Source organism: Rhododendron vialii, chromosome 9a (assembly GCF_030253575.1).
Source record: "Rhododendron vialii isolate Sample 1 chromosome 9a, ASM3025357v1".
Taxonomy (NCBI): domain Eukaryota; kingdom Viridiplantae; phylum Streptophyta; class Magnoliopsida; order Ericales; family Ericaceae; genus Rhododendron; species Rhododendron vialii.
Genome location: NC_080565.1, coordinates 28613036 through 28675848, shown reverse-complemented (window position 1 = coordinate 28675848; position 62813 = coordinate 28613036). Strand labels below are relative to the sequence as shown.

At 36.7% G+C, this 62813-nt stretch overlaps 5 protein-coding genes across 9 annotated transcripts in view; 2 read left to right on the top strand and 3 right to left on the bottom strand.

Annotated features, from left to right (window-relative positions):
* Window positions 1-4356: 4356 nt before the first annotated feature.
* On the bottom strand, window positions 4357-11806 carry LOC131300832 (GDT1-like protein 4). Its single transcript, XM_058326834.1, has 13 exons — window positions 11527-11806; window positions 11372-11440; window positions 9515-9574; window positions 9358-9405; window positions 8689-8777; window positions 8540-8576; window positions 8412-8459; window positions 7780-7848; window positions 7504-7548; window positions 7337-7398; window positions 6781-6853; window positions 6594-6684; window positions 4357-4728 (listed from the first exon to the last, which is right to left on the bottom strand). The coding sequence occupies exons 1-12, from the start codon at window positions 11545-11547 to the stop codon at window positions 6613-6615; spliced, it is 693 nt and encodes a 230-aa protein (XP_058182817.1). The 5' UTR covers window positions 11548-11806; the 3' UTR covers window positions 4357-4728; window positions 6594-6612.
* A 9252-nt stretch (window positions 11807-21058) lies between these two features.
* On the bottom strand, window positions 21059-34509 carry LOC131300830 (aminodeoxychorismate synthase, chloroplastic). 4 transcript variants are annotated; one of them, XM_058326830.1, is made up of 14 exons: window positions 34374-34509; window positions 32994-33377; window positions 32040-32171; window positions 31395-31462; window positions 31131-31195; window positions 30857-30923; window positions 28963-29250; window positions 28758-28884; window positions 27854-28116; window positions 26809-26888; window positions 26565-26667; window positions 24643-24725; window positions 22826-23443; window positions 21059-21811 (listed from the first exon to the last, which is right to left on the bottom strand). In XM_058326830.1, the coding sequence occupies exons 2-14, from the start codon at window positions 33316-33318 to the stop codon at window positions 21316-21318; spliced, it is 2715 nt and encodes a 904-aa protein (XP_058182813.1). In that variant the 5' UTR covers window positions 33319-33377; window positions 34374-34509; the 3' UTR covers window positions 21059-21315. The 4 variants fall into 4 exon arrangements, with proteins under 4 accessions (XP_058182813.1, XP_058182814.1, XP_058182815.1 ...); XM_058326831.1 differs by having other exon boundaries at window positions 21059-21808; window positions 34374-34508; XM_058326832.1 differs by lacking the exon at window positions 32994-33377 and having other exon boundaries at window positions 34374-34475.
* Window positions 34510-42664: 8155 nt separating this feature from the next.
* LOC131300829 (protein ASPARTIC PROTEASE IN GUARD CELL 1) lies at window positions 42665-44578 on the top strand. Its single transcript, XM_058326829.1, has one exon. The coding sequence runs from the start codon at window positions 42879-42881 to the stop codon at window positions 44322-44324; it is 1446 nt and encodes a 481-aa protein (XP_058182812.1). The 5' UTR covers window positions 42665-42878; the 3' UTR covers window positions 44325-44578.
* Window positions 44579-57995: 13417 nt separating this feature from the next.
* On the bottom strand, window positions 57996-59056 carry LOC131299769 (uncharacterized). The gene is made up of 4 exons (XM_058325346.1): window positions 58820-59056; window positions 58427-58519; window positions 58276-58317; window positions 57996-58082 (listed from the first exon to the last, which is right to left on the bottom strand). Exons 1-4 carry the CDS (start codon window positions 59054-59056, stop codon window positions 57996-57998), a joined length of 459 nt encoding a protein of 152 aa, XP_058181329.1.
* Window positions 59057-59922: 866 nt separating this feature from the next.
* LOC131300828 (transcription factor HBP-1b(c38)-like) overlaps window positions 59923-62813 on the top strand; it is a 7026-nt gene continuing 4135 nt past the window's right edge. The window contains exons 1-5 of one of the 2 annotated variants that reach the window (XM_058326828.1): window positions 59923-60450; window positions 60557-60663; window positions 60788-60828; window positions 60924-61112; window positions 62700-62777. In XM_058326828.1, the coding sequence (XP_058182811.1) occupies window positions 60386-60450; window positions 60557-60663; window positions 60788-60828; window positions 60924-61112; window positions 62700-62777 (480 nt within the window). In that variant the 5' untranslated portion in view covers window positions 59923-60385. The remainder of the gene's footprint in view (window positions 60451-60556; window positions 60664-60787; window positions 60829-60923; window positions 61113-62699; window positions 62778-62813) is intronic. The other variant, XM_058326827.1, reaches the window with a different exon arrangement.

Genomic DNA, 62813 nt, shown 5'->3' with positions numbered 1-62813 from the left:
ATAGTAATTTATGAAGTGTGAAAATCATTGTCCATCTATGTGAGATATCAATAACAAAGAGCGTTTACTATGATTTTTATGCAACATCAATAGTCGTCAACTGATGTATAATGAATGCAACTAGATATCCTCTCTTTTTTATTTTATATTTTTTTCAACGGCCAGATATCCTCTTATTTAGGATTCATCATAGTACAAAAATTTTCCAAGTCTCCCTGATTTTTTTACTGTCCAGACCTCATTGTTTCCAATTGAATTTTGATGATCTGAATCATTCAATATGTTTAAAATATGTTTTTAAGGGTACCTTTCAAGAAATCAGCAAAAAATATGACCGGAAATGACTTGATCTGAACAGTTTTATTCAAATCACCAAAATTTGATCAGAAAAATAGACTTTCGCACGAGGTACGATCCAAATCACGGATTCCTGACTTGAAAATGATTGCATCATATTATATGTAATAGTAGTAATAGATATCCTCTTATGACATACTATGATCAATCCTAAACATTTTTTTACAGGGAAATCATCAACATATTTACAACCCTCTTCATTTAGTACAACCTCGTGCTACGATCATCATCCCACCTTGATATTGTTTTGCTTAAAAGAAGGTCAGCTGTCAATTTCGTCACAAGCCCACGCTATCAGATCCCTGTCCAATCAGGAATTTAGGCCCGTTCCAGAAATTTTCTTAAAAAATAAGCAGCTTATTTCATATTTTCAAACTTAAAAATAATATAAATGAAAAATAATTTTTTAATTTTTTAGGCACCGTATTAAAGATCTTGATAAGATCTATTAAATAAGATCCATATTGGTGGAAAAATTATTTTCGTAAACACATTATTTTTGAGCTTAAAATTGCCTTTTTAAAAAATAAGTATACTTATTTTACATTCAGAAATGAGGCCTTAGTTATCTACTCAGGATAAAAAAAAGAAAAGAAGAAGTTATCTACTCGAATCTACATTAGTTAAGTAATATTAAATCAAAAGAAGTGGACAAATTCTTGCTTTAATATATACTGTACTTGTTTGATTTGTTTGGAAGTATCAGATCAAAAATTTAATGAGATTTATATTGAAAGTATCACATGCCGAACACAACCAAGCAAGGATCAACAGCATCTCATTACCTACGGATCCGGGAATCTTATAGGGCATGCCACTCTATAAGATTGTAGTGCAACTGGTCCGGCCGTTCATTTTTACAATAGACCACTCGGACTACTGGGTTAAAAAAAGAGCTGAAATCTAGTTCCCAGATTTCATGATATATGGAAATCAAAATAACAAAAAAAAAAAAAAAAGATTTAGAGTACGGATGATGAATTAGAAGTCACTTGCCAATATCAATTTAACAAAGCAGAAATTTTTATGAAAAATATCCTCCCGATAACGAACTCAACAAAATATTAAGTTAGTTTAGTTTACCTAAATAAATAACTCCGTAATTCGAAACACCAAACAAGTACTAGAAAACAAAATTTGGAATCCGTGTCGGTAGAAATATAAAAAATGCAAACCAACACCACATGATTGGGGTATTTTTTTCATGTTAAAAAACACTTCAACATTATTGGTTTCAAACAAAGTAAATCATGAAACCCTGTGAGAAACTCCAATAGTATGTTAGTACAACATAGGCTGCAGTTCTCAGCAAACCACCTTCGGATATCTCTTGTTACAGCTTCAGAATTTCAATTTTGGGTCTTTCACCATACAGAAAACTAACACAAAATCTTGAACCCAGAAAAAGAATGATCAAAACACCCTCTAGCCACTGTAATCCGCGCTGATATTCCAAAACAGCATTAACAGAATAAATATTTTTATTCTCGTATACGATGTCATGTCTCTAATCATCATTTCCATTAAGTCTACCCTCACCGCACGAGTCCATCGCGTCTCTTATTAGTTCCATTTAAGTCTACACTCATAGCCCGAGTCCATCGCACAAGCATTTTTGTCCCTACGAATTAAGAAGGCATACCTATCGATATGCGATTGAGCTGATTTTTTACAAGGCCCCATAAAAAAATAAGTATTTTAAAATTTATGGGTATTGTTTTGTATTTTTGTGAGGTCCGGAGTGGACCCCACGTAGGCGTGCAGTAGACTCGTGCGGTGAACTTAGCATATTAAAAGATGTCTCTGGTCCTATTGGTCATTTTGTTAGTCAACAATAATAAAAAAAAAAAAAACAAAAAACCATACAAATTCTTTTTTATTTTAGGTAGTCAATTTTTATACTCCATCGATTTTTTTTTTTCCATGTAAAAAGTCATACTCTGTAGAAATCTTAGATTGCGTGTACCTTATAAGTAAACACGTATTTGGATATTGTATGATAATAAAAAAAAATGAACAAATGTGTGGTTATAAAGAGTGGTCCAGGATTATGTCCCAACACCACATTGCCATGTGGTTGATTAAGTTGAGCTTTTCAAGTTCTAAAGGTTCTTTCCCCACTAAATTCTCTAGAAAATCTACATTAACTGCCCCCCAATCTTGTTGAAGCCAGTGGCGGATCCAGGAATTGTCTATAGATGAGTCACCTCTTTAGGACTAGCCTTATTTATTTGAAAATCGGAGGCGAACTCACATCAAACTAAACTAATAGTAATACATATTAATTTTGTAACTAGAAAAAAAAATACATATATTAGTTTGGTCTTGAGTCGAAAATCTTGCTATGTCCCTTCGATATACAGTAATCTTTCTGTAGGGATGATCCACCTTACAATCAAAAAGTAGTTTTTTTTGGACCCAAAATAAAATAAATTTCATTCATTCTATTTGTTCCTAAACATCCAAACATAACCCAATGAAGGAGTTTTTGATAACTCAAAAAGTGTTCACAAGCTAAATTAATTTATTTATTTTAAAGAATTTCTCTTTATCAACTTGTTAACATCCTTGAAGGGAGTTGTGCATCCTCATGAAAGTACATGCTTCAAAAATATGGAATGTCACTATATTTCAGATTGATTTTACCAACCGATGCTCCCAAAACACTCCTTTAACAGGGCCCATAAATGCACTTGCAAATAAATACTGTTAACCATAAAGTTAAAAGGTTAACATAGACTCCCACTGTTGGAAAGAATTTTTAAAAAAAGGCATGATTATAAAAGCTTTATTTGGTGTTCCACTTTTAAAAAAAGTACTTTTTCTTTCAAACGGATGTAATTTCAAACTCAAATATAATGAAAATGAAAAATATTTTTTCAATTTTTTTTGCACCGTTTAAAAGATCTCAATAAGATCTATCAAACAAGATCCATATTAGTAGAAAAATTATTTACGTAAATACATGATTTTTGATCTTGAAATTACCTTCTTTTTCTAAAAGTTTTTTTTTTAAGAAACCGGAACACCAATTCTATATTTGAATTTGAACCCCCACTAAAACCCAGACCAGATGCTTCTCCTATAATAACTTCAAAAACGGATGGTAAGGTGGTGTTCCACTTTCTAAAAAAAAAAGTACTTTTTGAAAAAAGAAGGTAATTTCATACTCAAATATAATGAAAATGAAAAATATTTTTTCAATTTTTTTTGCACCGTTTAAAAGATCTTAATGAAATCTATCAAATAAGATCCATATTGGTAGGAAATTATTTATCTAAACACATGATTTTTGAGCTTGAAATTGCCTTCTTTTTCAAAAAATTCTTTTTCCACAAAAGTGGAACAGCCCCTAAATACCGATTACGCCTTCAAATTGTTGACGCAGCAATAGGAATGTGGTTATGAGATGCACAATCAAATCCTTCCACACTATTGAAACGGATTTTGATATTTCTCATTAATAATGTATTTTTTTTAGGAAAAAAATAAAGCTTGGAGTAAATCGGCAGCAAATGCAATAATATTTGGCCGTTAACAGTACTTCCAAGATAGAAAATAGATTTCAAGATGAATCAATTGGTATATGGTTGCATATTCTATATATTGCATCTTCGGTACATCAAACTATGAAAAGACGGTTGTTTGTAATTAGACGAAGGTTAGGTAATGTTGCACTTTCCTTGTGCGCATATATACACCGCTTTGTTCTCTTTGTTCATAAGAAATTACAAGATGATTAATGAATGTATAGGTGTGGGTGATCAGGTCATGACAGTCAATTTAGTGAAATGCTTCGGCATGGAGAGAGTAGCTTTAGACATGTCCCTCGTGCCAAAGGGAAGGTAAAAAAATCCCTCATCTCCTGCTTTCACCAGCAGAGCAAAAGCTACATTGTGTAATCTAGAATAAAACATTGACATCATTCCCTTGGATCACCTTGCTCGAAAGCCCCTAATCGGAACATATATAATCCTGTTAAGTTATTTCCCCCTAATATGCAGTATTTGAACCGATACTTTAAGAGAACAATAAAATGTGGCCGCTCAATTAACCACAACAAAATTTGGTCCATTCGGTGCATGGAATGATGCCCACTGATGCTTAATCCTAGTCAAATAGCCAGCAACATGTATCTAATGACAAGCAGGCAGAACAAAATTTCATACACGCCAATATGCCAAGCAGGCATTGCCTGGACCTTGAATGGTGTCAACTTTAGGCAATTAGCACTTAACTAGCAGTTCTATCAGGTCATTTGGCTGTCTTCATTACAAATATAAGGCCTTCACGGCAATGGAAGAGAATGCTCCCAATAATTAAGTGTATGGGTCTCCTTTGGTCACGCTTCACGCGGGTGTCCCTTGTTATCTGTATGCACCAAAAAAAAAACCACAAAAGTCAGCATTACTCAGAGAATCCCTCTACAATAAGTAAACATATTTCTCCAAGGTTGAATGAAGTCCTCTTATTAACTTGGTCGAGGTAAAAATCTTGGTCTTGATCCAATGTCCGATGAACTGCTAGTACAGGCCTCCTTTGTGTAGGCCAAGAGTAGGCCTGCAGGACTGTATCTGATTCGACAAAGTATCCATCCCAACCCAACAAATAGCCAAGTATAATTCCAATTAGATCATTGATGGTTGATTTTAAATACCAAGCCAATTTACAAGTTGCTCTATTATCCCAGTCAAAATTGAATTCCAACTATTTCCAAGTCAATTCAGATGCATTATCGTTACTGTATATGACGTTGATAATTAGATACTATTAAAGATGACAAGGAATATAACAAAGAAATAGATCTTACAACAAGGATAATAAAGTGGTATTTAAGACGTTCCAGCACAAGATATTGGAACAGATCTTACAAACCTTTTTCATGTCATATTTTCTACATTGTATCAAGATCATGATACCCTTACAGTTAGTTTTCTAGTTTAGTACATATTGGATTTGCATCAAGAAAATAAGAGATCATCCATTGATGCCCTAAAGTCCAGTTATCTATTATATCAATGGAACATGTCTAACTTAGCCAAATCGTAGTTCACACCAGAAGGTCAAGGTTTTGAGCTTTCCCATAGGCAAGACCCCTCCCTGGACTACGGAACCCTAATACAAAAAAGGTGTACCGAAGCTCCCGGGTTTGGGGAAGGTTGATGCACGCAGCCTTCCCCCTGCAAGCAGAGAGGCTATTTTCGAGAATCGAACCCATGACCTTCAGCTTCAAGCCACAATGGGGCAGCTATGGTTGAGCTAGGTCCGCTAATGTGAACAAAGAGAAGGAACAAGTATTGAATCTTATTGTTAGAATTCTTGTAGGGTTCCAACCTAAAATCAATTAGCAATAGGTACAGTAGCCTCTAGATTATATTAACCTTGCTTGGGTAGCTTAGGTGAGCGATGTGGAATAAAGCCTAACACTCTTCTCAAGTGCAACCCAGTAGCAAGTTGATGTATGAATTGACGAGGTGAGCCCAAGGCTCTGACTACACCTCCGGTTCAGAAGCCGCAAACTTAATCCTTCTTGTACGCTCGAAGCTCTCCGTGAAAAATTGCAAAAAACACGCGTTAATTTAACTATAGATAAGGCTTAGGCTCAGCTCCACTTCTGGGAGGACTTAATGGAGGCTGATCGTCGAAAAGAAATTGATATGGGCAGGACTCAACCACATGAGGTGAGGGCATCCAAGACCTAACTTCGATACCATGTTAGATTTCATGGAGGGTTCCAACCTAAAACCAATTGGCAATAGGTACTGTAGCCTCTAGATCATCTTAACTAAGCTTGGGTTGCTTAGGTGAGCGATGTGGGATAAAGTCTACCACGTATTAAAGAAGTGGTTGTGCTATGACACATAAGGGGCTGTTTCCAAGAATTGAACCCATGACCATCAGGCCAGCTTGCTTAGGTGGCTTAGGTGAGCGACCTAAGATAAAGTCCACTCCCCTTCACATGCAGCCCTGTAGCAATTGGAGATATGAATTGACAAGCTAAGGGAATTGATGGGCGGTGACTCGACCACGTGAGGTGAGGCCATCCAAGAACTGACCCTGATACCATGTTAAATTTCTTGGAGGGTTCTAACCTTGAACCGCTTAGCAATAGGTCGTGTAACCTTTGGATTGTATTAACAAAGCTTGGGCGGTTTAGGTGAGCAAAGTGGGATGAAGTCTAACACTTATTAAAGAGGTGTACTGCGCTATGAAGCAGAAGGATGATCAATACTTACCAAAAGCAATGTTACAATATCATGACTCAACAGATGACAGGAAGGACTGGATTCCGAAAATTATGAAAAGAACACCACCTGAGAATGCAACCTGCACCAGAATTAAGACAGCTTTGTGATTACACATACTGGAAAAAAGTATGTAGACTGCGAAAAAGGAAACAAAACCGCAAGATTCGTCATTTACATATTTCTCAGATATCTGAGATGCCAAGCTCTTTCCTCCCAGGACAGCAGCAGTAGTGCACAATGCTTGCCCTCTGGTAAAGGCCAAACAAAATCAGGTCCACAATGTTATTCATAGAGTAATCTGATTACCCAAATATCACAAAAATTGACTCTAGTTTGCAAAGACAAAAGAGAAGAAGCAGAATACACACTTTCTAAATGAAAACCAAAGTACTGTATTCAGGTGACATATATAATTTCAGGTCAGTTTTACGGTTTCACACATATATAATTTCACGGTTTGAGTGATTTTAATAATCTTGGCAATCATTGAGATCTTAATTCACCAAATCCAAGGTGCACAAATATTACATGCTTATCTACCATGTGGGCGGGTGTGGAGGTGAATGTGATTTGTGGGCGTTTATGAGTTCCTGAGAGAGAGAGAGATGTGACTTCTGGTAAACTCTTTTGACTAATAAATTCTGTCAATAGAAAACGGAATGTCAACAAGACTAGCTAAAAATGACTGATAAAAAAAACTCATGAATAGGTCAAGAGATTTATTCACTTACAAGATTCCACCAAGGACAACACCAAATGGGTTCTCATCTGCAGCTAAACCGATGGTAGCTAGCTGGAAGGATAAATGTAGAAGTATGAAACAAATGGAGCAGTCGTGGTAATGGTTGTGACACTCGGAATGTGCACAGATATATGTTAATTGTTTTCCGAAGCTTACCTGACTTCTGTCACCCCATTCGCCAAAGAATGTAATGGAAAATGCCTGTAAAATGGTCATCATTCATCAATCATGAATCAAAGAATTTGTAGCAAAATACTAACATTGTTCGATTTTAGGTTGTATTTCGGATCGAAGATTTGGATAACGAAAATAGAAGGAAATGGAAAAATTGAAGATTCTAACCGTTGTGAGTTGTTAGATCCTTAAACTTTTCTATCTCCTTTCCTTATCCAAATACTACCTAAAGAGTATGAAATGGATAGAAATCAAAACCTTAAGAAAGATGGGGGAGAAGAACTGAGTAAGAAGTTGCCGCCTTTCCTTTTTCAAATCATCATCAGCCTGAAAGAACATGATATGCATAAAATACTTAGAAACAACAAACATAAGGGATCTGGTAAATCCATAACTAAGTTGATACTTAAACGGAGCAACGAGATAATGATCATAGTTAATGATATGACCAAACCAATAAAGATGATGGCAAAAAACCAAAACTGAGCATTTAGTTTGCATTTTGGAACGTTTCATGTTAAAATTAGATATCAACTTACAAATACATTTTTGTGGTTAAATGGAAAAAAAAACAAAAAAACAAAAAACAGTTGATCAACTGAATGGAGTTTTTCCATTGTATTGTTACATAATTACGGTGACACAGATGGATCAGAAAAGATTATGGTTTACATGTGCAAAAAAAGAGTTTGCTAACTAAATCACTACAAAACTATTGGCTCGAAGAAAGAATTTAAGCAAGTCATCTGAAGACTCCAAGTGTCTTATCATCTCCTCAAGAAGAAGCATTGATAGAAAAGCGCCAGAACAATCATAAAAAAAATGCAAAGAAAATAGCTCTGCTGCTCCGCTCACCACAGTCCAAGGAACAAGGACAGAATAGTTCTTACCTTGCTACGCTCTTTTACACTTCCATTATTAGCTTTCCAATCAGCATCCTAATAGCACCATAAAGGAAATAATCAGAAAGAATATGGCAATATATCAAATAAGTCATTTGGGAGAAAAGTAAACAAACCAATTTGGCTTCAACTTCAGCCAATTCTTCAGACTCCCTAAAGGATGAAACAGTGTCAGACTCAAGTAGGAGCAAATCAAAGAGGAAGGAGAATTAGCAGCTATTTTACGTTGGTGAAGGAGGCAAAAGGACAATGACTAATATGTTACCCTTCTCCTTTAACTACGTCCCATAAAGACCATAGCCCAAATCCGAAGAATAACAAAGTTGTTACGTGATGAGTCCATTTACGAGAGATCTGCAAGATTACAGGAAACAAGAACAGAAAAAGTAAAATAACAGGACATTATGATGTGAAAACACTTGCCTCAAGAATGAAAGTTTGTTTCCAAAATACTTGACACATACAAGCAGTTAAGTGTTAACCATGTAGGATATAAGATTGAATACTTTCGCTGTTTTGCAAGACCTAAAGATTTCAGAATCTGTTGGATCAGTAATCACTTTGAATGTGGCCAGAAGGTAAACAATCTGAAAAGGAAATATTTAGGTCGAATGTCATTCCCAGGTTTAGCACCCAAGCCAAAAACATGGAACTCTGATTTGCCAAAACTAGCCTTAATCACTCGGATACATTATAATCCTTTGGCTACTCCCTTCCGAAGTCTGTTTCCATTTTAAGTACACAACATTCTACATCCATTACCTTACGAAACGATAACTACATATACAGCTAAAACTGATACAAAATAACTAAAATAAATCGCTCTGCTTCTGGTGCCTATTGAGTAAAGCTACACATTAACGGTCATCCAATACGTATAACCAACACATCAGCATCAAGTTAGCTGTGAGCGTCCAAACTTTATGACTCTTACCAGATTTGGAGCAGCCCAGCCAACAACAGCAGAAAGAATAGTCATCACCTACAAATCAGCAAATATTTTCTCTCCTCGTAAGGCATAAAAACCAGACGACAAGATCAAAACAAAGAAAAAAAAAAATCTGTCAAGGAAGTTGCAAGCAAAGACTTACAATCAAAGCTGTCATGCACCCTGACAGAACAAGTCTCCTGGGGTGGCGCATTGCCAAGATCTAAAAACAAGCATCATAGTGTCAGATAAATTTCTGGACAGAAGATTCAGAACGGCAAATATATAAAGTAAAACAATAGAAAAATCTACTGCATCTTATAACGGTCCTCTAAGGTGATTAGTGGATTGGTCCATATAACAAGGCAAGTGCCTGCCAGATTCCAGTGATGTGTTCAAACAAAAGCTGAAGCACTTCTTGTTGAGCACTTTCAAATAACAGTTTTATTTGTTTGTTGTGTGGTCAAAATCATACGATTCACGATATGTATCTTACAGTTGATACCTTCGGAGGTATAATCACTATGTGTAATCAACGTATCTCTAGGTGTAATAAATCTTACGAAATACATACAACAAATAATGCTTTGTGCAATTTTTTAGCATCTTTACACGAAGTACTTGAAAAAGTTAAGGAAGAAAAGGAGAATCTATCCTTCCAACATGATGAAAAAAACTAGTAATCTCGAAGAGGTCAAAAAGAATAATAGGTATTGAAAACAGCATTGATTCTCAAAGTTGTGCAACTGTGGTTTTTGGGAACCAAGTTCTTATTCTTCCCTTAAAAACTCAACAAATTGATTCTTGCCACTCTCATTCTCTTATTCAATTACATAATAGAAGAACCTTACATATATTCAAACCCTTCAGAAAACTCAAAAACAAACCTGAAAAATTAAGTATGTCCGTCTAACCATTTGGAAAGAGCAAGGATATCAGGTTCCTAATACACAACTTCCTCACAATCCATTAATTGCATGCTTTAAAAGATTCACATCAAAGTCATTTAAGGAATTAAAATCGGTGAGAGTAGAAAATCAACATCCATATTCTCCAAAATGTAATTACCCTTTCAAGTTGCACTATTGCACTTTAAAACAAGGTTAAGAACAAGAAAACAAAATCACTTAATTTGTATTGGAAAATGAAAAGAAGAATAAGAAGGCCATTTCGTAAAGCTAATTTTTCTCACAATGGGTCACAGAACTAAAATATACCCAGAGTTACAAGGGAAAAGGCTCAATTTAAAGCAAAAGATTTTTAACAACCTGTTGTACATATAGTCTTATCCTCCCCTGTAAGCCAAGTAAGTGTTCGGTTCGCTCAATTAAAGCTAGAATGGAATGGCTATTCCTTGTAGAGCTCGTATCGTTAAATTAATTACAGAAACTTCGCCACAAATGGAATTATCAGTCACCAATCATATGTGAACGACCATTCAATTAAGGGGCCAATAAATGACAATTCCAGCAGACCAAACACTACTTAACATCTTTATAATCTCCCAATGAAATAGTAAGGCCCCGTTCCAGAACTTGAATAAGTTCTTATTTTTTGTTCAATAATAAGGCTTGTTCCACAAAATAAGAAGTAAGTACTTATTTTCTGGTTAAGGCAACTTTAAGCTCAAAAATCATGTGTTTACGCAAATAATTTTTCTATTAATATGGATCTTATTTGATAGATCTCATTGAGATTTTTAATACGAAGCAAAAAAAATTGAAAAATTATTTTTCATTTACGTTATTTTTTAGTTTGAAAATGTGAAATAAGCTGCTTATTTGAGTTTTCTGGAACAACCCTTCTTATTTTTCTTTGAAAAATTCCAAAATAAGTACTTATTTTTTAAGAAGATTTCTGGAACGGAGCCATCACATTGGCACATACTCCGTATCAAACAGTCAATTGCCTAACGAATACGAAACCTATTTCGCCATTTAAAAAATTACTAAAACAAAAAGAAACAAAAATAGATTAGGGGCAGCGTAAACCGAGATCAAAACAACCAAGCGCAACTAACCGCCGCGGCGAAAAAGGTATTGTCGCCGATCTCGGAGAGCACCGTCATGGCAAGCGACTTCGTGAAACCCTAATCCCGCACAAAAGCTCTCAACATTAGTCAATATTGAGCACAAATTACAAACAGAGCATAAAAACAGAGTTTGAGCTAATTACTTGGGCAACAGAGAGACTCATGTTCGATCAGATGAGCTGCGACGGCAGGAGAGAGAGAGAAACCGAAGAGTTTGGTAGAGAGAGAGAGAGATGAAGGCGTCAGTCAGAGGTTATACATACACATTCAAGGGTGTACGCATATATGTAGGCGAGTTCTTGCGGTTGACGAAGAGAGAATCATTTTTGAATAAATAAAGAGAGGGAGAGAGAGAATCGTATGGGGGGTCGCGCGTATTCAAGCTGAGCATCCACCGCAGTAAATATTTTTATTCTCGTACGATATCATGTCTCTAATCATCAATTCCATCAAGTCTACGCTCATCGCACGAGTCCATAGCGTATGTAATTTTTAGTTCGATTATACACTCATCGCCTGAGTCTACCGCTTGATTCATCGCATGAGCAGTTTCACTCTTACGAATTAAATAAACATATCTACAGATATGCGATTAAGTTGATTTTTTACAGGATTTCATAAAAAATACATATTTTAAAATTTAAGAATTTTTATTTATTTTTGTACGGCCCCACGTAAGCATGCAGTAGACTCATGCGGTGAACGTAGCATTTTAAAAGATGTCTCTGGTCCTATTGGTCATTTTGTTAGTCAACAATCAAAAATAAAAACCCATAGAAATTCTTTTTTATTTTAGGTAGTCAATTTTTATACTCCATGGAATTTATTTTTTTCAATGTAAGAAGTCATAGAAATCCTAGATTGCGTATACCTTATAAGTAAACATTGGCTTATAATTTAAGTCCGACGTGTCTGGATATTGTTTGATAATCAGAAAATATGAACAAATATGCATAGATGAACAATGTGTATATAGTTGCAAAGAGTCATTCAGGATTATGTCCCAACACCACATTGCTATGTGGTTGATTAAGTTGAGTTTTTCAAGTTCTAAAGGTTCTTTCTCCACTAAATTCTCTAGAAAATATACCTTAACCGTCCCCCAATCTTGTTGAAGCATTTTAGATTATAATTTGTCTTTTTCAAATTTGATTATGTCAGTACTAGATAGGGTTTTATAAAGGACGGCTTTATACCATAAATATTGAAATAAAATATTTTTCACATTTCGATCAGTTTTTTCTGAGAAGTTTGTCGATAGTTTATTGACTTTAGACAAGTTTTTTTCGCTAAATGAACTTTTAGTTAATATATGTGAGAAGAACGATCTGTCTCAAAATTCATATTTTTTTGGCTTTAACCCGTTTAGTTTGTTTAGACGAAAGAAATACTTAGTCTCAGTATTGAATATGGTCAGATTAACCAAATGACTAGAGTGTTTTTTTTCATATTTCTATTGACTAGTTCAATACATAACTAAATGAAACTAATGTAATTCTTTCCCCATGAATCTCCCTCTTTCCTTCTCATTAAAGAAGATGCAAACTTATATTTTCGTGGAGGATTGATTTTCGCACTCCATAAATTATTATATGTGCGAAAATCAGTTATATAAAAAGAAGGATTTTCACACTCTATTTTAGAAGTGCAGATAGTAATTTATGAAGTGTGAAAATCACTGTCTATCTCCATGAGATATCAACAACAAAGAGCATTTACTATGGTTTTCATGCAACATCAATAGTCGTCAACTGATGTATAATGAATGCAACTAGATATCCTCTCTTTTTTATTTTTTATTTTTTTTAACAGCTAGATACCTCTTATTTTGGATTCATCATAGTACAAAAATTTTTAAGTCAGGGATTCCTAATTTTCTTACGGTCCGAACCTCATTGTTCCCGATTGAATTTCGATAACCTGAACCGTTCAACGCGTTTTATGAAAAACTGCTCAGATCAAGCCCTTTCCGATAATATTTTTTGCCGATTTCTCGCAAGTACCCTTAAAAACACGTTTTCAACACATTGAACGGTTTGAATTATTGAAATTTGATCGGAAAAGTAGACTTCCGCACAAAATACTGACCGTAAAAAAAATCAAGAATTCCTTACTTGAAAAGGACTGCATCATAGTATATGTAATAGCAGTGGAGTAATAGATATCCTCTTAGACCATCCACAATGTAATAATCAAAATCAAAATATTGCTAAAATTAGCAATGTGTGTTTAAAAAAATGCTCATATTGTAATAATCAAAGTTAGCAACCTCCTAACTAATAATCAAATTTGGGCATTTGAATAATCAAAAGTAACAATATAGGACTTTACATTGTTAACTTTAGCAACCCTTTAAATGAATAATCAAAAGTTGACGTGACAAGTTTTGATTATTACATTACAGATGCTCTAGAGCATCTGTAGTGGAATAATCAAAAGTGAATAAATTTGGTTATTACCAAAAGGTTGCTAGTTTTGATTATTCAAAAGCCAAAATTTGATGAGTTGCCAAGATATTGTTAAGTTTGGTTATCCCAATGTAAACATTTTTTTGAATAAATATTGCTAACTTTAGCAACTTTTTGTTTTGCTTATTCCACTGTAGATGTTCTTATGACATACTATGATGAATCCTAAACATTTTTTTACAGGGAAATCATCAATACATTTACAACCCTCTTTATTTGGCTTATTAACCTTTTTTTCGGTCCCCAAAATATTAACTTCGTCTCATTTTCGTCTTTAATGTAAATATTGAAGACATTTGGTCTCCAATGTTTCAATTTTATATCAATTAAGTCCCCGCATCTAACGCCGTTAGCCCCATCCATCAAAATGAAAGGCATCTAGTTATTTCACCCACCCCAAACTTCTGGAAAAAAAAACAGAAAAAAACAAATAAATGGGGGGCAAGATTGCAGCGGAAACCATGGCCGCCGCTGCCATAGTCGCCGGCTGCTCCCACCATCCTCCTCTCTTTTTTCTCCCTCTTCTCTCTTCCTCTCTCCCTCCTCCTCTCTGCGCCTCTTTCTTCCACATTGACTCACCCCGGCAAATCGGACTCGATGAGTACATGATCGTGGAATTGCGTCCTTCAACTGAATGACGGGAGGTTTCCAATGACTATTGTTGTTAAATGCTTATGTGAATGTGATGATGTTGAAAACGTGGGCATTAGAGCTGTTGGAGATTTGTTGCGTGATTTGCTTGGAGATTGAGATCAATCTCAATCTAGTTTCTTCCCCTCACAACTCAGTATAATATGTAATTTATGAACATCAATATAAGTGCAGCAGAGAAAATGTAGAGTGAGAGAAATTGGCTTGGGTTTCCTGTTTTGCGTTTTGGCGAGAGACTGATCACAACCACAGCCCTCACAAAGTGGCGACAACGACAACAAAAGAAACAAGAACAATGGTGAGTCAATCTTCACCTTCCTCAATCAGCGCATCTCCTCTTCGATTTTTCAGTATTTCAAAGCGTTTAAGTGTCACTGGTAATGAAACTTTTGTGTGTTTCAGTCTTGATTGTGGGATTCAGGTGTTGATTGGGGGAAAAGAAAGAAGGGAGAAAAGAATAGGAGGAGGGTGGGAGCAGCCGGCGGCCATGGCTGCCGTGCAAGCTTGACCTTTTTTCTTTCTTTTCTTTTCTTTTCTTTTCGTTTTTCGTTTGACAGAAAATTTGGGGGGTGAAATGACAAGAATGCCCCTCATTTTGACGGATGGAGCTAACGGTGTTAAACGTGGGGACTTAATTGGTGCAAAATTGAAACGTTGGGAACCAAATATTTTCAATGTTTACATTAAAAACGAAAATAGACAAAATTAATACTTTTAAGAATCAAAAAGGTTAATAAGCCCTCTTCATTTTAGTACAACGTCCGTGCTACGAATCTACGATCATCATCCCACTTTGATTTATTGTTTTGCTTAAGAAGGTTAGCTGTCAATTTCGTCACAAGCCCACGCTATCAGATCCCTGTCCTATCAGGGATTGATTAGTACATACTGTACTTGTTTTGCTTTAAGAAGTTGACAAATTCTTGCTTTAATATATACTGTACTTGTTTTGATTTGTTTGGAAGTATCAGATCCGAAATTTAATGAGATTTATATTGAAAGTAGCACATGCTGAACACAACCAAACAAGGATCAACAGCATCTCACTAGTCATTACCTACGAATCCGGCCGGAGATCCTATTAGGCAGCTCACTCTAGATTGTAGTGCAACTGGTCTGGTCGTCCATTTCGATAATGGACGACTCGAATTATTAAGCTAAAAAAAGAATTGAAATCTAGTTTCCAAATTTTATGATACAGACAGATTAAAATAACAAAAAGATTTTATGATTTAGGATAAGAATGATGAATTAGAAGTCACTTTTTTTTTTTGACAAGAATTAGAAGTCACTTGCTAATAGTATCAATTATCATGTCATGGATATTTAACAAAGCATGGATTTTTTATGAAAAATATTAAGTTAGTTTACCTAAATAAATAACTCCGTAATTCGAAACACCAAACAAGTACTAGAAAACAAAACTTAGGAATCCATCGCATGCAAGCAAAACAAATGGATCATGTCATGGGCATAGATCTGTGTCGGTAGAAATATAGAAAATGCAAACCAACACCACATGATTGGGGTATTTTCATGTAAAAACACTTCAACATTATTTTTTGGTTTCAAACAAAGCAAATCATGAAACCCTGTAAGAAACTCCAATGGTATGTTACAACATAGGCTGCAGTTCTCAGCAAGCCACTTTCAGATATCTCTTGTTACAGCTTCAGAATTTCAACTTTATTATGTGTTTCACCATAAAGAAAACTAACACAAAATCTTGAACCCAGAAAAAGAATGATCAAAACACCCTCTAGTCACTGTAATCCGCGCTGATATTCGAAAATAGCATTAACAGAATAAATATTTTTATTCTCCTACGAATTAAGAAAACATACCTACCAATATGCGATTGAGCTAATTTTTTACAGGGCCCTATAAAAAAATACTTATTTTAAAATTTATAGGTATTGTTTTGTATTTTTGTGAGATCCGGAGTGGGCCCCGCATAGGCATGCAGTAGACTCGTGCGGTGAACATAACATATTAAAAGATGTCTCTGGTCCTATTGGTCATTTTGTTAGTCAACAATCAAAAAAAAAAAAAAAAACCAAACAAATTCTTTTTTGTTTTAGGTAGTCAATTTTTATACTCCATCGAATTTTTTTTTTCCATGTAAAAAGTCATACTCCGTAGAAATCTTAGATTGTGTGTACCATATAATTAAGTAAACACTGGCTCAGGGTATCCACAATGTCATAATCAAAACTTGATATCCAAAAGTTATCACACCAGCTTTTGATTATTCATTTAAGTGATTGCAAAGATTTGTAATGTAGATGACTACAATGACATAATCAAAATTAGATAATTTAAATGTGTCACATCATATTTTCAAACTATAAAAAACTAAAAATTGTGAACAGTAGAAATTAGTTTTTCTAAAAAAAGTTTTGAAACTAATAAAAACTATTTACTAGAAATAGAAAATAGTTTTTGAAACTTTTTTTGGAAAAAAATATTTTTAAAAAACAATTAGGTAAAATAATGCTTTTTTGAAAATATTGTTCAAAAAGAAAGAGAGAGAGGAAAAATGAAGAGAGATAGAAGATTTTTGTATAATGATTGGCATTAATCAAAAAAAAATTGTATAAGGATTGGTGTATTTAATCAAATAGTTTATGAAAGAAAATGTGTAAAAAAACAGTTTTGTGTAAATACAATTTTTTTTAAAAATTTGAAGAAACAGTTTTTATAAATAAAAAAAAGTTCATATAAAGACGGGTTTTTTTTTTTTTTAGAAAAAGTTTCTGAAAAGAATAGTAAGAATAGTTTGTTATAATTATTTTTTGAAAACATTGTTGAGAGAGAGAAAATATTTTTGTGTAATGATGGATGTACTTTTTTTTGAACGGAATAATGGATGTACTTGATTGAGCAAATGTGGGGATCACTAAATTTGGTTATCAGTAAAAAGTTGCTAATTTTGATTATTCAAAAACCAAAATTTGATAAGTTACTAAGAGGTTGTTAAGTTTGATTATTTCAATGTGAGCACTTATTTTGCTTATTCCACTGTGGATGCTCTAAACTTTTTTTTACAGGGAAATCATCAACATATTACAATACCCTCTTCAATTCAAGATAACGTCGTGCTACGATCGTCATCCCACTTTGATTTATTGTTTTGCTTAAGAAGGTTAGCTGTCAATTGTTGTTGCTGTTGTGGTTAGAGATCATTCCAGCGCAGTAGTTTGGGCAAGGACCCTGGTGGGGTAACTCTTCCTCCCGGCTCCGGAGTCCGGATCCTCTGTCCGAGAGAGCCTGTCCGGTTCTTCTGTCCCACGCCTATCTAGGTGCCACGTTACCCATGTTCCACCACTTTGATTTTGTTTTACTCAGCTGCTAAGTTTTGTTTGGTTGCCTTAACATCTTGTATTTATTTTTTATTTTTGTATGGTTTATTATAGGTCTTACAAAAATGATTCAAAGCACAAATTATTCTCAGAATATTTTTTATGCGTTCTGAAAAAAATTAGCTCAATCCGATATCAGTAAGAGCTGTTTCAAAATTTATCGGTGCCTTACGAATTTTGAAACTGCCCTTACTGATATTGGATTGAGCTAATTTTTTTCAGGAACGCAAAAAAAAAAAAAACTTTAAGAATAATTTGTAGTTTGAATAATCTTTGAAAGATCCGTAATAAGCCCCACAAAAATTAAAAAATTATTAATTTATTTCCTGTTTCATGGGTACCAACCAAACAAGTTTAAATGGGCAAGAAATTAATGATATTTTTTATTTTTATGGGGTTCATTACGGATCCTACAAAGATGATTTAAATCGCAAGTTATTCTTAAATTATTTTTTATGTATTCCTGGAAAAAATTAACACAATCCGATATTGGTAAGAGTTATTTCAGAATTCGTAGGGCGCCCTCAAATTCTGAAACAGCCCTTAACGATATTGGATTGAACTAATTTTTTTTAGGAACTCATAAAAAAATTAATAATAAATTGCGATTTAAATTATCTTTGTAAAATCCATAATGGGCCCTACAAAAATTAAAAATAGTAGTGTAAATAACATATGATAAAGGCAACCAAACAAAACATGGCAGCCGAGTAAAATAAAAGTTAACGGAGTGAAGCGTGGGTAACATGGCACATAGATAGGTATGGGACAGAGGAGCTGGACAGGCTCTCTCGGACAGAGAATCCGGAGCCCTTCCTCCCCCCTTGTTGCTGAAGCTGAAGCAGCCGGAATGTCTTGCTTCTGGGTTTGATAAAGAGTCCTGGGATATTGTCATTGTTGAAGGAGATGAAGCTCGGGTCCGTTCGAAATGAAGCTCAGTTGCCGCACTGGTCCACCGTGACATATTTACAAGATATACAAAATATTCTTGCTAGCCATCCTCGGTGGTCCTTTGCCTTTGTCCCACGACAAGCTAACGGGGTTGCTCATGAAATGACTACTTGGGTGCTCAAGGATGATTTCTCTGGCACCTTGTATCTGAACAACTCCCATTCTCAATTCGCAGAGTGGTTGAGATAGAAATGTTTGGCTTTTTCCGTTATTTTTGTTTCTTCTCTTGTCTGTTTGTATTTCTTTTCCCTTCCTCTTGTATCAGCTTAGCCAAAAAAAAAAAAGGGTTAGCTGTCAATTTCGTCACAAGCCCACGCTATCAGATCCCTGTCCTATCAGGGATTGATTAGTTATCAAAAATGCTACTTGCACAATAGTCATGTTGGTTGTGTGCGTAATTTTAATTGTCCAGATGTATTTGGACGGTCTAGATTTTAAAAAAATTCTCCCAAGGAAAAGTTTAACTTTTATGGGGAAAAATTTGAGCGAATTTTGACAATTTATTTAGCAATGAACGACTAGAAATTGATTGTGTGTTATGTTTTATAGGAGTACAACCTTTGTGTAGCACTTTTGATTAGTTATCTACTCGAATCTATTAGTAAAGTACTACTGTAATATTAATTCAAAAGAAGTGGACAAATTCTTGCTTTAATATATACTACTTGTTTGATTTGTTTGGAAGTATCAGATCAGAAATTTAATGAGATTTTGTATTGCAAAAATGTTACTTGCACAATTGTTGTGTTAGTTGTGTGTATAATTCTGACCGTCCAGATGTATTTGGAAGGTCTAGATTTTAAAAAAACTCTTTCAAGGAAAAGTTTAACTTTTATGAGGAAGAATTTGAATGAATCTTAACAATTTATTACAGTAATGGACGGCTAGAGATTGGTTGTGTGTAGCACTTTTGGTACCCTAAATCATATATATATATATATACACACACACACACACAGAGTCAGGATCAGGTCAGCAGGTCCACACCTCCCCATTTCTCACATTTTCCGATTGAATTTCGATGATCCGAGTCGCTCAATGTGATCAGAACGTGATTTTAAGGGTACCCGCGTGAAATCAACAAAAAAAAAAGACCGGAAAAGGCTTGATCCAAGCAGTTTTTTTTTCTGAACGGTTCAAAAAAAACTGCTCAGATCAAGCCCTTCCCGGTCATTTTTTTTGCTGATTTCTCGCGGGTACCCTTAAAATCACGTCTTGAACACATTTAGCGGCTCGGATCATCGAAATTCAATTGGGAAAGAGGAGGTGCGGACGAGTGTGGACCGTAAGAGTGTGGACTTGATCTGGACTCATATATAGTCCGGTTCCCCTAAGGGATCCCGCACAGGCTTACCGTGCGGGACTCCCCTTTTCCGATCAAATTGCGACGATCCGAGCTGCTCAAAGTGATCAGAACGTGATTTTAAAGGTACTTGCGAGAAATCAGCAAAAAAAATGAATAGGAAGGACTTGATCAGAACAGTTTTTTTATTGAACAGTTCAGTAAAAAACTACTCGGATCAAGCCCTTCTCGGTCTTTTTTTTGATTATTTCTTGCGAGTACCCTTAAAATCATGTTCTGAACACATTGAGTAGCTCGGATCGTCGCAATTCGATCTGGAAAGGGGAGTCCCGCACGGTAAGCCCGTGCGGGATCCGTCATTGGATATAAAGTGTGTGTGTGTGTGTGTGTATTACGGTAAGGGCTTCCTCTTTTCTCTCCTTTCCCGACCAAATTTCGATGATCCGAGCCGCTCAATGTATTCAGAACGTGATTTTAAGAGTACCCGCGAAAAATCAGCAAAAAAAAAGACCGGGAATAGCTTGATTTGAGCAGTTTTTATTTGAACCGTTCGATAAAATACAAACAAAAACTGCTCGGATCAAGCTCTATCCGGTCTTTTTTTTTGTTGATTTCTCGCAGATACCCTGAAAATCACGTTTTGAATACATTGAGCGGCTCGGATCATCACAAATTGATCGGGAAATGGACGTCCTTACCGTAATACGGTAAGGGCGCCCTTATAAGAAGTTTTGTGTATATATATATATGATTTAGGGTACGGATGATGAATTAGAAGTCACTTGCTAATATCTATTTAACAAAGCAGAGATTTTTATGAAAAATATCAACCCGATTGCAAACTCAACAAAATATTAGTTTTCCTAAATAACTCCGTAATTCGAAACACCAAACAAGTACTAGAAAACAAACTTTGGAATCCATGTCGGTGGAAATATAAAAAATGCAAACCAACACCACATGATTGGGGTATTTTCATGTAAAAACACTTCAACATTATTGGTTTCAAACAAAGCAAATCATGAAACCCTGTGAGAAACTCCAATAGTATGTTACAACATAGGCTGCAGTTCTCAGCAAGCCACCTTCAGATATCTCATGTTACAGCTTCAGAATTTCAATTTTAGGTCTTTCACCATACAGAAAACTAACACAAAATCTTGAACCCAGAAAAAGAATGATCAAATCACCCTCTAGTCACTGTAATCCGCGCTGATATTCCAAAACAGCATTAACAGGGGCTCTTGTTTTCAAAATCATTTCGTTGTACTCCTCTTCCGGTTTCGAAAGAGCGACAACAGCACCTCCTGCTCCTATGGAAGCCTCACCCTCGTGAATAACCACTGTTCTTATCACAATGTTAAGATCAAACGTTTGATTGTACGAGAAAAACCCTATGGAGCCAGAGTAGATTCCCCTAGAACAAGTTTCAAGAGAATCAAGGAGTTCCATTGACCTCAACTTTGGTGCTCCTGTCATTGAGCCACCTGGGAACGCTGCTTTGACACAATCCACAGCAGTAGCATTTGATCTCTTTTCTCCCCGGATGGTACTCACCATCGTGTGAACAGTTGCATAGGATTCCACTTCCATAAGATGGGGCACATGAACAGAGCCCGGCTTACAGACACGACCAAGGTCATTCCTTAGAAGGTCAACAATCATTAGATTTTCAGCCTGATCCTTTTCACTGCTTTGATAGAGAAGACAGTCTAAGTGACAACAGCTTTAAAGCAATTCCGAAATAGACTTAAAAGTATTTGACTGTGTTTTCAAAAGAATCTGGCAAGGTAGACGAGCAGAAAATGTTAAAACCCACTATGAATGTTGTTACAACATCCAACTCAAAACCAACTGAGAATGAGTGGAGAGGCCACTCAGACTCATAATACTTTTGGAGGAGAAAATTAACCGATAGGGGACAAACTCCATCATTCCCCCACGCTTGCGACCTCCGACTTGCATGTGAGAGGTAAACAAACGATCCATAACACATGGATCCCAACAAACAATAGCGCACTTATGGCACAGACAAGGGGGAACAAATTCTTCGAAATCCTATAGCTCTGGCACTTCCCCACACATGCAATCCCTGACCCGCACGTGGAGAGTTAAACAAAAGATCCATAGCATAGGGACCACACCAAACAACATGAACTTAAGGCACAAACAATGGGGCAAACAATCAAGAGAGTCTAGTCCAAAAAACTCCGAAAGCCTAGCTCTGATAGCATGTTAAAGCATCCAACTCAAAACCAACTGGTAATGAGTGGAGAGGCCGCTTAGGCTCTTATACTACTTTTGGAGGAGATAATTTACTGATGTGGGACAAACTCCAGCAAATGTTAAAAGGACGAGGGGGTTATGAATTTTAAGCAACCGAAAACCAATTGCTTAAAAACTACATAATACATGCTTTTTCAAGGAAACAAAACTATAGGCATTTGAACTGTGCTATTTTATGTCTGACTGTTAGCCAGGATACCCTTGTAACAATCATGGCTAATAATAATAATCTGCGTGCCATGAAGGGGCTAACTAATGCTCCTTAGTCCTTAATCTTTCCTCTCATTTGTCCTCTTATATTTTCTCTCTAACACTAGAAACCTAGTTTATTGTATACCAAGGCATTTTTTCTATTCTTCAGAAACTAACTGATTCTTATACATGAATGAACTAGGGAGACAGTACAGCGACAATGTTTTACCTGCATTGCAACTGCATTTTGAGCAGTTCGTCTTCCTCTGGTGTTGAACCACGAGCTATAGTACCTTTGATGGGTTTGGCTTCCAAAATACCATTTCTATCCAATCGCAGAAACCTCTCAGGTGAAGAACAGCAGATGCTCAAGTCTTCCTTTGAAAAATTTAGCCAAGCGGCATATGGTGCCGGATTCTTTTCTCTAAGCTTAAGGTACAGACCCATACAATCTATTTCCCCTATTCTCTTTCTCATCTGAGTTGTAAGACACAACTCGTAGCTTTCCCCATCCTTAATAAAATTCTGACATTTCTCAACATCTTTAATGTAGTGCTCTCTAGATTTCTCAGACAGAAACCCCACTTCCTTTGAAGTATCCAAGACAAGCTGCGAATAATATGATGTAACTTTTTCTGCTGCAGAAGCCTTTAAGCTCAAAAGCTTCTCCTCTACAAGATCCAACCATGCTGTCTGTAGAGTGCTCCTCTCAGTTAAGGACATAATATAAACATCATCATTTTGATGATCTATCACTAGAAATTTGTCTGAAAAGAAAAAACAAGCATCGGGTGTCCTTGATTTATGACTGTTAGATGCCACGCCACATTCAACTTTGAGGTTATACCTGTAAGACAAACACATACGTATCAGCATAATCCAAACTTTCCAATCCATCAGGAGAACTGTGGAAGTGTGTTGTATGTGTGTGTGTGCGCACGTGCGTGCAGGTGTGTGTATGTGTGTGTGTGTGTGTGAGAGAGAGAGAGAGAGAGAGAGACTCTGCACAAATCAATACTGACGTTCTCAGTATTGATCATTTCTCATTTCCATCATGCATGACCAAATTACGAACATTTACTACTACTATTCGTACTACCTAAAGTACCCCCTCATTAAGGTAGTTTTCTCAACCCTGGTTTTTTCTTTTCGATCTGCTAAACGAGAGATGTTTCAAAGAAAAAATTATTAAACAGAATAGGATACCTATTCCCTACAGGATGCAGCTTATGCCAACTTCAGGAATGTTATTTTACTCGACTATAACCAGGAGATATTGAGGATAATATTGATACATCAATCCATCAGCTAACAAATCGATCTTCATTTTTCATTTTGTAATCTCAATATGCCAGCTGATAACTAAACAGTTCATAATTGTTAACAGGTAGGAAGCACGTCGGTTTTCTTATCTGCTGCAAAACCAACTTTCTTGGTCCAGGTTAGAAACTGCGTGCAGCAGTCTACTTGCATACCAACCTGCCATGTGTTTCTGTTAGATTCCAACACCAATTTGGATGCTTAAGACTTCCCAACTTAGTTCACATCTAAAGTGTGTGAGAAAGATTGCATATTATGCTCTTATCGCATAAAGTTCCTCTCAAATTTGAAATTGAAGATGAATTGTTTTTGTTTATATTGCAGCCAGATAATCATGATGTCAAACCAAGACAACTCAAATTTACTTCCATACAGACACAAACGTATCATTCAAGGATATGCTGACTCATAAAATGCTGCCACGCATTCGCAGTATTTGTTTTATTCGCCTTCTTTAGGTGTTGATAAGAAAGAAATGATCTTGCTTTCCTAATATAATTTAATAGCATGGTAACTCTCAGCACATAAATCGGTTGTCCTATAACTGAGGAATTCAATAATCATGTTAGGTGCGCTTGTGGAGAAAACTGAAGCAGAAGCAAGCCAAAGAATATATACTGAAGCGTTAGAACAGGATGCATTATATCATGCTTTAACTGGAAGTCATGTCGTGAGGAATTGCAGAAATGGAAAGTAAATTTCGTACAACTAAATTTGACCACATACCCAATGTAACCGATATATCCACCATAAAAATCAAATGGCAATCCGTCAAAATCTTTTTCTTCATAAGAAAAAGACTGGAGCTCCTGGCAAACAATTACAAGAGATGATCATCAGAATTTCAATGGTTTCATACAATTCAAAATTGGCTTTCAGACAACAATGGGAAGTGTACAATTACTCAGACAAATTGGAAATTTTACCGTTCACATCATAAACGAAGAGACATCTCCCATTAACGACATCAGAGCAATAATCACATCTTATGGTAGACAAGATTGGCAGCCAGAAGACATTAACAGAACAACTAGAACACAAACTACTGCCATTACCTTAACTTGATTGAAAGAAATGATAATCCTAACAATAGTAGTGATAATACAATTTATTTATGGTATAGTCATTGTGAAGCGTAGTATCACATCGCCTAGGTACCAAAGTAATAAACATGAGGGCACCCTCACTTCAATATTTAGCCTTTGGGGTTGAGTTCTACCCAAGACCGTGTAACATGGTATCAAAGCTCGGTACTAGAGACGGGTAGGGTGCGTGACCCTGGCCTGCACGCAGCACGAGTGAGCATGTTGCACGTGAGGGAGGGTGTGAAGCAAAGTCCCACATCACATGGGTACCAAAGTAATATGAAGTATATAAACGTGAAGGCACTCACTTCAATAGTTAGCTTTTGTGGTTGAGTTCTACCCAAGACCGTGTAACATAATTGACACAAGTAGTTGGTGTCGTCATTGACACATGTAGTTGGAAGTTGCCACATCTACTACTTAGTTTCCATGTCTCCATTGTGGATGTTATTTAATGTTTTGTTCTACTTATGTTGTTCTAGGTACTCAAAACTTGGGGAGGGAGAAGGAGACTATTTTGAAAAAATTTAATAAATCTGACAAAAATCTCTAGGCGCCTATTTATCCCAGATGAATTGGCACAAGCGCTAGGCTCCCTCCCACCACTCGACTTGCGCCAAGCGATTTTTATAACATCGACCAGAGTCACCCCTTCCTTATCCACCACCACGCTCTCTCCCCTTCCACATCTCTCATGCAACCCCTTCCCTAATCTAGCACCCCCTCCCCCTTCCCCCTCACCAATCAGCCACCCCCACGGGTTATTCATTGAACCATCTTGTTTTCCATCTTCCGGTGAATCATTGTGTACTAAAATCCCCCCCTATATTTTCATTTCCATTTAGTGATTTAGTGCAAACATGTAACCGGCATTGTACATGTTAACGTACATACAATTTCGGACACACTGACAAAGGGACAAAAGGGAGTTGTGGAGAGTGGGTGTGGTGGTGGTAGTGCTAGGTGTAGGTTTGGTCCGCTGGAACAGGAATAAAATATATTAAGCAATGGACGAAGTACTTCTTTCCCAAACATATACTATATGGCTTTTTTACAAGTAATGCTAACAGAATAAGGGCTCCAGTTTAGTACAAAATAACAAGGGGCAAAGTGGGCAGTAAAAATTGACCTTGCCATAAATATAATGACGATGATGATAAATACTAATTACCTCGAAAAGTTCCTGGAAATCTTCTTTTAAGACATAAGTTTAGAAATGCAACGTGTTGTGATCCTCCTTCAAGGATAAAGCTACGTGTAGATAGTTTTGCACTTGTAGATTAAGTTTCAATAAGCAACAATCATACAGTTCACTAAAGGATTTATTGCATTTAATGACATGGGGATGGATATCTTCACGACGAGACCACTACATCTGTGACTTCTTGTCGTAAGCATTTTTGTTGTCCAAAAATTTTAGAAACGAAGTACTGCAAAGAAGCATCAACCCACAGTAGATAGATTAAATTCTATATACTTCTGTGATATAATGAAGTGGGTGGACTTGTCAAAGTATGAGAAAAGCAGAAAGTATATTCTATCAGAACAATGCTCAAAGCATACCTTGTTCAAAAATTCAAAGAAACCGTCTTCCAAATATGTACAACTAGTAGACCCCTGGGCATCCTCAATAAACAAATTGCCTCCACCTTTAAATGTCATATCACTGAAAAGGGGAGGTTGCATATATCACCTCTCATCTTAAAAAAGAAATTATCTCATAGCAAAATAAGAAAAGTCGAACAAATGCAGCTGGTTGTTGAGTCAAACAGTCTACGGGTTTATCTAAATCTTTCGCTATACACACCTTTGATCTGACAATCTGAATGTGACTTGCTTCCAGAGAGAGCCGCTTTTACCCCCAAAAAACGAAAATCGTGCCCTTTTCTAAATAGACATAAGAGGTTTGTTATGCATTAAATCTCCCAAAATTAGAGAGAGAAAACAAAGAAGATTATTACGAGCATCACTAAAATATCATGAAAAGACAAAAACAAATATACCAGTGCAAAGTAGGTTATCCACTACAACGTAATTTGACCATGTTTATCATCTCGAGCCAACTATTAAGACTGTTACACAGATTACAACTGTGTATTGTGACGTAGATTGTGACCAGGACAATGATTAGCAAGAACCCCCATAGGAATCCAAATATTAAAGATTGAAGCTTTCCACAAAAGGCATCAAATCTAAGAGGCCAAGTGACGCAGTACAGTGAGGAAGAACAGGGAGAGAAAATGCACCCAACTACACAAGGGTGCCCTCAACCCGAAGCACAAGGCCACAGCCTTAAGCTCTGTTTGGAACTTTGGGAAAGTTAAAAAAAAATTCTCTTCCTTTCCACTTCCTTTCCCAAGTTCCAAACAGAGCCTTGAACTCTCAATTCTTTAATCAAATTCTGACCATGAAGTCACCAAAGCCTCTTACATACAGGCTAAGAAACCCTAATATAACAGGAAACAAGAATCCAGATAATAGGGAAGATAGACCTATCACAAAAGTACCAAAACTAAAAAGTTATTTCGATCTATCCTACTAAACAATCATACTGATACTATACATACTATTTCATACAGCTACCATATATACGTCTTGGATGAAACTTTTCTTCCGTTCTGTCCACTAGCGGAAGAATATATCTGCTAAACTCTAGAGCAACGCAAGAGCACACAAAAAAACCTCAAAACTTTAGTACAAGATACACACTATCCTTTATATTGACATAGGTTTTAGCCATAAAAACAACTGAAATCAATTTTCAAACAGTAAAATTAAACAAGGGGTTCAAAGCCAAGTTCAGCGATAGAAAAGTTCAGCGATAGATTGATATCTCTAACTAAGACGCATACCTTTTCTATCGATGAACTATCCAACCAAAAGGTATTATTTGCTTTATGATCTCCGAACAGCTCACAAAAAATATTTCTTGCTCCACCAACTTGACTAGCCAACCTCTCAAGCTTCTTCCATTTCAACTTCAAAAATTTACCATGACTGCTTTGACGTGATGGATTTGCAATATTGCGCATGGTGCGGTAATTACTCTCATCCAACTTATTCATCAATTGTATATCTCTGAACAGCCGGTTTGATTGGGGCACCTGCATGCATGCTAAGTACAGCTCACTGCTCAGAGTAAATAATATGTCAGGTTCTACACATCCAATGCAAAAGGAGAAACAATAGGTTTATAAGAAAACCACGGGGTAGCCATAGAGAACTCTTCAGCTATCTTATACCATTACCCAGGCTGAGAGGAGGTTAAACCAGCCGATTAGTCACTACAAATCAACCCAGGAGGTTTAACACACCCCAAAACACAAGGCAGCTGTAACACCTTTCAGGTGCTAATGACATACTTGACAGTTACGAAGCCCCACGATAAAAAGGAATTCACAGACATCTTCGAATAAATTTAAGTTGATGAGTTCTTATTGAGCCCAAATAAATGATTCCAGAAGATGGTCTGGCTTGTACAACAAAAACCGAAATATTCAATGCTACGATAGAGAAATAGGATCAGTTTCAACGAAAATGATAGGTGGAGAGGAAAACCTAAATCCCCCCGAGGTGTATCATTAAAATGATATGAGTGTTCATTTTAACCAAACATAAAATCCCTTGATACGGGGATGGAGAAAAAGATTGATGTACAAACCCCAATAAATACGGACGTAAAAGCTTTGTTTGTGTTGGTTTGGTTTGGTCACAATAGCTATGACGAAGAATTACGGTCACAATGAAATAGTTTACCAGTATGATAGAATTTTCCCTTGCCAATGGAGGACGACCTCAACCTGAGCCAATAATCTTCAGTGATTTCCCTGAAATTCTTGAATATTTGTCTCCCATGACAGGTTGCAACACTCTCAGGGTGAAACTGAAATTCAAAACCAAAATTACCAGTTTTGGCACATACAAAAACAGTGTGTGGTAATTACAGGTCAAATGAACACACCTGCAAGCCATAGTGAGGCCTGGTAGAATGCATTATGCCCATAAGGACTTCTCCCCTCTTCATGTCCAAATCACAGGAAGGCCTAGAACTTCCATTTTTAGACTTTCTTGAGGAAGAATCAACAGATATTTTGTCATATACTGGACTTTGATAAGCGTGAGAGACACCACCATTAGACTTTTGGGTCCCATGAAAAGGAAGTGTTTTAGTGGAAGAGGTCCACGCTATAGGTATGAGTTCCTTTGGAAGTGATTCTACATCTACCACAAGGGAATGATATCGAACCACCTGAAGTAAGTCACAAAAGCACAAGAGTTAATCGTGGTGCTTGTATTCACTCTATTGGTGATAACTGCAGCATGCATTTAGGAATCAACACTATTAACAGTTTAACATCTCCAGCATTCAGACAAACTCCAGCATTCGATGAAAAGTTGTTAAAATTGGTGTCGTTCTTTTTTATTTGACAATTAGTAGATTTTAGAAAAGGCATCAAGGAGATGCCCATGTACAAAAGAAGGCATAGGATAAAAGGCCCTATAGATCAAGAAGCCTAAAGCTCAATCTAAGGAAAAAAACATGTACTCTACTATACTCCACTCTATACCCAAAAATATCTACCTGTCAACAAGTGATCAAGGGTAGTATTGCACTCCCTCAACTCTCAACCATATAAGCAAACTAGAAAGGAAAAGACTCTTAAGCCTAAACATAGGCCGCTCCACACCATCAAAATATCTACTATTCCAGTATTGCACTCCCTCAACTCTCAACTATGCAAACTAGAAAGGAAAAGACTCTTAAGCTTAAACATAGGCCACTCCACGCCATCAAAATATCTACTATTCCGCTCCTTCCAAATAAGCCACAAGCGGGATCAAAATCCAGAGCTTCCATCTTTGTCTACCCACTCTTCCCCTGAACAATTCTTGAATCAGCTCGATCACTGAACTTGAGAAAAGCCACAACATATCCCACCATACAAAAACCATAGCCCAAAGCTCCATCGCAACCAAACAATGAATATACAAGTGTGCCACTGATTCTCCTTCACTAAAGCACACACAACACCGATTTACATTAATCTTTATCCGCTGAATAAGGTTATCTATGGTAGGAATCTTGTCCTTAGCCACAGACCATGCAAAGACAGAAACCATGGTTAAAGCACGAGAAAGCCAAATGGATTTCCAGGGAAAGTATATGTTAGCACCTCAAACAAAAAATTGGTAAAAAGAGTTCACCTGGGAAGATCCGTTTTCCTCAGAATCCACCTCAAAGAATCCTCCCCTGCCACCAAGCCCGCAAATCTATAGCCTATACTTTGCCTAAAAGGGCCAACCAATAATTGAACTCCCAATCCTACCCCTCATTACGAAGAGAAATATCCCACATCACTGTCTCCCCATCCATCCAAAGATAATCCACCGAACGCCCCTCTCTACAAGAAATATCCCACATCATTGTCTCTCCATCCATCTAAAGATAATCCATCCAAAGAAATATCCCACATCACTGTTTCCCTATCCACCGCCAACTGAAATATACTCAACCTCTCACTACCACACCAAACGTGCTCCCATAATCAAGCGGAGACGATAGGAATATGCACATACGGCTACTTCAGTATCTATTTTGGGCAAGCATTTGACTAAACATGCAGCCTGTGTAATACAGCCAAAGTACTTTGTTTAGGTTACAAATGCTAAAGCAAACATAAAGGTTTATGGAAGACCCACTATTGTCCCAATTTAGTTGCAAAGGGTGCTTTGCAAGGCACTTTCAACTCCTTCACTAATTGTTAACAATTGGAAAGATCTCACATAAAACCTAAAATCAGGACAGCAAGGGAATTAATCAATATAAACTCTTTTACATATATATTCAAACTGACCTTGAACCCTGAATTTCTGCCAGAAGGAATATTGTTGAATAGTCTACATCCATTGTGTTCAATTTCACTGTATAGAGCAAGGACAGAAGTTAATAAGCGTATTACAACGATGACAACCAACATTTTGAAAAAGATTGTCAAAATATTACTACATAGAGTAAGCAACTGCATAGTACTCTAAGTCAGTAGAGCAGTTCCCAATGGAAAATGGTAGTCTTGTTTAATAAATGACACTAGGAAAAGCCAGTAACCTTACAACTATAGTTCACCTTACCTCAAACGTCCATGAACTGGTTCAGATGCATGGATAACTTGAGCACCATTCACGTAGCCTAAAGCCTGTTGAATCACTGAAAGTACTTAGGTCAATAAGCACAAAAACAATGCAAATGCCAACTTGCATTTTTAAGCCAAAAGTATGGCAATAGGAGGCACTTGTTATAGTCTATCTAACGTCGCAAACACGCACAAGTAAGAGACTGCAGATTTGGCCTCAATGCACCGAGAGAAAAAATCAAATACAATAAGAGAAAAGTACCTGGTGCCCAAGGCAAACACCCAAAATAGGTATGTCCCTGCACTCAAGTAGCAGCTTAAGACATATTCCTGCAAGATTCAAAAACAGATTGCTACACAGCACAAGAATTTTACAAAGCAAACAAAAACACGCAAAAAAAAAAAAAAATTTAAGATTCTGACTACCAAAGTGACTAGAACTGTTTTAGTTGTCTTTGTTATTGGTCCAGTATGTCTCAGCGTAAGTTTTAGGGTACTGCCCATTGATCACTATTAATTCAATACATATACAAAAAATATAAATCCCCCTAAAATTCAGTTTGTAAATTTCTTTTCGTTTATCCCTGCCACACTTTTACTTTGGAAAAACTACCACCCAAAACGAAACAGAAATAACAACCTTGATCACAGCACAAACCCATGGTTGTCTAACAAACTAACGCATGTCTAACAGACTAACACATCCAAGATTCTTCCGCCAGCAAGATGCCAAGGTAAATCATTGTTCAGATTAAATAACCGTACCACCATCAACACAAATATCTTAAACTATCAACAACTAAACATTAAACTTCCAGACAATTGCATGATTTGCATGCCTTTTCCTTTTGGATGGTAAATTATGCATTGAAAGATGACATCAATTGCAATAGTCATTGTATCCAACCTATATCTGCTGAGCATGTTGGAGAGCCAGGACCTGGTGATATGACAATATTGTCGAAGGCATGTTCTTCATACAAGTAATGGTACATGTCTTCCCATGTCCATTCATCATTCCGAACGACTACTGGAGGTACTGGAAGTATAACAAGAAAAAGGAAATGTGTCAAAACAAGGTCCATTGTCCAATAAAATACCAAAATTTCTCTTTCGATTTCATCCGGTGACATAGATAAAACTCATCAGCTTAGTTTTTTTCTCAAATTAGCGGCCCATGATAATGCAGAGAGATGTAACCAAATTGTCAGCGCACAAACACAAAAAGAAAGTTTAAACTTTAAACTACTGCTTCTAGTTATGTAAAACTTAATATAAATAGGTTATAATTTAAGAAAATTCCCTATATGCAGTGCTCACCTGGATTCAATCTCTGTTCTGATACAAATGTGGAAGTGTCATTACGGAGTATCTAACATATCAGAATTGTCATACTGCATGCCTAGTATTTGCCGTTCAGCATGGAGGATATGCTCTATGCAGCAAGCTGGTTCAGAATATGTGCGCTTATGGTGATAACAGAAAAAGCAAACCAATTTGAGAGGCAATCATGCAGTTCAAAATTGGTCATGATGGTCGATTTCACAATTTTATGGTGTCCATCAGCACTTGGTAGCAAACTTTTATTAGTGACTCAGTCATATATTGGGCACGACAATTGAAATTGTTTCTGTTGTATCAAAGTTAATCTTAATTGCATCTAAACACGTTGAAGAGGAGGATCAGTATGTCAACGACCAAACTGTCAAAACAATAAATAAAAACCCACTTATATAATACAAAATGGAAGATCAGAAAATACAGAAGACAGATTGTGCATTATTACCATGAACAATCAGCAATATGGTATAAGAAGCATATAATTGCAGGAAACAAAGAATTCCTGAGCACGAGAGCTTACATCCATTAATGATAGACAACTCTTGGTAAATATTGTACGTGTAACTATCATAGTTGTCAATCAACAATGTCCGCACAAATTCCAGCTTCCGAGTTGGCTCCTCCAACCTTCTCTTTCCCATATATACTAAGTCCAAGTGTCCCGGTTCCATATCACTAGAAACCACTACCTCTCGAGCTTCATTATTTAACACTTGAAACTTGTCTTTCCTGATGGTCTTACCAACCCTAATAGAAGGTTTAGGCACTTTCATGTTTTTCCTTAGCAACACTTCGAAGCATGGAGGTGTTATCTCAGAAGGTAAAGCGCCCAAAGTGAAGTTCATTTTTGTTCAGAAGGAAGAATAACGAACAAGTTCAAAAGGCTCAATTAGCTGCAAGCCATCTGCAGAATAAATTACACACCATTCAGATACACATAAAATTTCCACGGGACTCCGTTTTGTAGTTATGAGCATATTGGTAGACCTTATCTCCATAAAAAGAGTTGTAAACCTTGAATATAACGCCCAACTTATGTAGACAATATTGCACAAATATATAGGAAGAATACAAACATATACCCACGTGCATACAGTACTTGTACGCACAATGCTTAACAAACACAAGCTGCAGACATCTACCATGACAAGACCAAATACTACAATACACACACACACACACACACACACACACACACACACACACACATAAATATAAATTACTGAACATGAATAAGTAACGAAGTATGTTTTAAAACCACTTAGAACACAACTTCGAGTGTTCTAAATAAGGGATTGAATCCCCACGCATGTTGACCACGCCGTCGGACTACACATCGAAGTTTCTCCAATACAGCAATACCCCATAAAAAATAAGAAGGTCGGCAAGGATGGTTTAATTGTTTCTAAATTGCAAGAGCCTGCTATACTGGTAACCTAATCATCTACACAGGATATGTAGCCAAAAACGCATAAATATTGTGAAAGTAATCTTTAATTATCTCTTCAGCCAAAAGCGCACCGTCTCGATATAAGATAGGAGTTGCTTCAAAATGGTTTGGCAACAAGGCAACATAGAGAAATTAAATGCATCTAGAGAAAAGATTTTTTCGAACTGAAGGTGAAATTATGAAAGTGGTTAATTATGCCAATACGTGCATCAGTTCGAGGAACAAGCGTGCGCATCGTACAAAAAAACACGCAAATCATGCTGTTCGTATTCAAGACAAGATGACGAATGGTAGCGAGAAACGCTAGTTAGACAGATCTTGAGAAAACGAACAGACAAGAATAGAAAACAATCGCACAGGAAATCGAACAGAAAACGGAGAAGAAGAAGTGCTGAAAACAGCGCAAATGAGAAGAGTTGAAAACAGCTTAAGTAAGGTCGATTTGCTAACCTTGGCTTTCCTTAGAGGTAACGGAACCCCATAGCTGTGGTGATTATGGAAGTTCGCAACAGACTCTGGTGCATTGCCCAGAGAGAGAGAGAGAGAGAGGGAGGGAGGGAGGGAGGAGGCGGTGCCATGTTGTTATATTTAGGGTAAATACGACAGCGGTCCTAAAGTATGCGATTTGTCTCAATGTCGTCCTTTTGGTTTCAGTTATGTCAGTTCCATTCATGAACTTTCTAATTTGATTTTAATTGGACCCTATGTAAGGATAGGATTCTGAAAGGGGAGGGGGAAAAATTAGGCAGACATGATAAGGGTTCCAACCAACTAGAGATAAAGATTTGGAGATAATAGTACTACACAACTCAACAAAAAAATAACTCTCAGCAAATACTGTTTTGTTGAAATTTTATATTTGAATAAAATATTATGTAGGATAATTGAAAATCTTTTGCATGTGAATGACGGATTAATTTCTATTGTGTAAAATGTGTAGTTTTTTAATGTCTCTTGTTTTGTCATTGTCACATGTATTTTGTCAGCCTTTTACTATATATATATATATATATATATATATATATATATATATATATATATATATATATATATATATATATATATATATTTAGACACTAATGTTGTTCACATTATTCAAATAATATTACGTAAATAACTGATTAATGTTATGTCTAATGATTTGTGTTTTACATACGTAAACATGGCATCATCATCTATTTTGGCTATTAACCCTTTCATCCCATAAACACGCCCAATAAATAGTAGCCAACAAACTAAATTTTCAATAGTTGCTACGTGAGTAAGTTTTCATACCAAAAATGCACGCAGTACAAAACGAAAAAAGTGTAAGATATGTCGTTGCTAAAGGCGTTAGGAGTTTAATTTCACAATTAAAAAAAGTTACGTAGGTTTAAGTATTATATCTCCTTTTGCTCCATTTTTGAAACAACTACCTCTTTTGGCAAATGGTGATGTCCGATGATCATCATAAATATGTTAGTAAATAATTTGTGGACTAGTTTTTGTGTGTCAGGATTAAAGCTCATTACTAAAATTAGATTGATAAATCTATTCACAATGGTTGATACCATTACTTGTGTAGAATTCGTAGCAATTTCTTACTCTACATGTCATTTGCTTTTTGCTTTTTTACTAATAATGAACTCCAAACAGGTAGAAAATTATTGTTTTTTCAATTTTTCGTATTCCCCCGACAAGAATATGGATCATACGAAATCATCATATACCACACCTCTCTCACAACACAGATGAGTTTTCTTGTATGTCCCACATCGTGACCACATTGGGTGTGAGGAAGGGAGGGATATATCCTCATTTTACATTCCTTGCTTCTCCCGTGCTCTATCTTGTATCAAGGTGTTGGTGTTAGACGTAAATCGGTGTCTGCTAGTGTTACCCATTTTATCCTCGTTTTGAAGGAGAAAGTCATACACTGTTACCCTTATTTCAAACTCCCAGTTAGAGTTTCCGACGGGGCTATCAACGATTGGACCAATTAAAATTAGGGCTGCTCGCGGTTCGGTTCAGTTCGGATTTCTAGGAATCCGAGAACTGAACCGCTGGTCGCGGTTTTTACAAAATGAAATCCGTGTCCGGACCAAAAGTCCTACAGTCCGGTTCCAATCCAATCCGTGACTCCCGGATCGGTTACGGTTTTATCCACAGATTTTAGCAAAAATAAAGCTCAAACATATATCCCACAATAAAAAAGAAGAAGGTTACATTCAGAATTAAGTTTAACACCACCAGAAAAGTACTTGTTACATAAACTACCAAAAATTTACTTTAGAAATCAAATTCAAAAGAATCTAAGACACTAGTAGGATTGTATCATTATAATACATTACATTACATAAAAGAATCGGAAAAGAAACAAACTTCTGAAACTCAATTAGGGTTACCCGTAATTTATACGAAAAAACTACGATTTACTCCTTATGTTTTATAAACATCTACATTCTATCCCATTATTAAGATAAAATACTAAAATTGGTGGAAAAAAGTGTTAACATTACTAACAATTTATTATATAAATACACATATATAGATATATTATTTATATAAAATAAATATCTCACGGTCCGGTTCGGTTAATCTACGGTTTCGTAATGAAAATCCGTGGATCGAACCGTGAGTCACGGTTTTCTAATTTTTCAATCCGTGTCCGGACCATTAATCCACGGACAAAATCCAAAAGGTACGGATCGGATCGGACCGGTTTCACGGTTCAACGGATTTTTTGAGCAGCCCTAATTAAAATCATAGTATTAGAAAGTGTAAGGATGAAATCGACATGATTGAAATAGTAATAAGGATAAATTGATACATAGTGCATACTTTAAGGACTATCTTCATATTTTACCCAGTTACTTTCTTTCGGAAAAGTGGAATTGTTGGGTTGTTGCAATGTTGAATCTTCAAACGGAAAAAGGGTCGGGTGGGGTTGGTAAACAACAACTTAACTCCCCAAATCCTTTGAATGGGCACGGGCTGCCCACGTGTGGAAAAAAAGTTTCAATACAACATTTTTCTTGCAAGACCCTCCAACGTAACGTGGGTTTTATGTATGTGTGAGTCTCAAATGTCACCCCATGTCAAAGAGGCATTTCAAATAATAATTGCATTCGGATCAAAAATAATAATAATAATTGCATTGAAAATTTTCTCCACGTGATGAGCTTATGGTCTCTCTTTTTTTCCCCAAATCAGAGTTAAGTTATTTTTATTTTGTTTATCTTCGGAGTTGGGTTATGTTGTTCCTAAATTTTTGTTCTGGTTTTGTTTTTGGTATTATTAAGTTTTTGTCTTTTTTAATTTTTTATTATTAAGTTTTTGCGTTTTTTTATTGTAAATTTTTAGATTAATCATTCATCATGATGAGAGAAATCAGAAAATTATAAATTGTGAACCAAAGTTAATACAAATTTGGGACGACATTAAAAACAAAAAAGACGGTCATTTCGTACTTTTTTCATCTTTTGATATTTATTTTTTCCTTTGATCGTAATATGTTATTTTCTAAACTTCTCTCATCGAGACGAATGAGCAATCCAAAAAAATTTATCGTGAATCTAACGAAAACTCATAAAAAAACGAAATTAATACCGAAACAAAAATTTAGGATGAACAAGAAGCATTTATATTTTCACTGTCGTTATATTTTATGGAACAAATTTCATCAAATTTGCTAAGTATCTCAACTAAGTTTTTTATAGATAATTTTTACTATATTATCATAATTTACAATCGTTACTATATTGTCATAATTATTTTCTTTTTCATGAGAATAGTTTTAAAAAAAAAAGTTTTCTTGTATGTGTGAATAATATTTTGTACTTTACGTGTGCATTTGATAGGGTAAGAAATGTCAAATTGGATGCAATTATGTTGGAAATCAATCGAAAATAATGGGGAAAATGACGGCCAATGACGTATTTTGAAAATTAATACCCACTAAGAAAATGCCTTTGACGGGTATTAATTATCAAAACACGTCATGAGCCATCATTTTCTCAAAATAATAATTGCAGCAGAGTCTTGCCTTTTTTCTGGCATGTCATGCTCAGGAAAAACTAAGTACAATGAAACGTTAAAAAATAGACTGAGCTACCCTTGCTACGGGGTCCTCAATACATCTTATCAAGAGTCAAGAAAGCTCTAAAAATATGCAATATGAATCTTATTTAATAGATCTCAATTTTTTTTATAAGACAATTATTTCAAAAACATAAAACATAATATACATCAAGAGATATAAGCTATTGAAAATGCACGCAAAATTGTAGTGAACAATTAAGAGCCCGTTAAAAAATTAGATTTCGGTCAAAAAATTTTACTTTTTAGATTCCTCTTGACGTGAGGATGCAATAATCCCCCAAAAAATGACAATAAGCCAAGTGATACGAAAAAAATTTGAATAAGACAAAAAATAAGCCAAAGTGGCTTATTTGTCCGAACACCCCCTAAATAGAGACGGAGGGAGTATGCAAAAAGATCTTTAAATCTAGAGATTGAATGGTACTTGAAATGACATGTTTTAAGAGCATCCACACCAGCCTTGGTATACCTCAACCATGGGCTAAAGTGATGAGCACAACACAAAAAAGTTACCTCAAGGTCCTCAACCGTGGGCTAAAGTGACGAGCACAACATAAAAAAGTTGGCAAAATCCATGGGCATCAGTCTCGCTTCCTCCCTCGTTACTTTACAAAATATGTAAATTTGCTACAGTGCCTCGTCAAGAAGAACGAACAATTGTTCATCAGGTAAACATATTATATTCAAGCAATCAAAGCCAGAGCATGAAGGGTTTTGGGACCTGCCGTCGTGGCCATTGATGGTGGCGGAGGAGAGGTAGTTGCCTTTCAATGGCCGATGATGGTGGCGGAGGAGAGGTAGTTGCCTTCGATTTCGCACGTCCACGTACGATCGTATGATCATCGGCTGAGAAAAAACATATCAGATATATGCTCTGTTCTTCTTTGAAAGGCTATTAGGCAAGCGGTCAGGCCTTCCGGGTTCCATTTTCTCTCTCCAAAAGACTCTCTCTCTCTTTGTAAAGAACGTGGTGGGGTAGGGGAAAAGAGAGAGGATTGGAGAGACATCAGTGGACAGAAAAGGGCTTGGGTTTGGTGGGGGAAAATACTAATATTTAATTGAGTAAAGAGTGAGAGTAAAGAGTCTGTTTTGTGTAAATGTAAAAAAAATGACTAGCAGAAGTAGAAAAATAGTTTTTGAGGATTAATTTGATCCAAAATTAAATGAGATTGATGCGAATGCTCTAAGCGTGTAGTAAACTGCATGAATATTTGGTTGAGATACTCGAATATAACATCTAGAATAAAAAAAATTGCACTTTGACTTTCTTAGTGGTCAAAATTGCAAATAACACAATTTCTAATGCCTTGTTTGGATAGTTTCTTGAAAAATATTTTCCAACTCATTACTCATGCTTTCAATTACGAAGTATTACTCTAATTTCTCTCTCTATTTTTATTTTTTTTTGATCCACTCAAATTTCATTCATAATAAAAAACGTCATACGACATCTACAGATTTCACTCAAAACCACGAAAAGGAACAACAAGAAGAACTGAAAAGGACAAATTGCAGCCTAAGACCAGGGACCTCTTCACACCGCCACTTACTCAAAGGCAGGGTCGGGACACGTGGAGTATGAATCCAGACAACAATTTCTTTCAAGAATCAAAACCCTAATTGTAGTGATCAGTACAACACATAGAAATCTGTCTTCCTCAAAGTGGTAATCCAAAAGCCACAACGCCGGCGAAACCGCAAAGCAAAAACACAAAGTGATTTCCCTTCGCAGGCGTGGACGCCACTCCAAAGAGCAAACTCCCGCTGGCATGCGGAGTTCTGACCGCGGAAAGGCAACCGTTGAAAATCAACGCAGCTCCGCGGCCACGGCGGGCAGACAACCAATCAGAGGCAGCTACCAAACCAAACCAGGACAAAGAAAATTAACCATATGCAAAGTTATTTACCCACCACCGCACCCTCCGAATCTGGGGGAAACCTAAACCGGAAACAAAGTCGGACTGGAAAAATAGTTGGTGAAAACAGGATCGAAACGAAACCCTACCAAAAAAGGAAAACCCTAACCCCAACATCCCATTATTACCTCGACGCCGGCCACCATTCACCAGATCTGAGTGGAAAGGGCTGAGTCCGGTCGAAAACAGGCCCATCGAATGTCGCCCGGAAGCTTGAACACCTGAATCTCAAAACCACATGCCAAACTAGACAAAAAATGGATACCCCAAACGAAGGGGAGAAGAAGAGGTGATGGAGAGAGGGAGAGAGGGAGGGGGGGAACGAAGGAGGAAGCGGCCCCCCTCCCCCAAAGCTGAAACGATTAGGATGGAGGTTTCTGGTTGCCGAGAGAGAGAGAGAGAGAGAGAGAGAGAGAGAGAGAGCGGAAGGGGGGATTGGTTCGAGATGTTTACCCTCAATTTCTCTCTCATCTCTCCAATTATTATTCTAATTTTTATCGCTCTATTAACTCATTACTCTTATTTCCAATCATTATCCTAATTTCTCTTTTCACTCATTATCCAAAAATCAAACTCAAAAGTTTTCAAAATATCATCCAAACAAGACAAGCACAACAAAACTTAATTTTCAGAAATGTGTTTATGTTAAATGGATTTCAAAAATCATTTTCTGGACATTTACTCTCTTTTACGACATTTTGTGTGTTCTCAATTTCATGTACTGGACAGCAACATTTAAATAAACTTGTGCCATTATCATTTATCCACTTATTTAAAAAAAAGAAAAAAAAAAGGTTATTTGACCACCACAGCCTGTTTTTTCTTTAGTTTACAATCATGAGACATCTCCACATGAAAAAGAAGCTATGATCACAATTCACATCCTCCCCCATGCCATTCCTAATTTTACCTAATCATGTCGGTACCAAAAAGAAGAAATAGTACTCCACTAAAAATCCATTCAATTGTGACTTGAGCCATTCATTTTACAAACCATATTGTTAGTTACTACATCCACATCAAACATAAAGTCAATTAAAAATGATAATCAAAAAATTATCAAGAGAATAATGGTGTTAGGGCACTACGAGAGATCAAGACAACAAATAGGTTTTTCGAGCCTGAGGTCGCGTTTTTTTTTTTTTGCCATCTATTCTATCATAGAGAATTTGGAGAGGAGAATATGTGCTTACGAAAATTGAATCCTGCCTAAGTCCATAGAGTATATAAAAAAGACATCAACTGCACTTCATTCCAGTTACGCCTCAGAGTAGAAAAAGAGCTTGAAATGGAGTAATCTCTTCACCGCATATACCCCAATCAACTCATTATTTTCCGCCTTGATGTACTCCCGAAAGCAACAAAAACACCGGTCAAAGATTAGCCAATAAAAAGGGACTAATGTCGGTGTCATCATTATCAAGAAAAAGAAAAGGGACTAAGGTTGTAGACCCCCCCATTCCCCTAATGTTCCCCTCTCCCAAGGTCCCGATAGGAAGGAAACCTTTACAATGACATAATCAACGACATCATGCAAATTATACTGAAATGAAATCCCAAACCGGGATAAATTCCTCTTCCTACCCCATCGCTCTATTCCCCACCATACTTTCATTTTTTGTCCATATCCCAGAGTCTAAAACTATAATCCGAAACCGTTCACCTTATAACATCTTCAATCCATTTTTTAAAACATAAAAATAGAGAATGAATGTGACATATTGAGAGAAAATTTTGTAATTTATTTTCTTTTTTAATACTTTTTAAAAATTTTGACTCCAAATTTACTTTTGGGTCTTCAAAAATAGAGACCCTATCCCTATTTTAAAGACCAAATATCTAAAAAATACCATGAGTCACTCTAAGATTCTCTTATAAAGTGCAAAAAGAGGAAATAAATTACAAAATCTTATCTTAATATGTCACATTCATTATCTATTTTTGTGTTTTAGAACTTGGTTAGAGATGCTCTTATAGAACACGCAAAAACCTTTAAGAGCCCGTTCCAGAACACATTCTTAAAAAATAAGTACTTATTTCATATTTTCAAACTCAAAAATAATGCAAATGAAAAATAATTTTTCAATTTTTTTTGCACCGTATTAAAGATCTCAATAAGATATTTCAAACAAGATCCATATTGCATATTTTTATATTTCAATAAACCTATTATTTTTGAGCATGAAATTGCCTTTTTAAAAAATAAGTACTTATTTAACGTTGCGGAACGGGGCCTAAGCCTGCAAAATCTCAGTATGATCGGGAATTGACAGATGCGTGAAAACGTTGCAAACTTTTATGAAGAATGAATGATAAATATGTTCTATAGTTAAACCTTACAATTTACGGAAGGAAAAGTAAACTTTTTCGCATATCCATCAATCTCCGATGATACCGGGATTTTACAAGTTACGTTTATTTTTGCATGTTAACAATTCGGATCATAGTTTCAAACCCAAGATATGGACAAAAGATAAGAGTTGGGATGGGGGATGGAAAGGAATTGATCTTAATCCAATACTTATCTAATCTAATCCAACCGCTCAACAATTCCCCTTCATTCAAAGCTCCCCTCTCGCTTACTGCTCTTGTTGCCCCCCAAAAACAAGTCCTCCGTGACCGGAGAAATTTTTCGGTACTAATGGATACATTCACTTAGTACCCGTTCGTCACATTCAAACCGTCTAATATACTTTTAGACAGTTCGAATTAAAATTCTCTTTCTTCTCTCACCCCAACACTTTTTTTCATTTTTCTCTATTTAAATCCGAACCGTCCGAAAACGCAATTGACTGCTCTGATGATGCTCTGAGAGGACACCACGAGGTACGCAACGGCACTGAAATTTTTTTCCCCGTGACCGGCTCTACTTCCCATCTTCTCTCTCCTCTTAATATATAAACCCATCTCGAGCCTCACTCATCAAAACCCAGTATCATCACTCTCTCACTCCACAACAATGGCGGAGAGAGTGTCTATCTTTTCCGTTTTGTTCGCTCTCTGTTTCTCCGTCGCCCTCTCCAGAACCCTGCCTCCGCAAAACCCCAGAACCGCCACCCTCGACGTCTCCGCTTCCATCCAAAAAACCCTCGAAGTGTTCTCCCCCGAGTCGACTCAGCTGAACCAGGCCTTCTCGCCCCCGTCGTCATCCCTCTCTTTCCGGCTGCATTCCCGGTCCACGGTCCACAGAGCTCAGCACCGCGACTACAAGTCCCTCACCCTGGCTCGACTCGGCCGCGATGCCGCCCGGGCCAAATCGCTCCAGGCCCGGCTGGATCTGGCGATCAGCGGCATTGCCGTGACGGATCTGGAACCGGACGGTGATATGGTGTTCGAGGAGGAGGCGTTGCGGGCGCCGGTGATATCGGGGACGAGCCAGGGCAGCGGCGAGTACTTCTCCCGGGTCGGGATCGGCCGCCCCCCGAGCCAGGTCTACATGGTGCTCGACACCGGGAGCGACGTCAACTGGGTGCAGTGCGCCCCCTGCGCCGACTGCTACCAGCAGACGGACCCCATCTACGAGCCCTCCTCTTCGACGTCGTTCTCCCCTCTCACCTGCGAGACCAAGCAGTGCAAATCCCTCGACGTGTCCATGTGCCGCAACAACACGTGCCTCTACGAGGTCTCGTACGGGGATGGATCGTATACCGTGGGAGACTTCGTGACGGAGACAGTAACGTTCGCCGACTCGGCTTCTGTGTCTGACATTGCCATCGGCTGCGGCCACAACAACGAGGGCTTGTTCGTGGGAGCAGCTGGGCTGATCGGCTTGGGAGCCGGCGCGCTGTCGTTCCCTTCCCAAATCAACGCCTCTTCCTTTTCCTACTGCCTCGTGGACCGCGACTCTGATAACTCCTCCACTCTGGAGTTCAACTCTGGGACGCCGTACGAAGCCGTCACGGCCCCGTTAATCCGGAACAGCAAGCTCGACACGTTCTACTACGTCGACCTAACGGGGCTCAGCGTGTCCGGGGAGTTACTGTCAATCCCTCCCTCGTCGCTGCGCCTCGCCGGCACCGGCGACGGGGGAGTCATCGTCGACTCCGGCACGGCGGTGACGCGGCTGCAGTCGAAGGCGTACGCCTCGCTCCGCGACGCCTTCGCCAACGGGACGAAGAGCCTGCCGTCCACCAGCGGCGTGGCGCTGTTCGACACGTGCTTCGACCTGTCGTCGATGACGAGCGTGGAGGTGCCGACGTTGTCGTTCCGCTTCTCGAACGGGAAGGAGCTGGCACTGCCGGCCAAGAATTACGTGATACCGGTGGACTCGAACGGGACATTCTGCTTCGCGTTCGCGCCGACGGAGTCATCGCTGTCGATCATCGGGAACGTACAGCAGCAGGGGACGCGCGTCAGCTTCGATCTTTCCAAATCCACGGTTGGGTTCTCCCCGAATAGTTGCTAGTTTTAAGCTTAAACCGGTTTAATGGATTTTATTTTATTTTGTTTCGTGTAGTTGTTGGTTTTAGATTGCACTAATTTGATTTGAGTGAGTTGGATAGTGTGGGCCCGCCTAATAAGCGTAAGGTGATGCAGAATGCCCGTGGCCTGTGGTTGTGTGCGTGATTATTACGTAGCTAGTGCCCGGTGGTTTTGTATAGTGGTATAAATTAATTGGAGGTTTGAGGGTAACAGAGGAACACCGGTGAAGAAGTTACTTGGGTCCGTTTTGCTAAGGAAAATTTTTTGAATTAAAAGTGATATATGATGAAAAAATGACATATTTTGTAAAATAAAAAATAAGTAAAAAATAAAAATTTTAGCAAAACGAAGCCTTATAGTACTCCACTAGAAATGTATATGAACTCGTAAGATGTTGGACGGGTGAGGACTGGTAATTGAAGAAATTGATGCTCGGCTGGTTAAAGTTCGATCCGCCTTGGCTCATTTAGTTATTGAGTCGGGTTTTGGACTCGTTTATTAAAAGAGTTGAGCACAAAACTCAAAAGCTCTTCTCGATTCATTTACAATGGCTCATTTAGTGCATTCTTTTAGATTTAACTTAAACTTAATTTAAATTTAAAAAAATTGTTTTTCCTTGAATTTTTTTTGCATTTTTTAATTTTGCGCCAAACTTTTTTAGGTTATAGGGAAATTGGAAAAATAATTTTTTAAAAATTTTTATCCAAGTATTTTGAAAAAATGATCATTTTTTAGTGAAAAAATGATTAAAATGATTGTTGCACTGTAAAGTGTGTATTTCTCAAAATAGTTGGGTAAAAGTGTCAAAATTTTACTTTTCTGATTCCTCTCGTCGAGACGAATCAATAACCCAAAAAAGCTTGGCGCAAAACTAAAAAATGCTTAAAAAATTCAATTTGACATGTAGCATTTTGGCATCTCCAACTTGACATGGAGGTTTTAATGTCAAATTTGATATTTCAAAATGCCACATCAGCCTTCAATTTTTTTTGAAGGCTGATGTGGCATTTTGGCATCTCCAATTTGACATCAAAGCCTTCATTTTCAATCCTTATGCCAAATTCTATTTATTTGACATCAAACTATCCCTCTTCAACCTTTAATGTCAAAATCTAAACAATCATTTTTGATATTTGGCAGGCAAGGTGTAGGTAGTCAAAGTTGGCATGCTTCCTCTCCCTTCATCCATGTCAAAAGCCACGTAAGATTTGGCCTAACAGAAGACATCTGGGTTGGTTTGTCAATTAGTGTCAAATATTACCATTACAAGCTCCACATTAGATTTGACATCTCTCGTTGAAGATGCTCTTAGTACATCTCCAATGAGAGATATCAAAGCTAAGGTGGACAAATTAACGGTCATTTTTGGCATCAACTTTCAATCCAACCTATTTGACGTGGCTGTGACATTTCTCACTCCTATGCCAATTTTGAAATCTACTTCTCCACATGCCAAATTTCAAAAACTACCTTTGGAAGTTTAAAAAAAATTCTGTCGTTTGAGGATTTTTTTTCTTTTTTCCCTTTTAAGTTTGAGTTCTATTTTTTTGACACAGGAGGGTTGGAGAGGCAGAGCTTGATGTTAAATTGAAAATGTCAAAATGCCACATAAGCCTTAAAAAAAATTGACATTTCTAATTAGAGATGCTCTTACACACCCCTCTTCACCTATTCGTGGGTTCATCTTGCATGTGTTTTGATCCAATAAATCTCATAATAGAGAACATATTTGGAAATTACTACTATTACACTTCAATCAGGGATTCATGCATCACTAGGCATGCAAATAAAATTGCATTTTGTACATTTCGGCTTCACACCACGAATGTAAATTTTCCATGCGTGTTTCATGTTCAACTAAGCTCACTTTTTATATAAATGCTCGTTTATGCGGGAAATTTGGGGGACCAATTTCGCATTATTGTTATGAGCTTGAGGTGGTGTTTTTCATGGGGTTGGAAGCGATTAGGCACACAAGGGAGTCAACCCCGTTTTGGAGCTGTTTGATCGTATATAGATTTAGGGTCAATGGGTTTGTAGTTCAATTCTCGTCCATAGAAAGTGAGAGTTCGATTCTCATCCAGAGTGCGAGTGCTTGGTGTAGTGCTCTTTGAGTTTGCGCTACCTTTATGCCGCTTAGTGGTACCCTACTCCCATCTTTTTAGAGGTAGGTTAGACATCTATTGAGTCAAAAAAATAAATAAATATGAATTTAAGATGAGTTTCGCTAATTTAAATAAGTACTTTGAATTAAGGTAATGTACAGTAAGAAAATGATTTATCTCATCAAACAAAAAAATGTATTTAAAAATTAGAACATTAGCGGGTCTGAATGGGCAGAACGGGGCCTGAATGGGCAGAATTAGTAGTTCTACAGTACTACTAGTATATTGAAGCTTTGAAAATTGAAAGGAAAAAAATAATAGTAAAGCATTGGCAGAAAAGGTGCGGGCAAGAGTCAAAGTGGGTAGTCAAGTACTATTTGCAGTAGACAAGTGGCTAGATCGTTGCTGATGATAAAAACATACTCCGTACTAAATAAAAGGGCTTTTATTACTATTATAGTATCTGTTGGGTTGGGTTGAGAATTTTTTCAGTGTCGGGTGGGCACGGGTCATGTAATGCTGTGCACCATCTCGGCCGTCCAATGAAGTTTTGGACGGTCCAAATTTGTTCGGCTATTTTAAAGTGTGAAATAACTAAAATACCCCTTGGCAACCGAACAGATTTGGACCGTCCAAAACTTCCTTGGACGGCCGAAATGGTAAACGGGCACCATGTGGGCCGTGCCCACCAGACACTGAAAATTTTCTCAGTTGGGTTGGGTTGGGTTTGCTGATGACCGTGAATGACGGGGAATCCGCTTTATTCTCTCGGACATGTTTCCACTTTTCTTGCGATCTGTGATTGCGTGCGGGAAGTGGAAACACGACTATTATTATTACAGTACTACATGCATCTCCATCCTTAGATTAATAATAAGAAAATTGGTTTTGGCACTCTAATTTTTTTAAATTTGGAGCACCAAAATCATCTCTCTAATAATAATAATTATAATAATAATAATAAGAGTTTATACTTTATACACGTTAATGCGCGGTGGCAGACGGACCAGCTGGGCGGTGCCTCAGAAGTGCTCCTGTGAATAAAAACAGATTGTATTTTTTTTTCTCTGGGACCTGTGCATGCAACATGTCCCTCCGGGAGCAATAGATTACAATAATGCTTTATGTGAGAGGTTGTCGATGGTGTTGTGTACCTAGACTTTTTGAACAAATTAGGAGGTGATGAAGTGGTTTTTGGTGCGCTTGATCGATGACCCACGAACAAGAACCGAGGATAGATGTGTGGTGCCAACCAACACCACTTCGATGTCTGAAGTCTGTTGATTCTCAAGCTATGTCACGGCAAGAGTTACAAACCTGCCCTTTTTAAAAAAAAATTATCAAGAACGTGATTTTATAAGTGTATAGGAGGTTGAATCCCCTTAGGGTTATGATCATCGATTCATTGGATCTCGGAGGGTGGATAAAGATGGCACCAATAGAGTCCAATGGCCTTAACCTTCCAGACCTTTCTAGGATTGGGAATTTCCGTTGGTTTTGGACTTTTCATGCTTATCTTCATGGTGATAATCTTTTTTCCCGTGGAGATAGGAGATGGTTGTAAGGAGTCCTTGCCCCTCAGGACCTCCTGAGGGGGTCTGCCTAACCTCCGTGATACTCACAGCTTGAGCAGACCTTAACTCGAGCTGAGTTGCAAGGATGGTGTCAAGGAAGGGTCAGTAAGAGCAGTCGTTCCTACAAGAAGAAAAAATAAACTCTACTGTTATATTAAAAAAATAAATTTCCATGAAAGTACATAGGCCCACCCCCTCTAGCATTTTGAAAAAAAAAAAATCAAGTAATGGTAACCTTTGAAATACAAGGATACCACCAATAATTTTTAAAGGCTAAAGGTAAAATATAGCAAAGCATAAAATTTAAGAGTTAACATTGTGAATATTCAATTAATAAAACTCTCAAATTTTCACCCACAAAAATCTCCCACAATTAAGATTTTGAAGGCAGTTGGAATAGAAGAGAAGAGATTTTTTAGAATCCTAAGTAACCTTGGTGAAATCTAAGGTATATGTATGTTTTTGACCAATCGTTCTACTAGATATAATGAGGTAAGTCATTTACTGCTTTTGCAATCTGTTAATTTATTATAAGCATAATTAGGTATGAAGTGTTGCTATTTTGTACTTTTTTTTAGTTCTAATATATTTACATTGTTATGCATGTTTATTTTTATTTTTTTGTCTCGCATACATGGTCGCTCCCATATAGTGAAGTTCTTATCTCCGTCCTTGATTGCAAGGGCGGAGGTGTAGAGGGGGGAGTGGCATGTGCCACCCCCGTTCCCAAAATAACAAAAAAAAAAAAAACTTATAGAAAAGGTTAAATAAAGAGTGTGTGAAGAAGTTGAAACAAAAGTGTGCTTTGGTTTTAACTGGTTAATGCGCATGTGTTGATTGTTGTCGACGGGCGTTCAAAACTCTCTGTCTCTCTCCATAAATTTTCACAAAAATTAAAATTCTTTTCACTAATTGGAGAGGCGCATAAACATTTATTTTTTTCACAAGTTTAGTATTCTACTGTATGTAATTTCCCCACAATTTAAATATTTTTATTGCACAGTTCTTTATAGATTTTGGTGAGTGTAAATAGACGTATAAAATGAACTCACAAACATTTCGATTTTTATACTTTGGACTTGGAGCATTTTCCAATCTCGACTCACTCAAACTCAAATAAACTTAAGTCTCAAACAAAATCGATCTGTGGAATGTGGTTTTGAAGATTAAGTAATAAAGATCAAGACTACTGTTTATTCTTGTGCCCAAATTATTGTTCACGATCCATGCCCTGATGTCCACCCTCCACAAATTTCAATATTTTTTTTATTGTTTTTATTTTATTTTATATATTAATGGATGATTAAGATACGGAAACATGGATTTTTTAGGATATTATGTATGGTTAATGTTAGGACAAGTTCACATTTTTCTGCCATTTAATATATTGATATTCTTGGTGCCCCTCTAACTTTAAATCCTGGCTTCGCCATTGCCTAATTGGTTGGTTGTCGGTTCATACTTATTAAAGTATTTTCAGCAATTGCAAAACACAGCGGAAGTTAAAAAATTCCAAGGCCTCAGTCAAGTTTTAGGTGCGCCGCCAAAATCCAGAAATGACAATTAACCCTTCAATTTTACTTTCTTTGTAAAATCCAAAGTACAGTAATCCTGCCGTCCGGATTTAATAGTTCTTTTTTAGAGTTTGTGCTATTTTTCAATCGATTATATCTTTCAATTTATAATATTTTACGTGATTTAGAAAACATTGTATTATAGAACTAATCGAGATTTATCAAACAAGATCCATATTCGATATGAAATTCATTACGGATTCAAAGATATAACTTATTTTTTAGCCGATTAGAATAAAACTAGGATCAATTAAATCCGGACGGAGGGAGTATAAAGTATCAACTTCAAGCTTTAATTGGGTCCTTTGCCGATAAGCGAGGGAATTGGTCCCATAGGAATTCAGTCAAGCTACGCATAAACTGACCCGAACACTTTAAATTGTAAAATAAATTATCATCTTCGGCAATGATCAAAAACAAATTCTTCAGTAGCTGCATATTTCAACTAGTTTTTAACAAAAAAAAAACACTCCAATCCAATTGTTCTCATACCCTTGGTTCAACATGTGAGATTATCTATAGTCTAGGTAGGAAAGTGTGAGTCTCTCATTGATAGTGCATTTTTTCAGATTGGGCTAGAGTTCTTGGGAATATGGGTCAATTACCTTGATTGGCTATAAATTATCGGGAAAATGACGGCCCATGATGTGTTTCGATAATTAATATCGGCCACGGACATGGTAAAAACATTTTTTAATGCTGAAAATATCCTTGGCGGATATTAATTATCAAAACACGTCTTGAACCGTCATTTTCCCGATAATTTATCCTTTTAAATACTAGGACGGCCCTTAATATTGAATCTGGGCTGGATCGAAAGGGACGGCCCTTAATATTGAATCTGGGCTGGTACTTCGATCCAACCCAACAACGAAGCTAACCTGTCTACAAGAGGAGGTGAGGTTTCTGTCACCTATAAGCTGGTCCAAACCTAGAGGCTATAGTTTTCCTTATTAATGTGCTAAAACTGGCTCTATGTTTGAACTCCCGCTGGCCTTTGTGATTTTAAAAATTGAGAGATGATATAAACACTTCCTTTTTATCCATTGCCATATCTTTTGAGACCTGCTATTCCCCCTGACACACCCCTCCGGCCTCCCCCTGGCCCCACCTCCCTTTTTCCGGATTATCCCCGCCTCTCTCTCTCTCTCTCTCTTTCTCTTCTTTCTTTCTACGGTTTGCTTCTTTTCTTTTTTTCCTTTTCTTTTCCAATTTTTTTTTCATTTTATTTCCTTTTCTTTCTTTCCAGTTTAAATTTTTCTCTCTCTTTAATAATAGGTTCAAGTCTAATTCTAGGCTTTGTAAAGTAATTAAGAGAAAAAAAAGTGTTTCAATTGATCATGTTTATCCGACTGTTTTCTTTTTCTTTTTTTTGTCCTTTATAGATTAAAAAATATAATTACAAAAATAAGTGTTTCAATTTTCAATCCGTTTGAACCGGTGCAAAGTTGTTATTTTTCTGATCATTTCATCTTAAATGGTCATAATAAATTTTTTGCTCCAAGGCCTTTCAATGGACACCTTAAGAGAGTCTTGAAACTAAATAACGAGTCTTAGGGTGTTTATTGAAAAGCCTTAAACCAAAAAATTCATTATGACCATTTAAAATACAATAATAAAAAAACGATCTTTGCTCTGATTTAATTGAATTGAGAATTAAAGCACTTAATTTTTGAATTATATTTTTAAATATACAAAGGGTGTATTTATAGAAATTATATAAATAAGATATAAGTAATTAAATAAAAAAATAAATTAAAAAGTATGGGGGACCCGGGGGCTCTGCTGCTCCCATTGACACAGTAGCCCCTAAAACGTTTCCGTTTTAGTTAAAAAAATATATAGAAACCAGCCATTTGCAATCTTATGGAGTATAAACGTGATTTGAAGCAACATACTACTGAATTAGTTAAGAGGATCTATGCTAAATAATGGTTAACAAATTTATAAAATTGTACTATAGTTAAAAAAAAGTAATCCTAAATATAACATTTGTATTCTGGATTAGTATGTCGTTTGCAAAATACATTTCGTAATTAGTTCCCGAACACTAATTGTAATCTTAATGAATTTTTTGCTTTACGGCCTTTCAACGAGCACCCTAAGACTCATTATTTAGTTTCAGGACTCTCTTAGGGTGTTCATTGAAAGGCTTTGGAGCTAAAAATTTATTACGACCATTTAGGATGAAATAATCAGAAAAATAACATTTTTGCACTGGTTCAAACGGATTGAAACACTTATTTTCGTAACTATATTTTTTAATCTATAAAGGACAAAAAAAGAAAAAGAAAACAGTCGGATAAACATGATCAATTAAAACATTTTTTCTCTCAATTACTTTACAAAGCCCAATTAGACTTGAACCTATTATTAAAGAAAAAAAAATTCAAATTAGAAAGAAAAAAAATGAAAAAAAAAACTGGAAAAGAAAATGAAAAAAAGAAGAAGAAAAGAAGCAAACGGTAGAAAGAAAGAAAAGAAAGAAAAGAAAGAGAGAGAGAGAGGCAGGGGTAATCCTGAAAAAGAGAGGTGGGGCCAGGGGTTGTGTGTGTGTCAGGGGAGTAGCAATTTACTATCTTTTTCTTTGTCTTTTGTTCGTGTAAGATTACCAAATTGCCATTCACATGGAAAAAGTGACTCTAAGGGAAAAGGGTAAGCTAGCTAGTTATTGCACCCAACTTACATTTTGTTAGCTCCACCTGTTTTATAGAGAAAAATCCAAGTCTACCCTAGTACCCCACGGTTCGCACCCCATTACATTCTTCTGACTTTTTATTAGGACAAAGAGTAACCAATAGTTTGATTTTTGATGAGCTAATATTAAACAAGCTGTAAATAAAGATGCGTAGTTTTTAAAAAGACACAAATAGCGAAGTTTTGTCAACCAGTTTACCTCGCCTCAACCGCGAAGTCGAAACCGTCAAAAAAATCAACCAACCCGTTGGTTTTAAAGGTCAGTGGGGCGAATTAAAAAATTGTCAACCTGCCCCGAGTACAAATTTGTTGAAAAATACTCCCTCAAACCATCTAATCGGACCAATGCACACCTCTACTGGTTGTGTGGGCAACGAAAAAATTAGCAAAAGTGCCCTTTAAAGCCTGGTCTCAAGATCTCACCCCATTATACATTAGTGTAAGTTCTAATACAAGAAGAGGCATGACTCCCATGTTAAGAGCAAATATATTAGATGAGCTTAAATATATTTTTTGCTATTTTACCTAAGAGAAATATAAAAAAATACTCTACACCAGATAAGCTAAAATAGGAGCTTAAATGCATTTATGAATAGTTGTTCTCTATTTTTACCTATGCACTATTTATACTCCTTTCTTTTTTTATTATTTCTTTCTCTCTCTCCTCCCTCATTTCTCCTCTCTTTAAACAATAAAGATAATAAAAAATGAGTGAAAAATATATTTTTTAATTGGAATTAGGTAAAATAGATAGTATTGGTATAGTATTAAGAGAGATGTGAGTAGGTAAAATGAAAAAAATGTACTGTTGATCAGTATTTTTACATTTTCATTGATGTACATGATCTAATGAGTGGTGAAGAAGAATTCTTGAACACTACGCGGGGCTCTAAGTGTGAACTACATAATTAGTTGGGACATTGTCCTTTTTTTTGGGTAAATCGGAAATGTGTCGGGACATTGTCAAGCAGTACCCCCAACTCATTCTTTTTCCTACATTTGTGTAATCTCCGCACAATTTATTAAGAAAAATCTATATGTGGTGGTGGAAAAAAAGGGTTGGGTCGTCGCTTGGGCAATCAATAATTTTTTCAAGGCAAAATTAAAAGTAGCACCGGTGAGGAAGCGACACGCATCACTAACTGTACGATTAGCGTGTAGAATGCGTCATAATATAAATGGCCTCTGCCCTGCCTCTGCCTTCTGGGCTCTGCTTGGCCCCGTACCAATTAAAGACCAACTCTTTCCTTTCAAGCAAAGCCCTCTTTTTTCTTACCTTTAATTCTCTCTCTCACTATCTCTCTCTCTCTCTCCCTCTCAAACAAGAATCAAGGAGTAAAACAAACCGGATAAAAAAAAGAGAGATTTTAATTTTACTTTTATTTCCAAAATTATACATTTTATATACTCGGTCCCTGATTGCAATCTATTTTACAAAGAAATTGGACGAAATACAGTAGATTACAAATCAGAGAGTTGAGAGACTAAAATTGTTGGTTACGTAGTTTAAGAAAGAAGTTAAGAGAATGTAGATAGTATCAGAAATGTTACACGCACAGCAAAAATGCACAAATTTTGTGCACCGATTTTTTTGGAGCCCACTACGGGTCCCACACAAATAATCCAAGCCGTTCATTAAATGTAAATCATTTTTTCAAGGGCTTCCGCAAAAATTCAGCTTAATCCAACACCTATAAGTGCTCGATTCAATCATCTAACTTTTCATTATCTTGAAATTCGAATGAAAAGTTAAATGATTGAATCGAGCATGTATGAGTATCGGATTGAGCTGATTTTTTGCGGAGGCCCTTAAAAAAATGTTTTACATTTAATGAACGACTCGGATTATTTGTGTGGGACCCGTAGTGAGCCCCATAAAAAATATGTGCACAAAATCTGTGCATTTTTGCTGTGTGTGTAGCACTACTGAGATAGTATAGGGAATAAGAAGAAAAATACTCAAAAAAAAGAACAATAAAACAAACAGAATACTTTACCAAAACACCTTTCGGCACACAGATTGTTTTACACAGATAATTCACATATATTTTTGTGGTGCTTGAGATTTTTACTGAATTTTGTATCTTTTTTTCCGGAAAAAATAGCTTCTGAATCCTTTGTGAACTAATCATTCCGTCCCCATTTAATTGTCCACTATGATTTTGGGTGCATTTTCAATGGCTTATATTTTTCGACGTATATTGCTAAAAATATGCAATATGGATCTTGTTTGATAAAGCTCATTTTTTTTCTGTAAGACAATGATTTCAAAAACATAAAACGTAATATATATCGAGAGATATAAGTCGTTGAAAATGCACGCAAAACCGTAGTGGGCAATTAAAAAGGGACGGAGGGAGTAACATACTTACTAACTAACTAACTTCTCCATATCCTACTGATGCATAAGAGCATCAGCAGTGGAATAAGCAAATGTGAAAATAATCAAAACATGCCACATCAAATTTTGATTATCCATTTAGAGGTTGCTAAAGTTAGCAATGTTAAATCTCACACTGGTTATTTTTTGCCCATAATCAAAACCAATGAGCCCTCCAAACTTTTTCCCATCATTTCATGCATATGTTTTGAAAAAACGGTTTTTGAAGGAAAAAAACAGTTTATGTTAGAAAAAATAGTTTTTCAAAACAAAAAACAGTTTTTCAAAAAACACACTTTGTTCACTTAAAAATTATAAATACAATTTTGAGAAATTTTGAAAGAAATGTATTTACACAAATAGTTTAGAAATTTTAAAAACTAGAAATACAGTTTTTTAAAAACAGTTTTCTATAAAAAAAAGTTTTGAATAACACACTTTATTTACTTACAGTTTTTAAAAATTTTGAAAAAATTGATTTTTGTTTAAAAAAAGTTTCAGAAAAAAACATAAAAAAAATCCCGAAAGTTACAGTTTTTTAAAATCATTTTTTGAAAACATTGTTGAGAGAGAGAAGGTTTTTTGTAATGTTGGTGTACTTGATTGAGAAATAAAATTTGGTTATTGACAAAATATTGCTAGCTTTGATTATTGAAGAGCCAAAATTTGATGAGTTGTTAAGAGGTTGCTAGGTTTGGTTATTCCAATGTGAGCATTTTTTTTATCCAACATTGCTAACTTTAACAATTTTTTGTTTTGCTTATTCCACTGTGGATGCTCTAAGAGCATCCACATTGTAATAAGCAAATTGGTATAGATAAGTAAACTTAACAATAATGCTAAAAAAACACCTCACATTGTAATAAGCAAAGTTATAAGTTTTTTAGCAAATAACCAAATTCCACCCATTCCATAACCAAACTTAACAACTTTTACCAATAACCAAAACTCAATAACCAAACCCAATAACCAAATTCAAAACTAAAAAATTAAAAAACACCTCACATTAGAATCGTCTCATCGAGACGATTAATTCGGTGTGATCGGGTGCTTGATTGGAACTTGTTTGCAATTGGACATAGTGCATTGCGTATTGTGGGATTTTTTTTAAAGGGATACAAAAATAGCCAATGTGGAGGTCAAGTTTGTTAAGTTTGATTATAAATTAAATAGATAATCAAATGCAGACGTGGCACATTTTGGTTATCGATTTTGATTATTCCCATTGCGGATGCTCTAATCTCATCCTCATTGTAATAATCAAAATCAAAAAATTGTTAAAGTTAGCAATATATGCTCAAAAAAGTGATTACATTGTAATAATCAAATTTAGCAACCTCCTAACCAATAATCAAATTTTAGACATTTGCATAATCAAAACTAACAATATTTTTGCCAATAACAAAATTTATTGGACCCCTTCTCACTCTCTTCTTCTCCTATTTCCTCTTCACAACTTCTTCCCCAATTAAAAGGCGGTAAGGATTTGAGTACATAATGTACCAAAAAAGAAGAAGAAGATATGAATACATATGGAATGTACATATGATGTACATATAGATTTTGTGGGGCTTACCTCAGGTCCCATAAAGGATGATTCAAATTGCCTATTGTTTTTAAAATATTTTTTATACAGTCCTGTAAAAAATTAGCTCACCCCGATATTGCCATATTGTTAAGGATTTTTTTTTTAATTTATGGAGGCGAAACTATTTAACTGTTCAGTTTCGCTCCTACAAATTCAAAAAAAATTCTTACCGATATCGGGTTGAGCTGATTTTTTATAGAGCTTCATAAAAAAATATTTTAAAAATAATAGATGGTTTGTATCATCTTTGTGACATGAGGTGAGTCTCACAAAATTCATATGTACATTCCATATGTACACATAACACTCATTAAAAGGCAGGCAACATGTTCATTTGATCAGTTGCCCTTTCGGTAGCTAAATGCTTCCAAAAAAGAGCATCATTGATTCATAGGGATATAATATTTTCTTTTGTTTTATTTCAGCTTTCAAGTATAAATTTTCAACTATTAATCGGCAACCCCAAATTAGCAAAACCCACAAAATAACGAAACGGTGGGAAAATTGTTTGGACGAAACAGCGGGAAATTTTTTGAGGGATGAAATAAGTGTGAAATGGAGGTGAAAATTTTTGAGGGAAGGAATAGGTGACGATAGGCCCATCGATTTTGATTATAGGCAAAAAAATAAACAATGTAGAACTTAACATTACTAACTCTAGTAATTTCTAAATGAATAATTAGAATTAATTTTAATATTCAAATTTATTTATTACAATAAGAATGTTCTAAAGATGACAAAAATAAATAAATAACTAATAAAAATAAAAAAAGAACTAGCCTCCGGCTTTATCAGCTTCAAACCCATCTCATCAACATCCCATCATCTCCCTCCTTCCGATTCTGTTCTCTCTGTAGAAGAAGGAAAATGCAAAAGACACCGTAACAGGATGCGTCAAGGTTTGAAAAGTACACTAATATGTACTTCCTCAATCTTATTTTAAGTAAATATTTTCTACTTAAAATTGTGTTATTTTGATTTTAAAAAAAATTGTATCTTTTATTACGTTTTTGAATTTTTTTTCACTATTTTAAAGTATTCATTGATATATTTAAAATGTTACAAAACAAAGTTAAAAATTAATTTCAAAAGCACTTTATTTTTTAAGTTCAAAGTTACATGGTCTTCCGTAGAGAACATTTAAATTGAGACGAAGAAAGTAAAATATGTATAGATATTTGAAAAAATGTATTAATATCTATAAAAGTGTAAAGTATTTGTGAAATATTTATTATTAATATTTATTAGTATTTGAATTTATTAGTAGTATTTTCTCTTTCGTCAGTTCTACATATTGAATTGACGGATGAGAAAATACTACTACTATAAAGTAATACAAAACAACTAATAAAAGAGTTTTAATATGGCCCGTTCCGCTATTTTCAAATAAGTATCTATTTTTCGAATTAAAAGTTATGGGTTGTAAATTAATGAGCTGTTTTATAAAATAGGAAATAAGACTCCATTCTGCTGAGGAAAATAAATATTTATTTTTTTAAAATGTATTTATTTTTTCAATTAAAGATGATGTATTTGTGAGCGGTCTTGCTAATTTTCGCACATTAAACGGAAGATAATAAACATATAATGACAAATTATTGTGCGGAACTTTCTGGCCGGTTCTGTCTGGGTGAAGAATAGCCTACTAGGTCCTGCCTATAGCCCAGTAAGTCCTCTTTATTATTTTGTTGACAAAAATACCCCTCGTAAAAAAAAATCGATTGGAAAGAGATGATCTAGCCGCCACCACCACCACCACCATGCCACATCGCCGCCACCACCACATCGCCGCCACCCTCACCCCCACCACCGCCACCATCATGCTATCACCACCACCACTACATTGCCACCACGCTACCGTGTCGTCACTGCCGCCGCCACCATCATGCCGCTGTCGCCACCATCACTACCACAATTAACAGTGTTAATTTTTGTTTAAATTAATAGTCGACTCATATAACCTCCTACACCACCACCACAAAAATGCTGCCACCGCCACCATTACCACCACTTCACCATCACCATCACTCCGCCACCATAATCACCACTACCACGCCCCTGTCGCCACCACAACCACCACAATTAACAGTATTAATTTCTATCTAAATTAACAGTGGTAATTCCTTTTTAAATTAATGGTGCTAATTTTTATATAAATTTACATCACAATTAACAGTTGACTTATATAACCTCTTATATCACCACCACCGCTGCCACCACTGCAACCACCACCGCCACGATTAACAGTGTTAAATTTTGTCTAAATTTACAATTAACAGTGTTAATTACCGTCGCGATTAACAGTATTAAATTCTGTCTAAATTTATAATTAACAATATTAAATTCTGTCCAAATTTACAATTAACATTGTTAATTAACACTGTTAGCTGAAAAAAGGTGGAGACGGAGAAGGTGGTCGCCGTCGAGTGGCCGACGGTTACGCGCGTAGGTGGAAGGACGACGTCGCGTTGCCTCCGGATGGAGTGATCCTGGTCAAAGAGAGGGCTGCAGCGGAGGGATGAGCTGTGCGATTTGAAACCCTAAAATGATGAGATGGGACATTCTTTTTGAACTGCGGCAAGAATGGCGATTGCAGTTCCAGACGGAGGCGACGGACAGAGGTGGTGGTGGAGGCATCAATGTCCATGGAGGCGGCGGGGGTGGAACGACCAGAGGAAGAGTAGCTGGCGGTGGAGCTAAGACTGGCGGAAGAGTGGCCAGTGGCGTGACTGAGACTGGCGGAGGAGTAGCTGGTAGCGGGGCTGACTGGAGGAGAGAGGGAGGGAGTGGGTTGCATTCATTTGAAACCCTAAAATGATGAGCTGTGTTCATTTGCTGCTATTTAAAGTGGAATAAAGAAGTAAAATCACACCCACAAGACTTAGTGAACGTTGCACTTTCATCCCATAAGACTCGGTGGATTATGAAATCCAATATTAGGACCGGTCTAGAATTAACTCTTCTCGCCCATTAATGGGCGGAGTTTAGCATTTTTCAAAAAAATACTTTAAAACGGAAAAGCCTATGTCAAGCAAGTAGGGCTGGAATCGGACAACCTCGGTCTAGGAGAGAGAAAGAATCTTGGTTATTTAAACATTATTGGACCAGTACCAGTAATGTTACGTAGATCTCGTTTTGACTCGTTGGCCCTCTATAGTTTTAGATGTGCTTTCTTTCCGCTTGGATTGTTACTAGCAGAATAAACTCCATAGGCTTAGTGGTCCAAACTTGAAATTAATGCTTCATTAACTATTTTGGAGCGCGATCAGTTGAATTGAACACCTAATTATTAAAAAAATTGTTAACAGAATATGATAGGGAAAATGCGGAAGGGTCATTTTGATATACTCAAAACAATACTGGGGTACACTAAAATTATACTGCACTGGAGTACAACACTAGAATCCGATTTACTGTTACAGGGACAGATCGCAGTACTATAGTACACTAGTAATTTACCCCCAAGAATCTACTCTCTGGGGAGATGGTTGCGTGTGCGACTGTATTGTCACCACTGTAACAAGCGTGGAAGAGAGGCAACGGGCGCTTTCATTGCTCTGAGTGAGAAGCAGGAAATTAAAGCGAACGCGCCGTGTTTGAGATTGTGGGTGTGAGAGAGATAGAGAGAGATATTTAAGGCAGGGGAGAGGCTCTCTGTTTCGTGCATGTATCGGGAAACTAAAATGCTTCCTCCTCCTCTCCCGCCTTGAAAAGGCCAGGTCATGGGTCTCCCTCAGAAAACACAATAATCAAAAACAAAAAAGGCTCTGACGTTTCCTAAATTAAAAAAAAGACCCGCCGTACAATAACGCCATTGTAGTAGTCGTAGCAACCAGGCTAGCCCCAGCAAATGCTACTAGTATATCTCTTTGATTCTCTTCTGTTGAAAAAGATAGCTCCAAGATTTTGTTTTCTCTCTCTCTCTCTCTCTCTCTCTCTCTCTCTCTCTCCTTTCCCTTTTCATGTCATCTTCTGAAATGAACTAGACTAGTAATCTCTCCCTTCTCCTTCCCCATTTCATGTCATCTTCTGAAATGGACTGGACTAGTAATCTCTCTGCTGTTTGTATACCTGCATGTATATTCTAATTCAGAGAGAGAGAGAGAGAGAGAGGGGATAAGGGGAGATGCAGAGCTTCAAAGCAATAGCAGCTAACTCCGATATGTACTGCCACTCCCCCTTCTACCTAAGGTTGGTGGATCTTTCACATTTTTCGAACATATTCTTTTGTGCAATGTACATGTACTTACAGTGTGAATTGAGAGGGGGTGTTCTGCCTTTTGTTTTTTGGAAACAGAGCTGATGAAAGCATTAGAAACCAGACGCGTTTCGCGGATCTTGGGGAGCTTGAACAATCCGCCGCTGGGTTTCATCACGACACCAATGCTGTTGATTTAAGCCGAAGTAAACCCCCTCCTTCTCTCTCTACTTTCTCTCTCATATCCATTCTTCTGTCTCCAACAACCCCCTGATCCTGATTACTCAATCAATTCTTTTTGGGGTTTTTTTTCTTGAAATTCTTTTGTAGGCTCCATTTACAACAACCTGCATTTCGGAGGCCTCCCTGCGGTATCTCTCTCATCCCCACCCACCCACCCACCAACCTCCTCCTCTCTCTCATCTCTGCTTCAATTTGTTGTCCTGTTTTGGTCTTTTTTCTGCAGGAGCTGGGTACGGCAGGAACAGAGGTGGAAACAGGGCAGCAATACATGTTGCACAAGGGGACTACGGTGGTGATGGGTGGTGGGTCTATGGGAAATGGGAATTTTGAAAATTGGGGAGATTCTGCAATGGCGGAAAATAGCCAACGGACTGACTCTTCCACAGACGTTGACACTGACGATAAAAACCTGGTCTTTCTCCATCTCCTTTTCACTTCTGTCATTAATGTTCTATTTTTTTCCCGTTTGGTGACCCCAAAGACAAGTAATAAAAATTTCCATTTCACTTACGTTAATCATCTACCAGAGACGCATATTGATCCATTTTCTTGATCCATTTACCTTGTAAAGATATGCATTTTTTTTTTGCCTGGAATTTAGTCAGCTACTACTACATATGCATACTGATGTTCTTTTGTTGAGGAACTGCTTACCAGTGGCGGAGCCAGGAAACGAAGTTGGAGGGGGCTGAACTATGAAAGAAATTTTGGTTCGGTGATTTTTCAAGACTAAATTCAGTCATTCAAGTTTTTACAGAACGGTTTTGATAAATTGGAGAATTAATCTTGAGTACTGTTGCTATCCTATTATTTGACGACACACAGATGGTATCATTTACCATAATTTAGTGTGCTCAAACTGAACATAAATTGGGTGAGGCTGGGCCGCACCACAATAGCTCCGTGGACCAGAATTTGTTAATTCTTATAGCTATCGTATTAGTACTACAAAAGAATGTGCTAACAATAGCCAAAGTTTATGATTCAGAAAGTTAAGTTGCCAATAAACTTTAATTAGATTTTGCTGGCGTTGCTGCTAACATATCTTGCTTAAACTTTAATCAGATTTTGCTGGCGTGTTCTCAGCTACAGTAGCCATCATTCAGATCATTATTCACCCATGGATTAAGCTGCTCATTAGCTAGAGAAATCATCGGGCGGAAATTAACGAAAGTGTCTGAATTTTCCCTATTGTGGGTCAATGTGCTAACTGGTTTTGTTTTGTGTGAAAATGCAATTGCTCGTCCGGTAGTAGGTTTCTCATGGGATTATGAAAGTAACGGGTTATTCTTAGTGTAACACATAGTGGATGGTAGGGATAATGTCATGTACTCTTTCATCAGTAAGACTCTAAAGGGTAATATAGTGTGAATTAAGATGGCTAGGTCTCTACCGTCACACATTTTCTGCTATCTAAGAAAACGTACGCCATGTTTGTTCTCTCACTAGTACAGAAATCACCTTCCTTTCATGCTTCAAACCTGTGGTACCGTGGAACTCCAATACCCAGCGATTTATGTTTCCAAAAGCAAAAAATGGAAATTGGTTTGGTCATTATGCTCAAAGAAGTACGTTTTGCAGGAATAATTTGAAAGTTCATGTGTTGATTTATTGGACTTTCATGGCTTGGTCTTAGACTAGAAGTACTTTCGAATTTTGTAATCTAGAGAAGTCTACTCTTATCGTACCACAAGTTATGGCATGTGGTTTACAACAGTACCATTCCTATTCCTCCTACCAAAACACTTCGTGTTTGAGGTAACATAATTTCGGAGCCGTGCAAGACTCGTACAAGGTTTCCATAGAGCCTTTGACTCTGTTGAAGGGCAAATTTACAGAGTTCATATCTTAGGAACTTAGTGGTGCAACTCTGTCATATTGGTGACCGTAAACAGTTCCTGAATGAGATTCTGAGCTCTTAAAAACATTTTATTTTCACAGGCCATGAAGTTTAAGCAGTATGAGAGATCTGATGGTAGTTTTTTATTTTTGTTAACAGTCTCGTGGAGTTCAGGATGGAGCACTTGTTGTGGTGGATTCAATGGATCAGTCCAAGGGTGGAACAGGAGACCAGAAGGTGGTTGACTATATAATACTGTAGTAGAAGTTGGAC

Excerpts from the sequence above, each read along its gene's own strand:
- LOC131300832 (XM_058326834.1), bottom strand. The coding sequence starts at position 11,547 with ATGAGTCTCTCTGTTGCCCAA. Across the intron at positions 7,549-7,779 it reads TCTCCCCCATCTTTCTTAAG|GCATTTTCCATTACATTCTT; the intron begins GTTTTGATTTCT and ends ACCATTTTACAG. Across the intron at positions 7,399-7,503 it reads AATGGGGTGACAGAAGTCAG|CTAGCTACCATCGGTTTAGC; the intron begins GTAAGCTTCGGA and ends TTATCCTTCCAG.
- LOC131300830 (XM_058326830.1), bottom strand. The coding sequence starts at position 33,318 with ATGAACTTCACTTTGGGCGCTTTACCTTCTGAGATAACACCTCCATGC. Across the intron at positions 31,463-32,039 it reads AACATGCTCAGCAGATATAG|GAATATGTCTTAAGCTGCTA; the intron begins GTTGGATACAAT and ends TGAATCTTGCAG. Across the intron at positions 28,885-28,962 it reads GGCCTCACTATGGCTTGCAG|TTTCACCCTGAGAGTGTTGC; the intron begins GTGTGTTCATTT and ends TTTGAATTTCAG.
- LOC131300829 (XM_058326829.1), top strand. The coding sequence starts at position 42,879 with ATGGCGGAGAGAGTGTCTATCTTTTCCGTTTTGTTCGCTCTCTGTTTC.
- LOC131299769 (XM_058325346.1), bottom strand. The coding sequence starts at position 59,056 with ATGCAACCCACTCCCTCCCTCTCTCCTCCAGTCAGCCCCGCTACCAGC. Across the intron at positions 58,318-58,426 it reads ATATAAGTCAACTGTTAATT|GGGCGTGGTAGTGGTGATTA; the intron begins GTGATGTAAATT and ends TGGTGGCGACAG. Across the intron at positions 58,083-58,275 it reads GTGGCGGAGTGATGGTGATG|CATGATGGTGGCGGTGGTGG; the intron begins GTGAAGTGGTGG and ends TGGTGGTGATAG.